Genomic DNA, 65,049 nt, shown 5'->3' with positions numbered 1-65,049 from the left:
TACTTTGTTCTAACCAAATTTTACTTTTCTTTCAAATGTCGTGGGGCTTTGTTTGTCGCTTTGTAGATACCATAACTTGTAGTTGCTTTGTTAATGTGTCTAGTACGTTCATTGGGGCCTTAAGAAACCTTAAGTGCTTTCATGAACTACTAGCAGAATACCCGTATTTCGTACGGGGTTGGCGTATGAGTATAGAATGTTTATTGCAGTTATACTTACATATGCGTTTGCAATGGAAGAGGACACGGTTTTAAGAACTAAGTGATTACTTAGTTCTTAAACCGTTGTTTATAAACTGTTTCTAACTGCTCTTACACACGAACTTTGAAATACTTATGAGTACATCTAAGTAATCTTAGTGGATCAGATGTCACTTTTAATATGAAGATCTAGTTTAAATTATATATGATCAACCATATGTACCTAACCTGTGCTGCAGTGCTGCAGATATCAACGTGATATTCGCAGTAATGACGCAGCGAGTCGTACAATAACAAGCCAACATCAACACAGGTGCAGGTTATCGACTCTAGCTGTCCTATGACTCCTGATCAGGTTGGCAACTTACCTGTCTTCCTGCATTTTATAATCTCTCGCCCACAACGTATCCTTGTTAATTTAATCTTTTTAATTACATGAAATAAATATATTTATATTTAAATGTGGATTTTCATTGGTGTTTTTATATTTAAGTTTTATTTATATAATAATGAAATGTTTACTTACAGTATACTGCTGTTGGAAAATCTCACCTGTAAACATATTTTAAGTTTAGTTTAAACGCACGTACACAAATAAACTACAATATATAAGTACGATGTCCTTCATACAAGTCCTTTCAAATTACCTTTAAAAAATACACTTTGAGTTTATAAATCAATAAACATATTTTAAAATTGCAAATTATAGAACCCAGTTATTTCCAGCTTATTTAAAACACAATTATTAGCGAAAGGACAAGTTTTAAAACCTAATGGGATTTTGAATTTTATTTAAATAAACGTGCTATTTTTGTCCATTATGCCAGTACATTACTAACATTATTTTACAAATTACAGATAGATGTTAATGTTATTTTTACTTCTGGATACGTTTCACTTAGCTTAATAACTTTAGTATGTTAACGCGGATGATTCAATAAATTACATTAGTTTTAGTATTTATATTATAATACACATAGTCAGTGTTTAGTTGTTAGTATATTATTTTTCGATGTTAAATAATTAACAATATGTTACAGTAATGGATTTCACTAATCCTGGTAACAATTTACGTGCAAAGATTATAACAAAGTATTATAAAATTTAGATGAGAGCATTTTCGTGTTTGAAATTAGCCAGATCTCTGTGATGATGTGGTCTATTGCAGAACACTGAACAACCCGTTGAGCAAACAAATGTTTAATAGCTTCCTGCAATGAAAAAGGAGTATCTCAAGCAATTTATAGTTGATCATATTCTTCAATGAAGTTTAAAAAGTTTAATTACATATAAACTCAAGCTTTCCAAAAACACATCTTGTTAAAAATGACTGTGCTAGGTCTTATTAGCAAATAAAACTTGTCAATAATATTAAGCATAGGTTTATTAATTGTTCCAGACTTCATACTCAGGTAAAATTAGCACTGGATCTTAAATTAAATGTACAATACATATTTTGTTCTAATTAAATGAGTGATTGCAATCGACCTGTTTCGACTGTTTTGATTCGGATTTCCTCCTATTTTTATCAATGATGTGGCTAAAATCCAAATCATCAAGTAAGAACGTCACAAATAGAATCTTCCTAAGATGCATTCTATATTTGTGATTTTTTTTTCGTGATATAAATAGTATAATTACCGTTCCCTTTCAAAACGTAAAAAATTCTACTGGCATAAAAACACACAAAATAAAAATGAATGTTTGTTATGGCTGGCGATTTTAGATGAAATTAAGAATTAAAAAATATTTAATTCAAGACGTAGTATTTTTAACGTTTCAATACACTACACCGTGATAAAATGTATTTTTAGTAGGACTATTTTATAAAAGCTAAGAGAGTGAACACCAAGTAATAAAGCATTTCAATTTTTTTCTTTTACCATATAACAGCACATTTTTTTTTTAAATATACATTTATATAAGTAGTTGAATTTTCACTGATTTTAATCAATAAAATTAATCAAAAATTCTTTTTCATAATTCATTAAATAAATAATTGAAAATACTCTGAAATTTAAGATAGAAAAATAATACTGAAGATTCCCCTTTGAGAAAAGTAAAAGGATGTTCAATGCGTTTTACAACAAAAAGGCTTTAGCTTAGTTAGACTACATAGTTTAGTTTTGGTGAATGAACTTCAAACAATTGTTGGACCATTTGTGAAAACTATCTCCTGGTTGAAAACTATTTTAACAACAGCACATGTTACTCCTAAGCTAAGAAGACAGAATTCACATTTTCGTACAGGTCAGAAAGTTGTTCATATGATACATTTGGTTAGCACACCATGGTAAATGAAACTTTAGTTTTAGTGTAATCGCCTTTATGTATGTACATTTTGAAGTGTGCTACCTCACTATAATTCAATACATATATAACCATTGACACATGTAACACTACACACAACACTACAGTGTTATATAGTCAATGATATAACTCTTATAGGTATTACATACAAGTTAAGCTAATTTAAAACACCTCTTATGTGGAAGAAAGTCCAATTGTAAGTTTCTATACATTTTAACGAAGGATTCATTTTAGGCCATCAACGAATTGTAAAACTACTACAGGAAGGATAGAGGCACAGTAAGGTAGGTCAGGATAATCAATGTTGCCAGCCAAGTTGTAGTTCGACTCAGCCACTCCTTGTATTGGTATGCGAATTGAAATATTGATAAATACAAATTGTATATAATTAGTTAGTTTTTAGTGACCATAAAGTTTAAATTCATTCATTTCCATCAATACCACACTTGCAACAAAATAACTTTTTAACCACACATGATTACATGATGATTATCATTTGTCAGAGGAAAAATGATGTGTTTATTTCAAACTGTCAATGTCGGACAAAATTAGTTCTACCTAGATCATTACGGTTTACTATTTTTAGTGTAGCTGTATACTGTTAATTTTTGTTTGGCGTCTTGTTATTGTAATAGAGAACTGCTTAACAAAGGAAATCTTTCAGTATTAGAAATATATTTTAATATATAAATATCTCTATATGCCCAACTCCTAAAAGTGTCATTTTTCAACTTCGATACATTGTTTCTAATAAATATATTTCGTGGTTTTCTCAACAATCAAACCTTAAGTATTTATGTTCCGTAACCACTGACTCTTACCAATAACCACAGAAAAAAAAATCAGACGTATAATATTTAAGATAACATTTTATTTTGATTATTAAATAATTTCTTTACGAATGAGTTACACTACATTACTACAGCATCATAATTGTAATTTTTATTTCTTGGAACTTTATTAGTACTTTTCATTTTGTAATGAGGAACTACATTTATTATAAAATGGGACAGATTCAGCCTATTTGACGAATAAGTAGAGTGTAATTGTATAATAACATATAAACATATATAGTAAACTACTTAAATACGATTGAGTTCAAATTAAAATTGTATTCAGTCATCTACTGGGACTTAGAAACAACACCTTTGTATGGACAATTTTGTTAAATGCCTGTAACGAAAATGCATATACATATCTTTTAAGTTATGGAAGGGTATGGGTTTTATTATTTTTATATTATTCTTTCAGTGTACGAAATTAATTTCTTGTGCTGACCCTAAATACATGTAAACAAATAAATGGATAATTTCCCATTGCTAAAAGCAACTCGCATTAACCCGAATCACAACGATTTTGGGTGGGTCAAAAGCACAGGTCTTATGTGCACCAGCACTCGTTGCTATAACTACAGTGACTGACATTCAATATGGTTGAGGCTTGGCATCAACAAAGTACTTTCAGGTTACATCGTAGGGTAAAATACTTTTTCTCGTATAAGGAAACTTTACTAATAAAACAACATTATTATTATTTATTTATCGTAAACGCTTGCAGAGTAACAAATATTTGGATAGGGTTTCGAAACATTTACGATAGAGCAGTATTTCTAAATAAATATATTCATATGAAAATTTGGTTCAATATTGTCCATTTAAAACCATTGTGATGTTTTTAGATTCTCGATTTTACTTACGCTTTTATTTTTTGTAATAACTAATTTCTCTTTACACATGACCCAGCATGTGTTTATATCCAAAATAAGACACTTCTTTTTATTTTATTATAGTTACAGTTTTAGCTAAATACGTAAATGTATAAGAACATGAGTTACAAAATAATTCGACAGTTTAAGTTGATGTAGAAAGCCTGCATAGCGGAAATGCAAGATTATCGATTCACGGTAACTTTCGTCGCAATTTTCTTATACTTACTTGACACAAAAAAATCTTTTTAGATGTGTCACTTTTTAGTGGCTTAACTACTTGTTTGAATAAAATGATTAATTTCTTATTAAAATAGTTTTAAATGATTCCATAGGTATGTAACATGTTTATACGTTGTACTTGCCATCAGTCACTCCTAGCTCTGAGACTAAGGTTTTCTGAATCCATTTTTCTATAAGATTTGTTGAAGGATGTTATTATACGATATTAGGTTTGTATATTAAATCTATTGACGTAAACTTTACTGTTTCTGAATATAGTGGTAGGTAATCAGCTGAAAAATATATTTGGTATACAATTATAGAAGGAATAATTCAATACAACAATACTTAACTGAAACTATTTCTATAAAAAATGTGTTTGACAAATGTTACCTTCCATGTGTTGTTTGATAATGGCATTGTGTGCCGTCACTTTATAGGCGTTATCAAGATGGCGGCCTAATTGGGTTATCCTGATATTACACAGATCAAGGGCTGCCAGGACCAAACCCTTTGAAGAATATAGCAAGGTTTACACTATGTTAGTCGGGGAATTTTTGATAGAAACTGAAGTAAGCTTTTTGAATTATGTTTTGAGTATAGTACATATTAGCGAGTCTAGGTACACTATTCCCGCAAGCCTCATAGAAAGAAATAGATCGGGGGCCGATTTACTTTCTCGTTTCAATGGTCCCAGAAACAAAGATTCTAGTTAAAATGCAAGCAAGGTTTGTCAGGATTTGAACCCAAGACCGCGAGGAAGTAGTGTCCCTGAAAATCATGGACTTCGGTCCTGCATTGTTAAAGTTTAGATATAAAAAAAAACTTGTAACACAACTAAATCAAACAAAGTGTCGTGAAAGCTCGAGAACTCCAGTAGAACTCACTGCTTTTAATTAAATTGCAATGCTTAATTAGATGACAACTAACTTTTGAGATTAACGTCTCTAGTTTGCTCTTATGGTTCCCGGAATGGAAAAGAAACTTATACAACAGTATCTTGGGTTTAGTTAAGGACGTATCTAATAGTTTTGACTGTTAGATATGGCCTTACCACATTCTTATAGTAAAAAATTGTATTTCTAAATTATGAAACTTACAAAAAGATACATGATGTTTCTTGAAAGTTTTAAAACCATTATTTGTAAAAACTATCTTAATGCTTAACTTTAATAATGTATCTGGGCTCTAATTTTAGCATACTATTCCTGTTTCTAGTTCTCAGTGACATTGTAGATCATAGACTGATTCAAGGTATATCATTTTCTTTACTCTATAAAAATACATTTTCGAAATTAACATAGTATTTACAGGACGGATTTAGACTTGTCTCAAATATCTAATGACTATAAACAACGTCCCAGTAAGTGACATTTTTGTATGTGATTTTCTCGGTGTAAAATAGAGATAAAATCCTTCCTTAGTAAGTCTTTGTGCATCGAAATATACATTTTCCGAAGGAACATAGTTTAATTGTTGCACGAACAACTCTTTACAATAAAATAGGTAAATTAAAAAATAGCAATTAAATTTGTAAAATATTTTTACTAAATTAACGTGATTAATGTGGTGATTTTATAATAATGTCATAAAACTCCGCACACATCCTGTCCTTTCTAAACTAAAATTTCCGTATGATAATTCCTGAAAGCAGTGGAGTGTCCTAATAAATATTGGTTTATCGTCACCTTATAAACATTTTGAAACTAGAGTTACTAGAGATTTATACATAGTTTTTAATTACAATATACTACCGATATTATTAATAGTTTTTTTAAAGGTTTTAGGTAATCAAGGTATAAGCTTTCTATGATATAGGATAGTATAAAGTATTATCTTTATAGTTCCCTGAATATATATAGATATCACATAAATAAAAGCAAAACTCAGTCTTTACATTTGGCAACCTTTTTATGACAAGATTCTTAAATGAAAAAAGTGTGATATATGTGATTTGTAATATATGTTCTAGACCGAAATTCATATAAACTTGTGCTGAATGTACACTTTTGGGTTAAAACACTGGGTTTCTCACTACCCAAATAATATGCTCAAAAAAGCATAGGTACAATTTATAATTGTCTCATTAATTAATATAATGTAGACTACGCAAAATTATTTATTCAATGATTTGAATTCTATATTATGCGCTCGGTTTGTAGCCTCGGTAATATTAAAACAAGAAACAAAACAATGACATAATAACTAACTACCTACCTAGTTAGAAGCAGACATCGAGAAACTAGATCGCAATAAATTATTTGATTTGGTCGGTTGGTCCATTAGAGATCAGTGTATTTGACAAGCTTATAGATAGCTTAAGTTTACAAATGGCTTTGTTTTACTTTTGCAAAGCTTAAGTGGTGTTCTGTGAATAGGCTTCAGTTATGAAATATAAATCTATAGTAAATAAAAAATATTAAAATTTACTTTAGTGGTTGCTATAAAATATTATTGGAAAGTTGTTTTATTTCATCAATGCTGTTTTACAAAACGTTGTACAAAACGTTGTAGAATTTTACATAAAAATATATTTATGGCTTTATATATATTAATTAAATTATAAAATGGGAACACCAATATTTAGATCGCTTGTTTCAAAGTTGAACAGATTTATAGTTAACCATCGATTCCACAATTCAGTGACAGAAGCCAGCAAAGTTATGTAGGTGGTGCTTTGTTCTGAACCAAAGTCATTAGAGACTTTCATTTGAGTTGACACGTGTATAACGAACAACTTTCTGATTTCTTTCACTCATTCAATTGAAACTCCCTCTTGAATGCCTTTATGAATGTTTTGCATTGCATGTGTGGTAACTTACATTACAGTCGTTAGGTGTAGTTATAATCGCAACAGAAAAATAATAATATTATTTTTGTAGTTTGCGTTCTGTGTGGTTTATTTTCAAGTTATCTAGATACATTATCTGGATTAGTCCCCTAGGTTTATTGACAGCCATCCGATATAATAAATCAAACAAATTATTTCCCATATTGAAGTGCGGAGTTTCATTTCTAAATTTATAAACCTACAATATGTAATTTAATTTCAATTTCTAAATTATTATAAATTGTAAATAAAAAATTGGTTTACGGTCAATGTTAAACATATGAGACCCTTATAATAATAATAAATCGGGAAATAAGAAGATTGAAGGAGGTGTCGACATAAACCTAACTAGATTGGCGTACCATGTAACCAAAGCCCTAATTACCATATTAAACGCAACGAGTTATTATACAATTCGACACTACTTGTGAACACTAAGTTGTGTGGGACAGCTTTAAATGACATAAATGAATGTTTACATTGCATTTAACAAACTTGATGCTCAACTGTTTTAAGAGTAAATGGCTGAAACGCCGTTATACGATTTTGGCATTTATACAAATTAATATATACTTACTAAAAATCTGAAGACGTTTAAACTAATATAGTACACATTAGTGTGATTAACTATGCGGATTCGTGTAAGAAACAGTCATATTTTAGATGTACAAAGAAGATAGAGGTAACGTAGAGGCTTCCTTCCCGAAAATAATCTGACGAAAAAGACTAACTATCTGTAAATATTTAATACTGGAAATTTGGCAACATTGCTCCGATTCGTTTGGGTTATTCAATACGTGATTTCTTGCTTACAACATTGTATGAGATTTGCTTTGTCCATTAAAATGTTATTCATATTCTTAATGTATGTTACTGTCAAACAGTTTTCAATTATAATTTATATATAATCAACTAGCCTATTTATATATATATATATATTATTTATATACTATAATTAACTATTTATATATAATCGATTGTTAAAAGGCTAAGCCACGTTTTTACTCAGCTTATGGATCAAAACAGTTCACAAAGAAAGAAGGAGCCAAGAGATGAACTTTATTATCCAATCAGTAGTAATTCCTCATTTTTAACGCACTATCAAAGGACTGTCAGTGAACAGGCGTAACCAGACGTGAAAACCAATAATTAAAAAAACCCTTTTTCTGTTTCGCAAACTATTTTGGTATACTATATAAAATAGTGTATGCGATGTTACAAATAAATAAATAATAAGGTGTTTTTTTCCATATTTTCGTCTCTGTTCAAAGAATTATATTTTACTTACTTTGATTACAATTTATTATTACTTTGTACCTAAGTATAATTATCAACTACAAGATTCGGAAAAATCCAACTAATAACGAAACACTAAGTTAATTACTCTTTGAAAAGATTATCTTCTTGATACCAGACTTAATAATCTACTGTGAGGTTGCTCATAATTACTTTTCCCCAACAGTAGTATAATGTACCTAAACGGGGATCTAAACCGTTTATTCAATTGTTTGAAACTATGATAGAAAACAACAGAGTACGGTTTTTAACAAGGTTTCTGTAATGATTTAAAGTATAATATGATCAAATAATTCCTAGTAAAAGCCTCTCAAATAAAAACAACCTATACTAAATGCATGTAGTAGACTTGCACGGAAAAGGTATAAAAGTGTTATGTTTATAGGGGGGGAGAGGGGGAATCTCGATATTTTACAGGCTTTGAGGTACAGTTCCTTTCATCGATGTATATAACCTAACATAGGTGTAAATAGGCGTGTCCTTTCCATTTTCATATCGGAGAATCTAATTAATGTGAAGCTGTGTATTGTATCCGTATAATGATTTTGTCAAATCGGTGACCTGGTTTCACTGACTGTGTAACCTATTCATGTGTAAGAACAGACGATACATTCATGTCTTGCAGTAATGATGTTTCAACCAGCAGCGTTAGTAAAACTGAAAAGGAATTTTTACACGTAGGTCTGAATATAATTTTGTACTTCTAGAATCAACACATTAATTTTAAGACAGCTTAAATTTCCTTAACACTGCGGTGTTATATAAATCAACGTAGCAAAATGAACAAGGGTGTTATATTATGTTATCACTTAGTGGTTTTTATCGAAATAGAGTTGACTTATTACAGCTTCTAAAAATCCCATTAGGTTAGTTCTGTAGTTTTTTCAACACACAGAACTTTTTCATATTAGCTGACGAGTAAAACTGAATCTAAAAAGGGTAGAATTTTAGTTAATTATCTACAGTTTTCGGGATAGCTGCAAATATGATTATTTTCAGCTGTCAAGAAAAACTGAATTAAAAACGGATAAGTTTGTAAATAATTATTAGTTCTCGGATTTTCCCTGTTCATAAATTAAAAATCTCAAGGCTTTAACACAAAATGGCGAATTGGGTGTTTACTATGTTTTTAACGACATTTTCGTCTTGCATGATTTGCTGTGCTTCACCTTCCATCGCGTGTTTATAAGTTTGATAATTTATCACCGTCAAAACAATGTTTATACAGTATTTATTTACCACTATTCGTGCATCACCAGAGTTTATCTGTCTAGAGCTTGGATGAAAAAATATAATGCAATAAAGTTGGATTACACAATGAAGCATTCTAAAAACTGTCTTTTGATTGGACAAAAATAGTTTTTATCGCTTTTTTTTAAATTTTTGAACAGTGTTGGCAAGTAGAAATCATGACAAAATGATAAATATTTGCTAAAGGTTTAACGTTTTGTCGAACTATACAAGTGTACATTATACTGTATGAAGACATTAATTGAGTTGCCAAGATCCTAAAGCTAATATGAAAAACCACTATAACCTTACCTTTATTAATCATGAAAATTGTAAACTAATATCTTAATAAAATCGAACTCTTATAACATGTTTATGGGTCCTTACAGCATGGTTGTTTATCTATTAACCATTAAAGTCGTAGTATTTTTTTAAATTATCTTTGCAGTATTCCTCTTGAAGATTTTGTTGATCTTTCGCAGCTTTATTTCGCAAAACATTTTCCAGATAGTATTTTACTTCAGTTTCCCTTTTTTTTACTGTTCAATCTTCTTTGAAGATATACAATATACAGAACGATATGTAAAATGTAGGATTTCTCAAGTTTTTTTTTTATGGGAAATGCTTATGCAGGTATTAAAAAAAATTAGTATGTATTGAACCTAGGAACATGTTTAATAATAAATACTAGTAAACACGTTGCTCGAAATCGAGCAATTGCAAAGAAGTAAAGTAGTTATTTAAAAACAAAGAAAAGTCATCTTAATTTCTGATGAGTTTTAATGTCTTTGAATTGAAAAATAAATAACAGCAGATAACTTATACAGCTGATCAAAATGTAAACAATTATGTTATTCATAAGGATAACATGGGATATTTAACAGCCACTGGGGCAGAGCCCAAGGGACTTTTTCAAAAATGTAAGGTCAGTTTGCAAATCTACGCGACACGCTCTTTCTAATGAGACGTCAAAGGATATAATCGGCTAAAAAATAGCGGAGGAGTTCAACCGACAAAGTTTCGTGTAGCGTATTAATTATATAGATTGTGTAAGTCTCAGTAAGCATTATCATATACAATAATTCTACATAAAGCAGGTGAAGATGGTATATATGACGTTTTGTACGAATGTCACAGATTTAAGGAGACAAAAGGGAAATCGATTTTCATTTTAACGACCAGTTTCCGATATGATCGTAATACATGGAGCATCAGCCATTCGAGTGAAGCTATATTGAGCTCAGTTTGATGTGCTGTTATCGTTTACAAATGTTTATAGACGGACTTTGATGAACCGATTACCCTTTTATAACCTCATTCTGTTTCAATTTTACTATAAATTGCTTTACGGCTACATATATATGACCATACTTCATATTAATTCCTTATCGATTGCAATAAGCTTATGTTTATTCTGAAACTGAGATTTAAAATTTTCCGGCATAACAATGAAACCCGTCAAGTCTTTTGTTAAAAGTTCGTCGTCACATTTCCTTCCGTTGGGTTCAGTCCAATAGGAGCAGCTTGTGAGGTTATTCATTGTCGACCTATTGCAACGTTCTTTTGTTGTTGACATTTTAGCTTAGCATGTATTTTGTTGAAATCTTGTTAAATGTATGAACGAAAGTGATAATTGGTATTGCATTTGTAAAAATGATATACAAGGTGTCCGGTCAAGTTCTTAGAAATTTATCTGTCAAACTACACGATAATGGAGATTAAATTATGCCTATTTTAGGTTTCCAACTTAAAACAGTAGGAAGATAAAAGATAAATTAAGATTTAAATATGTTTTAATTCACTTTACAACGCTTATCGTTACTAATTAAAATGAAATTATTGGTTATGAAAATTTTAACTTAACTTGTTTATATATACTGTGCACAATAGTTGACAAGTACCAACTCTTTTATAATATTATGTCACATTTCAGGAGAAGGAAATTGTAAATTTACAGTTTAGCCATTGTAAGGCAATTGGATTAACCCTGGTACTCCCAATATCCTAGGCATGCAGTGTATATAAAAAATCAATAAAGTAACACTGCATTTTATTGCGCCAACACATAACATATCGGGAATTCAATTTATTAAAATACTAACTAAGGAGGGACAGTCACGTACTTTTTATGTTTTGATATGTTTTTTATAAAGTTTTCATTGTAAAAATATTGCAAATACATTGTGTAAAAATGTTTAATTTATCAATTACAAATTACGAAATTACTAAAACTTTTTAATAGCTGTTCTAGGTACTTTAGCCCAAACAAAACCTTGTAGTCAAACGAAAAATATATATTTTTATTTTCGTAAAACAAGCACACTTAAAATAAGAGGTTTTTGTAAAACACTAGTTACACTATTAAGAAAATGGACTCATAGGACGAACTAAAACCAAATCAACGCTCTATAAATTCAATGTATGAGTCCTAAACATATAATATAATAAAGTAATACGAGGAAGGGAAATTTTTGGGTACGGTTTAAAATGTTTATCTAGGCTACATTTAAATCATTACAATGTATAGAGATTTAAAACGAGGTTAGGTTTCATGAGTAAAATTATGTATCTTTCCATTTTTATAAGCAGTATATAACCCCCGAATTGGTTAATGAACAAGGACTAAGGTGAAGTGTGTATATGGTAGTTTGATGTTGTCTTCACTACAAGGACAATATATTGAAGCAACTTCATTAAATTGGTTCTGTAAATCAGGTGAAGTGAGGTCCAATAGCTGCCACTCCCTGACATCAGTTTACATTTCATCAAAACTAGACTAGCTGAGAGATACATCGTCATACTTTAGACGTACCACAGTATATACATTTTTTACTATGTAGAATCGACATAGTATTATTAGCTATTAGATTATCGTGATAAAAATAGGTTTTTATAAAATCATCACATGGTTACAAACGTTATGAGATTCATATGAGTCCTCAGAGCGACATTTATTAGTGACCTAATTAGGGGGTTCTAGAGGATATTAAATCCACAAAAATATTAAATATATTTATTAGTTGCAACTGTATTTTAATGATTCATAGTTTTTGTTTTTCATTTGTCATTGAATATTTGAAAGAGGTAATAAAAAACTAGGTTTCTAAGTCACAATTAATAATCGGAAAGTAAATAAAAGAAACGTCTTATAACACTGAAAACATATATTTACGCTTATACTGTTACTCACAAGACGGTAAATATACAAAAAAAGATGGTAAGTGGTGATCGATTTCGATTGGACGCTCCAATCATCATCAGCACCAATAGGCGAATGACAAGAATCTTGAATGGCGTCCCTACTTATACCCTATTAGCTACCGGAAGCACCGGCCAATACATTTTTATAAGTACAACTGGAATCAAAATGTACTTGTTCATTAATCAACTTCCCAGTCAGCATAAAAATTGTTGGAAAAGAAAATAAATTGTTTCAAAATTGTTTGAAAATTGTTTCGAAATTGTTTTAAAATTGTTTTAAAATTGACAAATTTGGAATTTTGTCTATATTAAAATAAGTTTAAAATTGTTGTACAACAATTTCAAAATTGTTGTACAACAATTTTAAAATTGTTATAAAATATTTTTGAAGTTGTTTTAAAACAATTTTGAAATTGTTTTAAAATTGTTGTATAACAATTTTAAAGTTGTTGTATAACAATTTTGAAGTTGTTTGGAAATTGTTTTAAAATAGACAAATTTGGAACTTTGTTAGGGTTAATTTCTATTTGAGTTCATAAATAATAAGTACGCCTATAGCAACTAATTAAATATAACATTAATTGATTAGTTTACTATCAAAAACAATGGTGAATAAATAAAAACAAATAAGTATACTGAAATTCTTCTATTTGAAGTAAACAAAAATTCAAAAAGTAGATAAATAATAAAAACACAGTCTACTACATTCTGGATTAAAAAAAGTAGAAATGGATGCATGGATATAAAAATAAAATATTCATGGACAAACTTTAAGTTCTCTACCAGTAAGCACAGAATAAATTATTATCTTTCCAATTGCAAAGTTAACATTGATATATAGCAATCATTAGTTTGCCCAGGCCTAGACCTAATTATTTAGGAGGGCTTATATAAACTAAGTAACAAACAATAAGGTTATAATAGCAGCAAATTATCATCATTCTAGTTTATAAGATTTAGATTGCTTAATATGGGGAACAAAAAAATATTTAAACCCAAACAGCCAACAATATAAGACAAAGATACATGAAATGCAAGGACATGATTTTTTGAGACCAAGTAGGCCTGTGTGATGATAAAAAATTAATGCAAACAACAATGCTCGTGGTTTTGTCAATTGAAAGATAAAATGTCCATAAAAAAGGATTTAACTTATAAAATAACACTGTATATTAATTCGAAGTTTAATATGAAACCGTAAACAGTTTTTAAAGGAGTAGGCAACGGCCAACGGCAAATTGAATCTTCAAGATGAAAGTACAAGTAAGAAGTTAAATTTAACAGCTAATATAAAACTATTATTTCCATGATCAAATAGGTTTGGGATCTAATGATAATAACCCTAGTAATAAATAAATTAGTTGCCAAGGAATGACAGTGATACAACTTTTATGAGCTTTGCTACTGGGTCATAAGTTTTTTGAAGTACTTGACTTGATGTGATTGTCGAGATAAAATATTTATGGCTTTGAGACTGCTAATGTGGTTTCTATTGCATAATTACTCTATAGTAATAAATGATGAAAATGTAAGCAAACATTTGATAAAAAACCTTTTATGTTCTTCTAACAAATTTTTATGTCATACTTAAAATGGCCCACACAACTATTTAAGGACAATTACCACTAAAAACTACCCATATTTACTAAAAACAGTACATTTCAGTAAAAAAATAAGTTCATTCCCGGATTTCCCGGTTCGTAGACACCCTGACAATACATTATTTACACATCATTCAAGCGTCGGCGGCTTCATGATCCTCATCTTCCTGTTCTTCATGTGCTCTTTGACACCCTGCCCTAAAATTATAACACACAGATTAATATTATACTAGTGTACATGTTGCTCGAATTCGAGCAATTGCAAAGTATTACAGGAGTTATTTCAAAACGAATAACAGTCATATTTACAATGAGTTTAAAAGAGTCAACTCAAAGATTACCAGTGTGTAACTCAGATCATATTTATCTTTGTTGTTGATAAACCTAAAGAATTCCGGCCGATTTTCTCCTTCTCAAAGTGCCTCGTTGTACAGGCAATACAGGTCATTGATAGAGGGCCAATTGAGAACGAAAAGTCGTTTTGGGGTAGTGTTAGGGCCCATTTGTAACTTAATAGTTGAGATTGTCCGGGGTCAGGTGCTGACTGTGATGAGTTAAGCCTACCATCGATGTATAATAACGCCCTTTACGCGCCACTGTTCTGTAGCTGCGGTCGTTATCACAATTACGCCTCTTGTCTATGTTTCGTTGTCGTCGCGTCGGAGGGATTTAAAAGGAAATACAACAAATAAACATATCATAGCTATACAAAACAACGATAAATGCAAAATTAAGTTACAATCATGCTAACTCGATCCGTCATAGCGACACAAAACAACGATAAATACACAAATTTAAGATACAACAACCATACTAATACGATCCGTCTTGGGGGTTATGTTTACACAAACTCAAATAGTAAATAAATGTACTCAATGCGTTTCATTGAATTGAAAAATAAATAACAGCAATTAAATTATACAGCTGATCAAAATGTAAACAATTATGTTCTTCATAAGGATAACATGGGATCTTTCAAAGCCACTGGGGCAGAGCCCAAGGGTCTCTTTCAAAAATGTAAGGCCAGTTTGCAAATCTACGTGACACGCTCTTTCCAATGAGACGTCAATGGATAAAATCGGTTAAGAAATAGCGGAGGAGTTCAACCGACAAAGTTTCATGTAGCGTATTAATTATATAGATTTCGTTACTAGGGACCCCTGAATGTTTACAGCTGTTACGTTTAAGCAAATGGCATTACAGCAAAAGCTAGTCTAGAATGTTGACGTCGGTTGCTTGACTTAAAAAATAATTTACAAATAAAAAACTTTTTTAAACAAAACGTTTTTAAACGCCCTAAAAAGTAGAAAATAATTTACAAACAATTTATAAATATGTTGAGAGAGTATAAATACTTGTACGACTTAAAACGAAAAACGTGGGGTGCATGCAATAGATAGTTTACAATTACCTTCACCTACTGAACTAATGTATTATTATCAATTAATTGCATGCACCCAACGTTTTTCGTTTTAAATCGTACAAGTATTTATACTCTCTCAACATATTTATAAATTGTTTGTAAATTATTTTCTACTTTTTAGGGCGTTTAAAAACGTTTTGTTTAAAAAAGTTTTTTATTTGTAAATTATTTTATACTTTTTAGTTTTAATGTGTGTGCATGTTAAATCTATTTCAAGCATCTATATCAGATTAAGACAGAGGCATGTGGGAAATCTAAGGTTTATTTGAGTTTTTTTGCATATAATTATGTATTAGATTGCATGTATGGCCTACTAACTATAAATATATCAATCTATTTAATCGCAATGTTTCTCAAATATAGTACAAAGATATGTTATTCATAAATATATTTGATAAAATTGGTACTTGAAATGAAAGCTATATCGTTTGCCGATTTACAAACTTCCGATTCCTATTTAAGCTTATAACTAGTCTTTTTTTCTTTTCCTTCTCTAGCCGTCGTTTTCGTTGGGTGACTGTCTCCTTGACCATAATATCATGCAATATTCACAAATAATTGATATTATTACATGTTTACAGATCGCTAATCCGAAAACTCACAATATATAATAATTTACCTAGGTATAGTTTGTTATGGAATTTCTCTGCAATGCATTCACTCGAAATATTTATCGTTTACTTTATAGAATACTAAATAAACAAAAATTGACATTATTTACAAACACCTTGATACCTGCAATCAGATTGTTTATCTTTATTTTGAAATGTTTGTTTGTAAAAAGAATCTCTTGGGAGCATAACCTGTACCTCTTAACCTCTGCTCTTCGAACTGTCAAATTTAAGTATTTACAGCTGACTTAAATTAATTAATGTGTTTACATTTTTACAAAATGTAAACATGGAAAATTTGGAAGCCAGTGGGGCGTAGCCCAAGGGAAATATGAAAATTGAATGATATAATATTGCATTGTCATGCATTTGTGAGTTATGTTTCAAATTTCAAGTCTCTAGCTTATCGGGAACATCGTTTAAAATTGATATCAAAATTTGTAGGAAAGCAAGCTAGTAAAAACAAGCCCATAGGGCGTAGCCCGAAAGGAAATATGAAAACTAAATGATATAATATTGCAATGTCATCCATTTGTGAGCTATGTTTCAAATTTCGAGTCTCTAGCTCATCGGGAAGTATCAAAATTTGCAAGAAATCGATTTAATAAAAACAAGCCCATGGGGCGAAGCCCAAGGGAAATATGAAAATTAAATTTTATAATATTGCATTGTCTTCCATTTGTGAGATATGTTTCAAGTTTCAAGTCCCTAGCTCATCGGGAAGTTAGTATAAAATCGGTTGCAAAATTTGTAGCGGACAAGAAAGTGACCTAATAAAAACGTTTTAAAATGAAAACTTAATTTCTAAACTGAAACCCTAAACTAAAATTGTGCCTTTGACATTCCCTAGTTCTCAAAATTATCTTTCTTTCGACACAAAAATAGTGAAAATCCATCAAGTGGTAGATTCAGAATCGTGAAATAAAAAAACCCTGTCAAGTATTAATGATTGTTGCAGTATTTGTCTGAGATAAAGAAAATCACCTGAGCTTTAGTATTTCAATATACTATCGAAACTGAAGCATCCGGAATGAAGAGAGAAAGCTAGTAGCACATTGTTTTGTTAGCCTATGTTTTTAACCTCACTAAGTGAATTTTGTAATACAAATTATCACACTATACATACCCTTTCTAAGTCTTTGATTTTAATTGTGTCTGTGCCAGCCATGAAGCAACTGATTTCTCTATTTTGCTTTGTTCAATGTTGGCCCATCTCTTCTTCGTCATTTCTTCTAAAAACAAAATGCATTTAATAAAACATTGCAAAAAAAAAATCTGCAATTTTTCTGGGGTTAACATTTCTCAAAAATTATATAATAAATGAATAGCCTAACATGTATGTTTGCGCTCAATATTTTTTTTATAAAGTCTACGAATATTTTAAAATAGCCACTTTGTTTTAAATTTTATAAGAATTACAAAAATATAATAATATAAGGAAGTAAATTTGCAAATAAATAAGTTACGGGTGAAAAACAGATTTCGTACATTAAGCGTTAGCTATGAATGCATAGCCTAACCATAGCTAGGAATCTGGCCGATAATTTACATCAATATCACTACCGGACCTACTTCTTCAGGATCATCAACCAGCCCTTCTAAATCACTTAACCCTTTCAGTGCTAGGCCAATAATTCATATTTTGTAAGACTTTTTTGTTTGCCTTTTAATTCCATTACCTGTTGTTGAATTTTAACTGTCATGTTGTCACTATTTTATTAATTAGGCTAATTTTGAATAATAACACAATAAGAAAATGTATAAGAAAGATAAATCCCGGTATTTATAGTAAACATTAAATAAAACTTAATTTTGTTGTAATTTTCCTGGTTTTCCTATAAATTTTTATGTTCTGATAGCATTATTTGAAACCGAAATCTCATAAAATCAAAAGACATATAGTTTACAATGTAATATTGAATTTAACCCTGATTTAGTTGGACGAGGATATCGTAATATAGCCATTTTAGGGAAACTAATGTTTGCAGCAAAGTCTCAGGAACACATTTACTACTACTAAAACTAAAAGATTGCATCTAAATAGTCCGTGACTAACTGGTGCTGCTACCTAGTAACGCATTGAACAACCATCTGCAGCGCCATCTGTTCGCAATCGGTGGCGACAGCTTAAATACAGGTTTTTGACTCCCCAGTCTTCAAGCACAGATAGCCGAGAAGGCTAGGGCGTGTGTCACTTGGCCAGTGGTATTCGTCTGCTCGGGTTCGAATCCCGTCCTGTGTGGCAAATAATTGGTGACCTGTGTGTTTGTAGCGATATACTACAACCACTGGGGCATAGTGAGGTGTTCATAATCCTTGGTTTAGACATACACCTCGAAATCATCGGATTGGGCGAATCTTTTAGCTAAGTGGTTGGTAGTGTATCCTATGAACATGCAGGTCACCAATGGCCGTTTTGCTATTTTTTTTTAAATAACCTTCCTCTCTATATCCCTTAGGGTTTTTTTAAAACAACGATATATCGTTTCATAGCACTGAAAGGGTTAAATCTTCTAATAATGCACCACGTATATCACTACTTTTTTATTTTTAACACTAAAACAATGGAAACGTTTAATAAAACACATCAGTCATCGGTACGAGGTTAACCAAGTTGTTTACAAATACGCACGTCAGCTGTCTGCTAAAATATTTTCGGAACTAAAATGAAAAGCGTATAGAAACAGACATCAGGAGAAAGCTTAGAATCTGCTGAAAACGATGCCAATCTCGATCCAGTTCAATATGATTAAGTCAGTCCCAGAGCCTTCGCCATAAACGATGTTTGTGTGTCGCAAAAGCGACGCATAACACCACGGCGGGTGTGTTGTGCGTCGATTACGCGACGCTTAACACTCGAGGGTTAAATTTTGAGTTAACCAAGTTTCAAGGTCTAGTAAGTTAACATATTTGTAAACTTAACTTAATAGAGTTGAAAAACCCCTGCAGCCCTTAACACAACAAGTTTAAAAATAGGCTAACTTAACTTAAATCAATCCCTAGCTGATGTAACTTAGCTAGGCCTAAGCCTAAATACCTAGTCATATTATTTTACCGCATTAGGCGACAGGCCCTACAATGTCATTTTCTATTTGAGTTGGGGACGCCACCTAAGTAATTCAATTCAATTAGGCTATGAGTTTATAAACTTAATGTTAGATGCCTTGTGTAAGTTAGGTCTAAGTTATTTTAGTTTTAGTTACTGTAAATCCAACTGTATCATTTAGCAACGACCATTTACTAAAAACCCAACAGTAACTTACAGTTTCAGTAACATAGCCTGTTATATTTATGAGAAACAAAAGGAAATTAATTAGAGTTTGCTCACATAGGCTAGGCCAATTCTAGAGATGGGCCATAATCATGTTACCTACCAAATACCTATCAAAGTTATTGGTTAACTTAGACCAGGAACTATTGGAGTACCTCTATTTCATTTCAAGTTAGGCCTATATGTTAGTTTAGAATAACTGAATCACCACTGACTGAAAAGGCCTAAGTAAATTATAACTCACCTTGTTTGCTGCTTAAGAAGCTATGTAGGATAAAATCAGTAAACTTAGTGCACCTAATAACTTTTTAAACATAAACAAAATGCCGTGATGCCGTCAGCCCGTGATCAAGATCAAATCAACAGAACAACAGACTGGAGACTGCTGTAGTCAGTGAACTGCGAAACTCTGGTAGAGTCTAGAGTAAATGATACTTGTAAGAGTGTTAAAACTCATCCAGTATACTTATACAATTACAAATAATAAATCATTTATTTTCACGACTGTTAACCTGTTGTTATTAACCATTAAACTTATACAGGTTCCGCTTTAACTTGAGTTTGGCAGTCTGCCCCTCCTCCATGACTCTTTCACTTGATTTTACCGCTACTGTACTGTACTTGTACTGTACTGTACTCTAATCAAAATCGCGAGGAGCTGTCGTTGCTGACACACTGACTATTATCATAGATAAAACATACTCCCTTAGTAGATTTCTCATCCTTATGGAACAGCTGAAGACAATTTTATTGTTAATTCTGTACGGTTTTCTGTAGAGGTCGTGTTTTGTTTACAATTTGTTTCCCGTTATTACAGCCATTTAAAACCTCGTTTAACCAAATAATACGATCTAATCATAAACAATAACTTATCCCCTAGTTATATAACCAAACAGTAAAGCACAAATCAAGAAATTAACCCTAAAATAATAGAAACAAAGTTTCGTCGACACTAGCGCCCATGTGTCACGTACATGAACTAGACACGAAAAACGTGCTTCAAAATTTACAATGGGATGAGAAGTCTACTTGTGTTGGTTAGTCTATGCTATTATCCTACAAGTATGTGTCCCATAAGGAAAAATATAAAAAATGCGCGAAAGATTTAAAATTTGGGCGAAAAAACACGAAAATCTTTTTACAAAACAGACCATTTCAAGACTGTGAATGGCCATTGTAGTTTTTGTAACTTATATTACTGAAAGGAAAGCCGCTTTCATAAATATAATATCCAGAACATTTTGGTTTTATAACATTAATTATTATTTTAATGATTGTTAGAAGCTGCATTTAAATTGGTTTAAAACAATTGTAAGATTGTTGTAAACTTATATCAATACAATTGTGATACGTGTTTTCGAAACATTATTAAAATTGTTTCAAAACAATTTTAAAACTGTTGCAAACTTATATCAAAACAATTTTGATATGTGTTTTCGAAATAGTATTAAAATTGTTTCTAAACAATTTTAAAACTGTTGCAAACTTATATCAAAACAATTTTGATATGTGTTTTCGAAATAGTATTAAAATTGTTTTAAAACAATTTTAAAATTGTTGCACACTCATATCAAAACAATTTTAATATAGTTACTAACCATCTATATTAAAACAATTTTGAAATTGTTTAAAACTTATATTAAAATTGTTTTATGTCACAACTTATTTTGAAATTGTTGCAAACTCTTTTAAAATTGTTGTACAACAATTTTTTTGGTTTTTCAACAATTTTTATGCTGACTGGGTTATTTCTATTTTTACATTTTCCCTTATAAATATGCAACTCTTCCTAAGCATTCATTACATATCCTTTCTTACAATTCTTTAAAATATCTAGACTATCCTCAATTTTTCCTAGTGAGTGGCCACTTTGTAACAGGTTTTGTGCGACATTTGATCTTTCCGGTTAGTTTTTCCTCCACGCAGATATGTGGCAGCATATAATTTTAGTTACCGAGCTGCCAATGTTTTACTATTGACAGTTTAGTTATCCCATTAAATTTAAAATATGACAGTATAATTATAAACCATAATTTTAATTATAAATGACTATAATAATTTATAGCAGCCAGTAGCAATAAAAAATATTGTTCAGATTTACAATTTTTAAGATCATTTCAAGACAAATTTAGTTTTTCAAAGAAATGAAAACACGTTGACAATAATTAATTGTGTTCAACAGTTATAAATCCTTGGAGATTTGTGATAATATGATTGTATAACAAACAACAGGAAACACTAAAGGCAAGTTAAAAGAACTCATATACCAGAAAGCTGGCTAAATAACTTGATATTTGGCTACTAAATTTAGCTAGACACGCGACTCTACGTTGTAGCAGTCAATGACATTACCAAGAACGCTTCTTTTGTCCTATCTACCTCCCCTAAAACTTTATCGGGGAATCCTTGACGTTAAAGAAAGATTTACATGAGGCATGACGTTTTATGATATAAACTCGTTTAAAAGGTAGTGACTATACTTTTAAGTGGTGTTTAAGATCCATAAAGTTTATTAATCGCCCTCAACAAAATGGGTAAAATAATCAGCAATTGATAAAAAATATGTATGCATTTTTTCATTATAACATGTTGATATCCATTGAACTATGGGAGCTTTTAAAGGAAATAAAATCATTATATATCATCCATCTTTAAATCTATCTTTAATTACGGAAGTATGCAAGACTTATTAGATCAGTAAGATCAGACTCACATTGATTATAACAATCTACTCTGTTTATATGATCAACAACATGCATATAAACTGTGCTGCAGAGCTGCAGATGTCAGCGTGATTTTCCCAGTAACGACGCAGCGAGCAGTGCAATAAAAACATCAACGCAGGCGCAGGTAATATCAGCTCTAGCTCTCCTATGACTCATATTCATATTGGTGACTCACCTGTATTCCAGGATTTTACATTTCAAACTTAACACCCATGAAGTTTCCTTGTTACCTTAAACTGCTGAATTGAATGTTCCACAAAAATAATTAATGTTTTTTCTAATTCCACATTTAATAACATTTACTACATTAGTTATGAAATGATTACTCAATGGAAAGTTGTAAGAAAATATACTTTACAAAGGAATTGTTGGAAAATACTACTTTTACATATGGACGACATTACTTAATATGTGTCTACACACATAAAGATGCCTTATGTTAACCTTTTATTGTTTCAAATACATTGACATGAGTAAAGTCTAAAAAAAATTAACTTTGTGGTTATAATAGATCTGAAAGTACAAAAATACGTAAAATAACTAACACTTTTAAGCTTATTTGATAATAATTACAAGTGTCGTTTAAAGTTTTTTTGTACTTTCTGGTAATTTAATAACACTGAGTAAAATGATGCTGATAAAATTGTTATTTCATAATAAACTAAAGTTGTTTAAAAGATTTACTCAACTTGGTAGCTCAATTTACTCAATCTAGTCATGGGTGTAAATTATAGAAAATTATTATTACACTAGGCAAAAGCGTCTCTCTGTTCTAACATTCCACAGATCTCTAAGACGACGTGGTCTATATACAGAACACTGAATAGCCCTTTGAGAACATCCTTAATAGCTTCACGCAATTATTAAGTATGTTATATATATATATTTTTTTTAATTTATAATCATGATTGTATATGAATTTTAATACGACGTGTTTCTAAGAATTTCAATTTGTTTAAGAAACCATACATTTTGACTAATAACATATGAATAAGAAACCTCGGTTTAAAGGTGTCTTTCTAATTCTCGTGAATAGAAATCATAAAAAAAAGCTTTCACACTGCAGCCTCAGCAGAAACAACTCACATTGTATACTGGATCTCTGAATATTTACATCATATTACAAGCTAAATCAGTCATTGAATTCAAAGTAAGATTCTTTGCAATAATTTATTAAGGCTTTTGCTTTAAATGTTGGTTGTGTTTGTGTTCCATTTTTATCTAAAACAGATTTGAGCCAAGTCATCAAGAAATAAACCCCTAAATAGAAATCCCGAAAATCTGACCTAGATCTGATGAGAAGTCTTATGTAATATAATTATGTTTTGGCTGAAAAATTTCGATTCCGATTTTGTATAAATCTGTACCTTAAAACCCAATTAATTTTGATTCAAGACAAACAGTCATGAGATGTATTATGTGAGTTGTCTCATGGAAACTAGAAGACAAAACAATTTTGTACTTAAGGGTTTTTCCTTTGATTCAACAGTACATCTCCGTAACCTGAGGCGTGGTTTATATTATTTTTTCCAAAAAGTTTTTATTAATATCAAAACTATTCTTTGAATAAATTGTTCTTCAACGGATCAGATTCAGAAAATACCACGTCTTAACTAAACGTAAACTCTTTATAAAATAATAAGTAAAAAAATACTTCGTAGACTATTGTTTTAACTTCAATATACATTTAAATGATACGTAAACAATCATATTGTTTATACATTTAACTCATCAACTGACGTGCAGAAAATTACTAATGTTATATGGATCTTATAATTGTAAGTTTTATGAATAAATTTACAAAAATGTTTCATTTTAGGGCGCTATCAACGATTTGTAAAACTACGTCAGTAAGGATGGCTTAGTAAGGTAGGTTAGGATAATCGATGTTCCTAGTGAAGTCGTAGCACGAGTCAGCTATCCGAGACGTAGTATCCGAATTGTTATGACGATAAAAGAGAACTGTTCAAATTAATGATTAGTTGTAAAACCTGTAAATAGGTGTTGATTCCAACTAGTCAATTCTATAATTAATTACCAAAATTATGAACAAAACAATAACAAACTACCTGTAATGTATAACAATAATGTATAACAGTAATAATGTATGCCTGAACCAAACGTAGTAGGTTTCTTTGTAATAAATAGTTGTAATGATTTGCACACTGACGTAACAATATTTTACTTTATTTCAGATTTGTTTGATGGCCCTCGTACAACAGAGATGGTTCCACAAAGTGATGTGTTTGTTTCAAACTGTCAATGTTGGACGAAGGGTGATCGCTCTACATCAGTCAGTTTTCCCATCCATTGCTATAGTTGTGTACCAAGTTAACATTCTTTTATTAGTTTAATGGTGTGTGTATTTAATGCACAGCTGTTACTCTAGTAGAGCTTCTCGTGCTAAATAATCTCATCAGTATTCGAAAAAGTACGATAAACCTACCTCTATATCTTACATTAGTGTACTTCAAATACTTAAATAAATTGGTTATTTTAATCATATGATAAAAAAATTACTACCAAATTATTACTTGAGTATTTCTGTGCCATTAACAATTGGACGTTCAACAATCAGTTGAAGATTGACAGAAAAAATCTGATAATACTTCATTAACTTCATATTATTAATAAGTCTAACACAATGAAAGTGTTAATTTAGATACAATTTTATGTGCAATAAAACTAGTTTGGGGACATCAATTTTTATCTTCAATAAAATAAATTTCATATGTTCATCATCTGAAATATAATCAACACACAAACTGTCAGGAAATACATAGGCTATCCTTAATATTGAACCCGATTTACAAAGATTTTGGATACAACAAAAGCACAGCTCATATGTGCACCAGCACACGCTGCTATAACTACAGTGGACATTCAATATGGTTGAGGCTTGACATAAACACTACATTTCAGGCTACGTCGGGCAGGGAAACCTGATGATTTTGCAAATTCTGTTCCAATTACCAAGAAAAACATTACCTTTAGAGATTTTGTCTATAAGTTTTTCTAGTTAATTTCTAAAATCCGTTATACGTTTTTACATTCATACAAAAGTATAACTAATAAAAATCTAAATAGCGTCCTTCTGTTTTAAAAATTAAAATCATTAAGTGCAATAATTTAGTTAAATTACTTGGACAACAGGTGTATAAATACAAACAAACAATTATATGTTCGTAGTACAATTAAAATAACATAGAGATTGTCTTGACAGAGCATGTTCGATAAAATAATAACACTTATCTAGGAAATAATTTAAATATTATTCGGTAGGAATTCGGTTACGTTTCTCCAGTTTGTTCGGGTTTTAACTATTTTTTTTCTCTAGAACTCAATAGTAATAACTAGCTTTGTTGTGACTATTTAATTTCAATCACGTCGTAAATTTATGGATTTATTTTTATATTTTTTTATTTTTCTATGAGGATAGGCCAAAGGTTATTACTGAAATTTTCTGTTCACAAAGAAGTAATGGAACCAAGAGAGGAACTTGATTATTCAATCTGGTCAGTACCAGAAGATTTATCAAATGACGCACTATCAAAGGCCTCGTACCATGAACAGATTATTACATTCATGAAGTACATTTACCATGCATTCGTCGACGTTCAAAGATATATTTTCTGTACTGAATACATGATGATTGAAAACTTTCGATACCTATCAGTTGCTTATATTACCTTAACACGATTTTTGTATTAAAATCCATTCAAATATTTTATCTTTGGATTACTGTAAAATCACTATCTTGTATCATAAACCCCTGTAAAATCAATGAAGTGTATTATTTTCTTTATAAGTCACGTGTCGTCTATGCAAAATTCAAATTCATTACAATTGTAATAGAGAAATGTAGCGTTGAATAAAATTTTAAACAGTTCAGCATGAAAATGATAAAATCTAATGATAAAATAAAAGTATAATGATCTTCTACATCATTGTGATACAATTTTTAAATTTATTCTTATACTATAGTATACTGAAGTATAATTATTTATTACCTAACAAGGAAACCTACAATTGGATTATAACGTCTTACAGAGTTAATATCACTCTTTAAATATTTTATCTGCTTTGAATCAAGAGATTTTCAGCTATTCTCTAAAAAAATACTGCTCACCTAATTGGAACATGTAAAGTCAGTAAACTTTAAGCTATCTATTTATATGTGGTTTGTTCAATTGCAATATAGTTAAACCTCGTACAGTTCAAACTCATATAAACATGTGTTCTACGACAATCAAAAGTGTAGATTTTTAAACTTTATAATCATCAGATCCTCATTTCAAATGATAACGCTGCTGGTTTAAAGATCATTACAGCAAGACATGAATGTATCTTCTGATCTTACACATGAATGGGTTACACAGTCAGTGATACTAGTCCAGTGATCTGTCTCAATAATCACACTGACACAATACAAAACCTTAGACTTCTTGGAAGATGTTGTGACAAGTAAAAGTGTTAGGGGAAGTAAAACGGTAACAACAACTTTAAAAATCATAAATATAGACCTGCAGAATAGTCGTATTCACTGATAGGAAATATGAATGAGTTAGTAAAATATCTTATAAAGATTGCATATAAATTTTTTCCTACCCCTTTAACCAGTTGTGTTAAACATTTTTATTGGTACAAAGTTTGTAACTTAAACCGAATTATACAATTTACACACACCCGACCCCTCAAATAAGACGTTAGACATAATTTGGCCATACACGTTTAAAAATGATTTAATTTTTTTTATATATATCAAATTATTTAATAACAGTCCACAAGAGTAAAATACAATTAACATACAACGAATATTTTAATCAATATTTTTTGTGCAGAGCGTTATCATCAAAGTGATTTTCACTGAGAATAAATAAATGGCCCAATATTAACAGTAAAAATACACTATATTTAAACATTTACACATTTTTTTATGTAATCGAATGACTTATATTTGCCAATCACACGGTAGTATCGTTAAACCTAAGTATTTAATAACTACATAAAGTTTACAGAAGTTTCTTAAAAGTGGTTCCTAATATTTTAAAAGGTTAATAAAAGGCTAGTGACGGTTTCTTTTATAAAGAATTTAGGATGGTATTTGTGAAAACTGACGTGTACCTTTTATTTTAATTTATAAACGTTTAAAACACCATTAAATACTTTGATATAGGCCAAAGTCATGGTTCGCATTTTTATCAAATCCTACATCCACATATACTATTTTGTACATAGCTGAATCCCAATGATGAATATATTGAAGAATATTGTATAAAACCGAATTTAAGCCAGACGATTGAGACATATTGGACAGAGATCACGGGTTTTTTCTTCTTTTTTACTTTACTATTTACTTTAGTAACTCTAGTAGCCTACTCGAATCCCTACACACATCCCTACTATCCAGGTAAACAATTACTGATTTTTCTAGTAATAAATAAATCGAGTGTATGAAAATAACTGTTTTGATCTATTTTGAATAATAATAGATGTGGTGAATAATTTCTTCGCCCATTTTGTTTTTATTTTTTTAACTGTTCATAAATAACGTACAAACATAAGCATTGCAAATATGAGGACTCTTTTTTTAAATTTAAATATTTAAAAATACATTTTACTGTACAAATACAGTTATTTAGTTCCACGTAATTTTATTACCAATTAACCATTCTATGCTGTTAATGATAATAAAACATCGAGATCCCGTTGTTAACTAAAGTGTTAAGTTTAGCAAACACAAATCCACCAATAACAGATTCACAGTTCTAACTAGATTAAGTTACTGATTTGATGTAGGCTATTAAAAATATACAGTTTGCGAAAGGAAAATACTTAAAATAACTCATTTGAGTTGGTTTGAAATGGAATTCTTGGGGATTTAGGAGTTCTGTATTACATGTTTAACAGCATTTCCCTCTTGCGTGCTTTGCCGTGCTTCACTTTCCATCGCGTGTTCCTAATTTGGGTAATTCATCATTAACAAAACAATATGCAACATTCGTAAATATTTAGTGCATCTACACATTATATCTGTGCAAACTAAAGCTCAGACTTGGATGTTTTTTCCAAAATTTGAATGCAATAAACAGTCGATAGAATAAGAAACATAATCAAAACGTATTGGAATTAGATTGCACTAAATAGGGGTTTGATTGCACAATAAGACATTTTAAATACTACAAGCCTTGGCCGGCAGATGTCATAAAAAATTTCGAAAATAAAAATGCTGGGTGTTTCTTTTATATTTGTATTTTATTCTCATACATTTATTATGATAAACTTACAAATATGTTTGACAGAACTTTAACTGCTTATCTTCGAAGTGCTAATAAAGTATCCGAATAAAGTTAGTCGAGGAGCAAACACAGCACTGTCCAAGCAACCCAGGCACTGATATCAAATTGCTTTCAAAGTTTAGAGGCCAAAAGTGGTATAGTTTTCAGATCGTACGACATGTCTAAGGCCTTTGACACAGTGGCTCATGATCTCCTTGTGAATAAGCTTTCTTGCTATAACCTTGATGCTGTTTTGGTTAGGTTTTTTCAATCTTATCTTAGTGACAGATGGCAAAAAGTCTATCTAAATGGCACTTATTCTAGCCCTGTTCGAGTACCCCACGGAGTGCCCCAAGGCTCTATATTGGGCCCTACCCTGTTTATACTGTATATAAATGACTTACCTTGTAATATTAATGACTTATCTGTAAAAAGCTTTCTTTTTGCTGATGACTTGGCCTTGTGTGTACGGGGTAACTCTTTGAATGATGTTACAGACACATTGGACACAAAATCTGCTGTTATTAACGACTGGTGTAATGCAAACAAGTTATGTCTTAATGCTGATAAGACTCAGGACCTGACTATTAGTCTAAGCAGTAACAGTAATGATGTAAACACTCTGAAGTTTTTGGGTTTTCATTTACAGTCAAACTTGAAGTGGTTCTCACATGTAGATTTTGTAGCATCTAAAATTGTAAAAGGCATATTTATGATAAGAGCACTTAGGTCCACTGTTTCAGATGATGTCCTTATTTGTATATATTATGGCCACATTCATAGCTATTTGTCCTATGGTACCTCACTGTGGGCCAACAGTTTTTATGCTGACAGGTTGCTTTTTACTTTACAAAAGAAAGCGGTGAGATTAATTTGTAGTGTGAATAGAAGAACACATTGTAAGCCCCTTTTCGTGGGTCTTAACATTCTCTCATTTCCATCCTTGTATGTTTTGGCAAGTTTGTTGTATGTAAAAGAAAACATTTCTCACTTTGAAAAGATATCTGATGTTCACAACTATTGTACTAGATCTAAAGATAATCTGTCTACACTAAGGCATAAGTATACAGCCACTCAAAATAGTTTTGAGTACCAAGGTGTTAAAATGTACAATTTCTTGCCTGCATCCATCAAAAACCTGTGTGTTTCAAAATTTAAACATGTTTTAAAGACTACTCTAACCCAGGCTTGCCTGTATAAACATGAAGAGTACTTTGGTTTAGAGTTTTAGTTTTAGTTGCCATCTTGATTGTTTTCTTTTTCTTTTGACGATTGTCATGAACTTTGTTCTCAGTTTTAACGACAATAAAGCATTTCATTTCATTTCATTTCATTTCATTTCATTTCATTTCATTTCATTTCAAAAATAATTAATCGTATACTAAAAACCTCTCCTAAAGCAGAAGAAGAACGTGCGCCTATATGGCATATCATAATTTAATATGAATGTTGAATCTATAGTGACAAAATGAAACAAGTGTTCGAATTTATGACCAACTACTATAGTCAGGGTCGAATTATACACGCAGCCAAATATGTCCATTCTAGTGAAACAATTTTCAGCGCAGATTGATGTGTTGTTATCATAAATTTTTACAGACGTTCTATGACGAACTGATTACCTTTTTAAAACATCGTTCTGTTTCAGTTTAGATTTAAAATACTTAGCTCCAAAATAATAATGACTTCTTTCATATTATGTTATGAATTCTTATTCTTATTCTTTTATATTATGATATCGAAGTTTAAATTCCTTAAATATTATACTAATCATGTGAAATTAAAATGTTCTAATGTCCAATTACACGTATAACAATACGATTAAGTTCACTATCGTTCGTCAATCTGGGTCGTTTTAAATTTACGTTTATCCAAACCCATAGCTATATAAATAAATAAAATTAGAGTTTTGTCTGTACATTGCTCAGAATCATAAACTTTTAGGTTATTTTTACGTTTTATACATTAGAGAAACCGAAACAAGTCTCATCTAAATTTCTGTCTGTCTTCATGTCTGTTACGACCCAAGAGCCATTTTACGCGGCCTACTCCTGAAAAACGAGAGAACCTATCAAGTTCCAAATCATTTTAATGTATGCACTGGATTGGCGAGATTGTCTTTAGCCATTAAAATATGGCGTCACCACTTTGTAAATAAAATAACGGTCGTTTAAAAACCCAATTTTGTACGATTTTTTGTAAAGTTTTCTCCCAATGTTTAGCACATATTCTTCTATGAAATAACGAACAGCTGTTCAAATCAAGATTATTTCTCCTAGCTGTCACTGATATGTTTACATCGAATGTTGTTTACAAATACCGCAACCATTTCCGATCACGATTTAAAGCAAATCCAAACCAATTAAGATTTAAAACGTTTTTCCTTACATAACGGATTTAATTAATCGCAAGTGCAATAATATGTAGGGTAACAGTAAATGAAAATAGAGATTCTTTCTGTATAAAATTGTTCTTGAGTTTTGATAACCGGGAAATAGACCTTGAATCAGTGTTGTATATTGCTGGAAAACTTACATTTTTTAAATGAGCGTTTTCAGTCGAGACTCGGCACACGACCGACGCGCGTCTACTTGTCTATAGTAAAATAAAAGTAGGCCTACCGTGTATTTATGTTTTATTCGTCATGTATATAAGTGTACAGTTAGTGTGTATGTGTTTCAAAAACTCCAAGACGCACCTAATGGGGAAGCTAAAAAGACCTTTAGGACTGATGATGGCGATTTAATTTCGTCAAAATGCATCTCCTGTAATAGGATACATTAGGATCGACCAGCGGGCACAGGTAATTTAGCCTTTTATTGATTGTCATACCGATCCGGAACAACAACAAACGACATAAAATGAAGTTATGTATAATAAATAGTTTGGCCAGCATATCTGAAAATATGCAAACCAACAGCTGTTCTTTATTTAAGAAGGTTTCAACTGATTACTATAAGATCCCCGTGCGTAGAACGGGTACACAGCTAGTTATATAATACAAAACGAATTAGTAAAAAGATTTGACAAAGTGGTTGCTTACCTTGGTTGCGTTGGTGATTTTGAATTACGAAAATTATAATTTAAAACCGAAGTTTTTCCTCTATCTCAGTAATATTTCTATACCCACAAAATAAAAAAAAAATGGCAAACGTGTTTACTAGTGTACCTGTTGCTCGAATTCGAGCAATTGATAAGTATTACATGCATAATTTTAAAACGAATAACAGTCATAATTTCTTATGATTTTAAAATATTCGACTCAAAGATTATGGAAATACTCAAGATGTACATAACAGATCGATATAATCATCATTTATTGTAAAAAGTGTTTTCTAATAGATTTACACATAGCCGCATTAGGTTTGCAGACATATTATGTGTCCAAAAGCCTAACAGCACGACTCCCTTCCCCATATCGCCCTGAGCGATTTCTTAGTTTCTGTGTTTGTTTCTTTTTTTTAATTTTCCTATTTCCCTAACTAATTTTCTAAACGTCTCAATTGTTTCCTTGTCAATCATCATTTTTATTATCTCATTTCTAAACCTCTCTTATCCAACACTTATTCCTGTTCTCTCCTATTTGTCTCTTGATTTGAAAAATGTTTTATAAATATGTGACTCGTGGTTTTTATTTCTCCACATCTACATACTTCCTCTTCCACCAGGTGAAATCTTCACACATTTGCCTTGAAATTTTCCATATCCTGTGACAAACTGCGTTTCGTGATGGCCCATCTCCCAATCTTGTACCAGTCTCTTTCTGATGTTGGGTATTATATCCGAACGTTTACCTTTAAAACGTTAACATAAAACACTCTGCTCCCAACGCATTTGCCACTCATCTAATATCTCCTCTCTTCTGTTTCCGATGTAGTCCTTCCCGCCTCATTGTCTTCCAAAATCAACAGCTTATGCAGCGATTATCCAACAGTCCTAAATTGACTGTGAAATCTTCAGGCGGCTGTTGGAGAGCACACTTAAACCCAACACGGAAGGTTGATTGCTGTATATCAACGACAATAGTAGTATTTGTATTTCGTTTGTGTCTACCAGTTAAAGTTTGTAAGAGGTCTGAGGTATTACAAACAATTCGTCTATAGTTCAAAAATACACTACGCTATATGTTTTTATGCGTCGTTCATTCTAATGATTAGGATGAACAAAATATGTTATTAAATTTACCTTATCAAGAGAAGGAAATTGTAAATTTACAGTTCATCCGGTTTTAAGGAAATCGGATTAACCAAGGGACTTACAGCTTCCTTAAGGTAATCTAAGATCAATACACTATTTCGCAAAATACATATTAAAAGGCATTTAATTGATAAAAACTAGGATGCTATTTTTTCAATAGTCAGACTAAAAATGACATTGTTTTATTTGAATTATAAAAAAAATTCTTGTTTAGTTTTTTTTTCAAGATAACAAACCGTCAAGTTCAAACTAAGCTATTTATTTCTAAAGGTCTTATAGTTATGTACATCTAGCTCAGCCTCGTAATAGTTTGAATCTTTATATTTTATAAAATGTTGTATGATTGGTCAATATAATCGCAGTATTTTAGAACTCCTTTAAGAGGATTAGCTAAACAGTGACATCACGCAGTGAAATTGACATACCTAGAAGACTTCAGTGTATTTAAACATGCATATAATCAGATTAAAAAGAAAAGAAAAGGTAATTAGAATGCAAATTCACAGTATTATGCACGACAACGTGATGTGACTCACTGATTCCGTTGTTTTAGTCACCTGTGACATCCGTCGGTTACAAAACATCAAACAAGGCAAACCATAGCCTTTTCTCTCGGCTATGTCTGATTTCTAGTCTTTGAATGAAAGAACAGGTAATAACACAGGAAATAAATATTTAGTAGGATATTAGCAAAGTTCTCGTAACAAATTGTCTGTAGTATCCATTGTGTATCGCATCCTATGTAAACCTTTATAGCTATTTAGTCCAGCCGACTAACTCTGTTGTGCTCAAATTGATGTTTGCTGGTATGATTCCTTTTGGGTTTTATGTTAGACTCTGTCATTGGCAACTAATGATATTATTAAGTGAAACGTCAACATTGAATAGTATATATGTTTTATCTTGGAAACATACGAAGATTAAAAACAGGTAAATAAAATAAGTATATGAAAAAATAAAATTATGTTCCCAGGGAATAAATGTTGTTACTGTAAAAGCGAATTGGTCCTCGCATTTTTCGATAGCTGTATACACTCAATGAACACAATTAATTAAAGAAAGAGTAATTGCTTTGTGGTTTACTGTAGAGAATATATATAAATTTCAAAATATTTTATGTTATTATAAAATATCCTTTATAATGTCGAATGAATATTTGACAAATTAGAAAGAAGATAGTGTTTTAACTGCTAAAAGCGAAAAGCTGGCTGAATAACTTTATAACTTGGATTGAGACAGACACACAACTATCCGTTGTTGGAGTCAATAACATTATCAAGAACACTTTTTTCAACCTGTTTACCTTACCTATTAATTCATAAGAAATCCATGAGGAATGGTTTAAAAAGGTTATACGTCATGATAACCTTTTGATCAGTTAAGCTGATTCCATGAACTATATAATTCATAATGCAGTGTCTACCTATTAGCATTTAGGATAATATACTGCATCACTTTCGCATCAATGTAAAAAGGTGACTGAATCACGATTAAGTGTATTTATAAAATGTTAGGTCTCACATTTAAGACTTATTATTTTTTTTTTCTAAAATGTCTACGCTAAGAACTTCATCATTATCACGTTAAAAGGTTAGATAGTAATCCTAACACGCTAATGCTCAACATACTTCTAAGCTCGCGTGTGCTAAAATCTCAATTAAACCAAAGTCTAGAAAAGATTTGAGTGAGGACCATATAGTTGACTCAACACGTTTTTGTGGTGAGGAGGTAAACTTTATTAAAGATAATAAGGTAAAATTTACGCATACCGAGATGCTCAATAACCTCTCAGTAGTGCCGGACTCCCACAGGCTCAATGTCCTCGGACTACCGGCTAAAAACTCCTCTTCTCCTGTAATCCTCTGGGAAGACACGAGCCTGGAACTGTTGAGCACTTTACTTCGGGCTAGGACTTTTAAACAATATCACTAGGGCGTTCCTTCTTAATTCTTTTGAAGGCTAAAGGCCGATCAAGATTGACCTTCTTAGCCCGAAGTATGGCCTGAGTGAACTTCTTGACACAGTTCCAGGTTCCTCCCCCTGAGCATAGCTCCAACTATGTTATCGGGAGTAACGTCAACGCCGATCTCAGAGATCAAGGAGGCCCGGTAGACATGTCATCAGTCGTCGCAAAAGAAGGCCGTGTTGTAATGCCGGGACAGTACAGACGGTTTGGGCTGGTGGCCTTTCCCATTCAAAATCGAGCTCATATTTTGATATGATATTCTTTGCAAAAAGGCCGGGAAGTAAACGTGACCCGACAAAAACTGGGCCACGAAAAACCCGTTCCACCCATGGTCGGATACTAGGCAATTGAGACTAGGTTTACGAATTAAAGGATAGAGCTAATATTATTGTTCCCTTTGTACTATATTTTTGTCTAATCAAACTTCTTTGATATATAATTGTCTAAATGATCTATTAGAAGGATGATGATGTAGATTACTAATATAGGTGGTATATTGCACCTTACATATTCGCCATTTAACACCATATATCAACAGGAAAGTTGAATGTATTAAACGTCTGGTAATTTCAGGTATACATCTTAAATACTCAACTCTTGGTTACTTCTTGTTCGAAATGTGTATTTTAATAAACCATCTACAAAACTGGTGATAATTACGATCTTGGTAAGTTTTATTTTATTTTGAGCTACACCACTACATCAGAATACTACGGAATTGAACTACTGTATGTTGTTAGAAAGACTTTTTACCTTTTCAAAAAGCTTTCTCCTAAAGGAAAACGTTTAAATAAACAAGACCTGCGCAAACACTCTTGCTTGAACGTTTGCAAAACGGCTTCCGTCTACAATGTGTAAAGATATTAAACGTCAATATTTGAACAGGATTGATCGGGTTTTAATGGGATTTCCTTCATATCTACTAAACTCTTTGTATTTTATTAAAATTTAATTTATTCTTGCTATAACTGTACTGTCTGTTTACAAGTATAAGACACTAGGCAAACTAAAAAAAATATTATATTAAGAATTATTTCAACGTCAGTTTTCATTAAGAAATAAAATTTTGGATCTTCTGCAATCAATATTACAAAGATTCTTAATGGCTACGTTCTATATTTTATTTATATTTGATTAACCAAGTTCGGCTAAAAATAAGGAATACATTTTTTTACTCTTAACTAGTCTTACAAATATGTATACAAAACTAAAGTACTGACATTAATATCATAGCAGTGGCTTGTATACAAACATTGTATTCATTGAAACAAGTAATAAATTAATAATAAGGAGCACAACATGGAAAAAATTTGGATTTATTATGGTTTAAGTAAAAAGTATGAAAAAGATATAACTCGTAGAACGATAGATATTTATTACAGATTATGAAAATTTCATCAATGGCTGTGTTGCACCTCGTTAAAAAATGTATGTATAAAGTACCAAGAAAGGGTTTAAAGACAGACATCTGAAATCCATCCGACTAGCATAATTAAGTGATTCAAACTACGGATTCGATATAAAGTTTTTTTGTAGCTTGTATAATGTTTATATATCTCGGACCTATTTCTACATGTAAAAGAATTACATTTTGTATTATTATTAATTCGACGATGTGTTCAACATGTTTGTTCCAAAGAGATTTTCAAGTATGCATTAAAATGCAAAGGGGTACTACACAGCTCAAGTACCTTAATAAATATAATAAATTAGTCTGTTTTAATATATGTTTAACAATATGCATACAAAGCGTGCTGCCGATCTGCAGATATCAACGTGATATTCGCAGTAATGACGCAGCGAGTCGTACAATAACAAACCAATATCAACACAGGTGCAGGTTATTGACTCTAGCTGTCCTATGACTCCTGATCAGGTTGGCAACTTACCTGCCTTCCTGCATTTTACCATTTTAAATTAACGCCCATGACGTTCCCTTGTTAACTTAATCTGCCAACGTGTATGTACATTAACATTAAAATATATTTCAATCCAGATAACTGATTACATAAAAAAACTTATGTTAATTTTACTGGTTTACATCAATTTCCTTATTTTAAAAGTAAAAACTGTATGCCATGAAATAGTTATGCGCTATTTATTTGTTGCAGTAATCAAAGTGTTTTTTTTTTTTGCTAACTATGATAAAAATCTGGTACCATTAGATCTATGTAAAAAGGAGGAGCCATTGGTTTAGTATTTCTACGATTGTATAATATAATATAGAGACTTCAACCTCTGTACAAATTATGAAATACTCATAATTTTGTTTTTTAACTGAGCTGTTAAAATCAGAATTTAATTCACTGCGTCACAACAAATACTAATTCCTTTCGCTCCTCACAAATATACTAAAATATTTAATTATAATAACTCCTTGTTATACCTTGCCATTGATCGTATAAGGATATTAAAAATCCCGTAATTGATTTGCATATCTAAGTAGTAAAGAGGGGGGTATTAAATTAAATCATGAGGAACATCATGGCAAAACAATATATTTAAATAATGTACTTTATCAACATATAAAAAAATTTTTTTAGGTGTTTTGGCATTTTATGAATAAACAGGCTTTATAAAAGAACAATACGAATTGAATTAAAAGTAAAAAGGTACAACATCCATGTCTTTTGAAAGAAAACTTTGTTTGTAAAGCCTTTAAGATAAATTAATTTGCTTATTTTATTTAATACTAAACGATTATCGAATTTTTTTTTAGTTATAAAAAAAATTAAAGGGTCTTTCTTTGTATATATGTGTCCATAACAAATTTATATGGACACCTTACCTTCTTAAAAACGGTAAAAATTGCTGAAAAGTATCTTTGAACTTTTCATAATGATATAAAAAGTTATCAAATGATTACTCACAGTTAACTGCATTTAAAAAAAGAATCGTTGTTAAATCTTACCTGTAAACTCAGTTAAAGTTGTAGTGATATAAAGGAATTTACATACATAAAGTATCTCACAAAGTTACACTATGTAAACTTTTAACAACTTTGCCACGATATTCGACTAATTGGCTTCTATAAGCATCCACATATATAAAAAACTCATAAAGATGTTATCATTATTTTCCACCTCAAAGTTAACAAGATGGCCTGTAACTGATCCAACTCAACTTGGTAATAATTTTTGTTTGAAATGTATTATATTGTTTTGGATTTTGTAAGAGCGTCTCTGAGTTCTGAAATTTTACAGATATCGTAGATTACGTGGACTGAACACCGAAAAACTCTTTGAGCAAACAAATATATAAAAACTTAACACCACGAATAAGTCTAAGGTCTCTAAGGTACGACTAAAGTATCTTGTAGTTCTAATAATATATAATCGTTGATAAGGTTTATAAGTCTAAGTTGTAAATACATAAATATATTTAATACCAACATTTTGATTTTAAATCTGGTTGAAGGATGATTGATAAGTCTTGTCAAGAATATTAGCAATAATCATTTTTGTATAATACAGCCTCAAACAATATTTTTTAAATTTATTTATTATTGGATAACATAGCTTTGAATGTTTGGATCAGATAAAATTAACACCTAGACTATAATTATGATAATCCAATCGGTCATTGAATTTAGTAAATAGGAGTGCTAGTATTAATTAAATGAGCAAGAAATGTTAAACAAACATGTTTGTTTTGTTTACTATCCGAATTCCATCCAAGATGTGGATCCGAGCCAAGGCATCGTTTAGGCCGGACGCACACAGATCAAGCATTTCACCTGAAGCAAGTGTTGCGAGGCAAAATGTTTCGCTGGGTACGAGCACCTCATGTATTTCAAAGGGACGCCGCACACTGATCAAGCAAACGTTGCGAGGAAACATTTGAGCAGTTGCTCGACGAATGGATCCCATACAGCACGATGTTTGATGTTTCAAGGAGCAAAACGTACTGCGCATGCGCCAAATCCCTTCTAGCTAGTAAAGCTTAGTGGCTTTCAAATTTCAATTGACCGTTTCATGTTTAAAAAATAACTCTTCTTTGAAAAATTAATTTTGAAGTTGCGTTAAAACTTAACAATTATATTTTGAATTTCTATTGAACTAATAGAGTTGTTTAATTTGTCTTGCTACCATTTTGGTAGTCATACAATGTGTGCAAAGTAGTAAAATAATTAAGAAATTACAAAGGTTACTCCTAGGTTAGTCCAGCATTTTGCCAAAACTGACATACAGCAATAGTTGACTTCCTCGTCACATATGTTAAAGCAATACTGCAGTATAAGACGAGTAGACATTATAATGTAATTCTAATATTTATTTTTCTTAATTTTGCTTGAAACCAAATGCTGAATCATGCTTGAACCTCCCGCACACTGGAGAAGCAAATAAAAAACGCTTCAAGCAAATCATCGTTGTGCAGCATTTTGCTTCAGGTGAAATGCTGGATCAGTGTGCGCCCAGCCTAAATAATGCCCCAAACAGAATGTCACAAATCTCTGTCCAATAACTTCTGAGTTGTATTATGTGGTATAGTTAACTTTTGGCTGGTAATTTAGAAAGGACATTTTGTAGAAGAATTCAGTATTTTAAAACCAATTAGTTGCGGCCCTTTCGGAATTGATAATAAAATACAAACAATCGTGAAATTTTGTAGAAGCCAAGAAACTAAAAACAAAGTTACTAAGAACTTAAGTTTTTCTTTAATTTGTTATAGAGATTTCTTTTACTTAATGTTCATTAATTATTGTTGTGTCATTCATTCACGTTTAAAATTAACATTGAATACGAAAGATACTATTGGTAAAATAATATTATGCACGTATTGAATCAGTTACTAAGACTACGATGAGGTGTCTTGTATATACAGTAAAAAGTAAGTAAATATATACAGTACTTGTAATACAGCACCTTAAGTTTATATAAAATTTCAAAATTAACGTTCGGTAGATTAATAATGTAAAGAGAATATTTTATTTTAAGTTTCAGTAACTGTTTCATTTTAGGCTATCAGCAAAATATGAAACTACAAGGAGGATGGAAGCCCAGTAAGGTAGGTCAGGATAATCAATGTTGCCAGTCAAGTTGCTACACGACTGGCTGCCCAAAAAGAATTGGTATGCGGTGTTCTACTAATAAAGAAGATACTTAATGAAATTATTGATAAATGGACAGAAATGTGTTCATCCCAGGTAAACAATTTCATTATCACCAAATCCATAAACAAATCTAAAAGAAAATTGCATGTAATTTGCACATGAACAGTAAAATACCAGGATTACTTACAATATCTGTCATAATGATATACAAACTCAACAAGATTGACTTTATTTCAGATTTGCTTAATGTCCTTTATACATCAGCGACGGTTTTAAAAAGTAACGTGTTTGTCTAAAACTTTCAATGCTGGAGAAATGGCGATTGGCTTACATCACTTAGTTTGTTTATATTTTTAAAATACATGTTTCTAGTCCCTAGGCTGTTTGGCATAATTTAAGACTAAATTAATTACGTAAATTCCACCACTGTTCAACAAAATATGTCAATTTAGTAGGGCATGTTTCGGTGTTAAAACATCATCGTCAGTTGAATGTACTTGTAGAGCTGATCAGTTGTTAGCATCGTCAAAAGATAAACACATTGCTACACGGATAAAATTACGATGAAATACAAAAATATTTAAACATTTAAAACAGGTCTATTCTAACAAACGTTGACCGACCGCACAGGTAGCAAGCGACAGACTCCCTGCTACAAGTCACCGTGGTGTAAACGTCTATTATAACCAATGGCATGTAATGAAATTATTTATCGATTGATTACATTGGTTGTAGCTTATTGTTGCATTATTTTCAATAGACAAATTGATTGTATAATGTACACTAAAAAATTGTAATAGACAGGACTATTATATCACTTACTAAACAGATGCTTATTTCCATTAATAAACCTATTGAAATCATGCTGGAAGTCGTCGAAGAACATTCAAACTATTCTTTTAGACGGAAAATGCAAAGGATCGATTTAGGAAGACTCACTTCAGTGATTCTCTTTACTTGACACATAGAAAATCTCGTGCAAATGTCACAGTCTGGGACTCTGTCTATTGCTTTCGATATTTTAAAAAAGTCTGCCAAAGATTGAACATATGTACCCTCATTTTTTACAAATTATATTTTTTCTACGTTCTTTTTGACCACAATTTTAGATAAAATTCCACATTGCAGCTAGTATAACTAATTTTCTTTTCGTTTTAACACCTATGAATGCACCACTTTAAAAATTAATGTACCTATATTTATAATACATGTTATATTATTATATTATATTCCAAAGCACAAAACTGAGTTTTTTGAAAATCACTTATTTTACAATGGCATTCAACTGTTCAATACACTGCCCGCTCTCTTGAAGATGGAAAATAGTGTGGACAAATTTGGCAAAGGGGTTAAGAGTCTTCTTTTGTCACGCAGTTGTTACAGTGTAGAAGACTTTTTAAGAAATCAATGATTTTTAGTTTTTAGATTTTATCCATAAGAAATATTGTTTTTATTTGTAAGAGAAATTTTGTTGACGCTATTATGCAGTTTGCAACGACTGTCAAAAATAAAGATATTTGAGTTTGAGTTTGAGTATATCAATATACGTTATAGCTATATGTAGTATAAGTTATGAGTACTGTAATATGTGTGTTATAGTTATAGTTATTATGTTATAACCTTTTTATACTAAACAATGATTATAGAGTAGGTTCTATCAGCCGATGTTATATTTTATGTAAATGTGTGGTAAGTTGGTCTGTCACGCTAGTTTTGAAATTCATGTGCCAGTAATTCCCTTAACTATGCCCAAGATAGTGTTAAATAATATTTCTTTCCAATGTGAGACCCTTAATAAAAATTACGGACAATATTCCTAAACACTTGTCCTCGTTTAATTAATTTAGTATTGAAATTCCGTTTAAAAGCACCGATTTTTACTATAGCTCTAGAACTTTTGTTCAAATATTGGTCCACATAATAATCGGAAATACCAATATTTAGATTGCTTGTTTCAAAGTTGAACAGATTTCTAGTTAACCATAGATTCCACATTTCAGTGACAGCTGACAGCAAAGTTATGTAGGTGGTGCTTTGTTCTAAACCAAAGTCATTAGGGACTTTCATTTGAGTTGCCACGTGTATACCGAACAACTTTCTGATTTCTTACACTCAGTTAATTCAAACTCCTGCTTGAATGGGTGTATGCATTTCGACATTTCGAGTAGAAGTTTCAGTGAGTTAACGGGTGTTAGATGTAGGCTATTAATGCTGGCAAAAGGAGAAAAAGAATTTATGATGGAAATTTAAGGGAAAATAATCGCTTTTTTGTATATTGTGTTATTGACTGTGTTTTTATTTAGTATTTAGTAGTTAGGATACTAATCAATGTACTAAATCTTGTGTTATAAATTGTGTTCGGGTAATTTAAACTATTTCTCCTAGTCTAAATGACTGTCTACTAATATAATATTTTTAAAATGACGTTGGCCAGACTATCATCATTATTTGTACAAAGCAGTTTATATAGTTAGTTTAATGTTTCGTAATTGTCCCCAATCACCTCAATTTGAAATATATCAGACCATCAATAAAACATTCTTGGACCGTATAGATGACCTTGCTAAACCTAGATAGACCTTACTAACTTGTGGTACAATAGTTTTCCTAAAAGAAAACTTTCTAATTTCAATATTGAGCTCAGTATTAATAAATGGGTAATGGATGGTTCACGAGTAGTTTTTATTTTAGGAGTGAATGTGTTATTATATATTTCTTTAAACGCAGACGAGGGGAAATTATTTTACGCGCACTTTTGGCAAGCCTGTAGCGTGAGACTCCTGAGAGGATCAGACTTCTCACAAAAAAAATCCCTCTCTCTGTTGAACCTGGGATGGTTTGGCACATTTTTCAAGTCAAACCAACATGTGTCCTAAGCCCTAAGGCTGTTTCGGTTGAAGCTTACACGCTCTTTGTGGTGGATTGAGTACTAGCCAACAGGTGATCGAAAATTCGTCTGTTAGTATAGTCTTCCTTTATCAACAAACAACAGTTTTGGGGGTTATGTCGCCGTCGGGGTTAAATATTTACCTGTGAATGGTGTTGATCTTATCGCGATGAAGTGTAATCTGGTCGGAATTGATTTGATGATTTTGAGTGATACCATAAATTAATGTATCGTGGGAGCGTGTTTCTATACTTCATTGCAATAAGGTATATGCCGACTTTCTTTTGCACTTAGTCTAAACTATGGCTAACACATATAATCAGGTGAAGGCTATTGTGGATGTAAAATGGGTAAGACCTGGTGTTTGTTTTCACGTGGCGCGTTTATCACCTTAAAATTTGATTTCTCACACTTTGGTATCTTCAAAAGTTGTAATTATATGAATATAATCACACATCAATTTAATATAAGTTGGAGACCAATAAATATTTTAGTGTATTCACATAAATTCAATTATAGATTAATTTAAAAATTAATAATAAATTAGTTTAAAAAGTTGTATCATCAGTTGTAACACTTAAAAAATTGAATTTTCATACGATATCTAAACTGCAAAAACTGACGTTTCGAGAAACCGAAATAATATTTAGTTTATAATTATTTTGTGTATTCGTATAAACAAACTCTTATTCTGTATAAAACTAGTTTGAACTAAGAAGTCGCTTATTAATTTGCTGAACCAGAGTAATTCTTACGAAAATGACCAGATACAAATTATAACGAATTTCTGTAAATATTTCATCAATTAACATTTGACATCATTGCTTCGTTTCGTTTGGATTTTTAGTAAGCTTACTTTTTATCTTACCCACAACAGTAATAGAAACTCTGTTTAGCTTTTTTATGATTTTTATGTGTCGTCAGGGGTGATTATTATTATCTTCAATTATTTTTATATTTTATGCATCATGACTGAGGCGAGACCAAAGTGTTGTTATTAAACATGCCGGTCATAAAGAAAGAATGGAACCAAAAGAGAGGAACATTATTATCTAATCTGGCCAGAACCGGTAGACATTTCTCATACGACACACTATCAAAGGCTTCTGACCGTAAACAGATTATTTCATTTATGAAGTACATTTTTAATACACTCAATTTCGTATTCAAAGATCTGTTATATGATTTAAAACTAATAATACGTATGGTTAACAAAGATGAAACTGTTTTACTATATCACAATGTCGGTATTATAATCTGGACAGTACCCCGTACACATTAATATATTGTACGTGGAGAATTAGGCCTATAAGAGTTTTTAGCGAATTTCCCATATAGGGAATAAGCTATTACCGTAGTACTCATGGTAAGACCTGGACGCGGGACCGATTTTTTTTCGTTTTGAGGTCCCTAGAGGCCAAAAACACCATCCGTTCAAATTCATATATATATATATATATATATATATATATATATATATATATATATATGTTTATTTATTTATTTATTTATGTATATAGATATGTGTCCGTTAGCGCGATAACTCGAGCAAAAATGATCCGATTATGATGAAATTTGGTACAAACGTGTAAACCTACATTTATTCGAACGAGTTCGCGATCCAGCATAATCGGACCATGGGAACAGGGGTTTATGGGGGGTTTTATGGGGTAAAAATGGGTTTTTCCCATTTTTGACCCTAAAAACATAAAATTTTAGAATTTCTTTCCCAACCATTTTGTAGAGCTTAAAAAAGAAATAATTTAAAGTATATTGAAGCATTGTTGTATGCCTAACGGTCACAGAGAAAATTAAAAAAAAATGCAAATATAAAATTCCCATGTTTAATTCAGTTAATTAGTGTTTTTACCAGGAAAGTTTTGGGGTAGTTTTGATTTTTTCCATTTCTTATGTATTTCGGGGTGCTGAATCCGAATCTGAGGTTTGCCAACAAAAATTCTTGACGCAACATTGACAAAAATGAGAAAAATATGGAAAAAATGATATGTTTTGTAATATTTGGCTTATAACTCTGAAACTATCAACTTTCCGTTATTAGACTATATTATAAAAATTAAAGTAGGCTACACAAAATTTGCTACAAAATTTACCCCTAATGTGGTAATCTCCGATGAACCGTTTAGGCTCCAGAGCTATTTGAAAATTGGAACATTTTGTGTTAGTTTTTAAATTTCTCCAATTATTCGGTCAATGACATATATTAATTGTATATGCCCAGGCAAAGGTCTTATATAAATCCAAAGTCTTAAAATTGATTAATTTTGTGTTACTGAACCGTTGATTTTTTATTTAGTGTAGAGAAAAGTTACACGAACTGTTGCCGTATAAATTATCCTCGCTTAGAGGGTTGTAATGAGGCAGGTTCTAGCAAACATTTCGATGCATTATTTGTGAGCATTCTAGCTTGTTCATCTGGACATTTAAAAAAAGTTTTAAAGTAAAAAAAATTTCAAAATTAAAATAACAGCAATCTGTTTATCATGTAATATCGTATGCACCTGATGACGTGATATTAAGATTTACGTAAATAATAATAATGTTATGTAGGCATATACTGTTACTAAGCATTTATATTGTGTGTAGATTTAACAAGTTAATAAATAAAGGAATGTGCGTTTGGTACCATACTTACTTTCTTACTTACTTAGACTCTAGCATCACAGCCCATTGTACATCCTCAATCGTATTGGCACCCATTATACAATTTTCTGTGTAAAATTTCAAGACCGATGCATGGCTTAGAGTGATTGGCACTGTTACCATAGGCCAATACAAATTTTTTCACCCCCATTCATTCACCCGAATGTAAATGTAAACTCTAAGCGAGTTATGTCTACGCAGCTGCTTGAGTTGGGGGCAGTGAGGCAATGTTGGATTTAGTTTTCTAGCCAAAATTCGTATTGGCTATCTTAAGTCAATTAACCCTTACCACGCTCATGTAGGCCTATGCCCTAGGCCCTAGGACCTACAACCTACAAAATCTACACACAATGTAAATGCTTAGCAACAGTATATGCCTATATAACATTTTATTATTTACGTATATCTATATATCACGTCATCAGGTGCATACGATATTACATGATTAACAGATTGCTATTATTTTAATTTTGATAGTTTTGATTTTGGTATTACTTATTATTATGTGTTAATTTTTATTACTTTTAACCTTTTTTATATGTGCAGATGAACAAGCTAGAATGCTCACAAATATTGCATCGAAATGTTTGCCAGAACCTGCCTCATTACAACCCTCTAAACGAGGATAATTTAAACGGCAACAGTTCGTGTAATTTTTCTGTATACTAAATAAAAAACCAACGGTTCAGTTACACAAAATTAATCAATTTTAACACTTTGGATTTATATAAGACCTTTGCCTGGGCATATACAATTAATATATGTCATTGACAGAATAATTGGAGAAATTTAAAAACTAACACAAAATGTTCCAATTTTCAAACAGCTCTGGAGCCTAAACGGTTCATCGGTGATTACCATATTAGGGGTCAATCGTGTGGCAAGTTTTGTGTACTTTAATTTTTATAATATAGTCTAATAACGGAAAGTTGATAGTTTCAGAGTTATAAGCCAAATATTACAAAAAATATCATTTTTTCCATATTTTTCTCATTTTTGTCAATGTTGCGTCAAGAACTTTTGTTGGCAAACCTCAGATTCGGATTCAGCACCCCGAAATATATAAGAAATGGAAAAAATCAAAACTACCCCAAAACTTTCTCGCTATGAGTAAATTTAAATACAAATTTACTGGATTAGTTATTCTTATGGAGAAAATGAAAACTGTTGTTGTTTACTTGTTTATGGATATATGTTGATCAAATTTGGCAAACTTATTTATTTCATCCTACACTATTGACGTTTAGTCAAAAAACACTGTTTACCTTCCCCGTAGCAGCAAACCTAAGCACTCGTTATATCTAATGTTATTTAAATTGCGAATAAATATGTCTTATTTATGGAAGTACTAGCTGTACCCGCGGGCTTTGCCCCGCTTAACTTCATAAGTATTCGCTTGTCTCAATCACGTCCTGGTTGAAGTTCGTTCGCTACGCTCACTCAACTTCAGGTTGGAAATCGATCGCTGCGCTCACATGTTTTCAGGTTAGCTCGTTTGCTACGCTTACACGCCCCCAAGTTGATGTTCGTTCGCTACGCTCACTCACCTTTTGGTTGCAAATTAGCTGTTGTCGTTGTCATAAATTTAAAAAAGTCATCCCTTTTATTGTTTATAATACTTTGATAAAGGTTTTTATGTTTTAATATTTAACATTGGAGAATTTAAACGTTGTTGAGTGCACAGGTGTGCTGCGATTGGGGTTTAATACATGTGGACTTATTAAAAAGTAAAATAGTTATATGTGCTGCACTCTGTAGAAACACTGTGGCACTATTTCAAATCATGATTAATGCTAATACAGAATGTTGTGATTATTCAAACCTACAAAACAGTTGGTGAAAGTAAACATCTGCTTTTAAATTATATTTATTTGTAAACATTGTAGATCAAAAAGTCTGACATTGGCCCACTTAAAACCCTCTAGGGCAGAGCCCTTTTGACGGATCTGCACCAAACTTCACTCGAACCATCCTTGAAAGATGCTAAACAATGCCTGAAAGTTTCATTACAATCTGTCGAGCGGTTTTTGAGTCCATAACGTATATACACACACACATACATACATACATACATAGTTCCTCTTTTATAGATATAGATTTTAGTAAATATGAATTAAGACAAGTTGAAATTCGCTTAGTCAGCAGGTTTGCTGCGGCGGGGGTATTTTATTTTAATTTATAAGACATCTTTTGTTTATGTTAGTTACGAGTACAAAGTTAACATAACTGTGACAGAGGAATGCGGTAAAGAATCCATAACTTTCTAGAAGAAATTTAAATTGCTTTAATGAAACCTGATCTTTCCCGAAAATTTGTTTACTAATTCAGATATGTTTTATGTAAAAAAAGCAACAGGCTGGACAGAACAGGTAAAGAAGATTTGAGTTTCCTATATGTATTTTTTTATACATTATTCTAATATTGTCAGTTCAGAATTATAAATACGTGTTCTCATATTTTAAACGCACTACCGATGAATTCGTTTTAAAAAGGGGATGATCAAGACATAAATACAATGAGCAAAATCAAAAGTATACAACTTTTCTGCATAAAATTGTCATACATTGCTTTATGGTGATAAAACGATGTACTTAATTAAAGAGTTGTAATGACAATTCTTTAATTAAGTCTGATTACTGTATTACCAACTGGATATGGAAACATCCCGCTAACTAATAAGAACACAAAGTTAATTAGTCGTTGAATAGATTATCTTCTTGATTCCATAGCTACCCGTCTATTATTAGATTTCTATTCATTACATTTCTCTACGACTAGTGTTTCTTAGATAATTAAACCATCAATGATCTGTCTAGCTTAAGCCATCTCTATTCATTAAGGTTTTGCGATAATATGATCGAATCCAACTCAGTACGATTTTTATCAAGTTTTAGGTAAAGATTAATAGTATAAAGTGATCAAACTCACTAATAGATTTCATTAATGATTATTTAAAAAAATAAGTATTTTGAGGAGAAAAATTTTTTTTACAGAATTAAAATTTGTTATTCCTGTCCTGGGAAAAAATACGGGAATCTAGTAATAAAACAACAAGTTTTGTAATCTGAGATCGATATTTTCGATTATGTATTACGTGAACGCCAAGTAAATGTACTAAATAATATCCCTTTCTTCTTTTATCCCCTCAAAAAATAGAATAATGTATCAGAACCCCCCTTCAAACTAAAACCTCATATTTTAACTCTTTAATTACAGGAAGCAACAGCAAACTACTGACATAAATAACTTTTCATCAATATACTAAATTTACTAAAGGCAAAGCGTTGTCATCAACGTTAATTCCTTAACGTGAATAAATTATTGGTCCTGAATTGCTGATGAAAATATTCTCAAACATTAGCATATTTCATTTCATCGGTGGTTTTATTTTGTTACACTAAACCAAATTTTATAAAATCCTAAATAATTAGCAATCGCTCATAGTGTACACGGTTTGTTGTGTCCCGATAGTTAAAGCCACATGCTCATTCTATTGTATATTATTTTTTACTGTCTAAAAACAATAACCGATTAGCCTAGTTGAAGACTTTTCACCCAAAACCAATTTTTCATTCAATCTCAATGGACACCTACAACCAACATTAGTATGTGCATCCCTTAGCCACATTTACTCACAATATTATCATGTTTACTTTGAAAACATAAATCTATCCAAGCATCTCCTCTGCAATTTACAAAACTCACCTTCTGTATCTCTGAGGAGCCACAGGCCAGGACCTCCTACTCCGCAGCACCAACGCCGTCCTCCCCTGGTTGGCACCCATCTGGGGGGCCGAGGTCCGTTTCTTGCACCACGGACTCTTCCTCCCCGAGCCCCACAGATGGGAGGTGCCCGGCGGAGGTTCCTGCTCACTACAGGCGCGCCTCCCTCGTCCTCCCAGCAGGATCTCCCTCCTCACCTGCTCCACGTCGAACTTACACGTCGCCATAGCCATCACGATAGAAAATATCACGTAAAATGCTTATAAAAAGTACACTGAGCTAAAACTTCTACCTCTGCAAAAGACTAACTCTAAATATTGAGTGAAAAAATACTCTAACTATTCAAATAGCTATGTATAAAACCTCTACTACTACTACAGTTCCGGAGGGTACAGTCACATCTCAATCAATGTCTCCTAACATAGTTGCTGGCGAGGTTGTCCGAAGCGTGGTATAAGTGCTGCCAATTCATGATTGCAGACCTAGATCACTGGGATTAGTACGTTGACAGAAACTTAGCACTCGATGTGTCTGTGTATGCGAGTGTGCGTGAAATTAGTAATAGTTAAGTTAAGTTTAATTTATACCACATACTACTATTATACATCAATTGTTATACATCGCTAATGTGTGATAGTTTGTGAATAGAGCACATAAAACCCAACAGCCATTGCTACGGTACCCCTTTACTGTGCTGGTGGATAGCACAGTTGATTTTAGAGCAAAGAAAAATAGACATATATTGACTAAAATCACATAACTAACGTAAACTAGACTTTTTATTCAAAGCATTTAACAAACATCTCTACTTGCCAGGTTACCAATAAGGCCTACAACCTCGATTGAAGTTTATAGTAGTTATAAATGTATGGTAGGTTAGGTAAATAACTGTCCTGAATTTTCTTAAGAGTGGAAACATGATTGAACAGTAGATCTATGAAATGTGTGGTTGGGTTTGTTTCTTGGAATGTTTGTAAATTCGCTAAGTATTGTCTTTATGTGGAACTATTCCAAGAATTCACAGCGTTCTTAAGCCAATTTTTCTTTAGAAGTATTGAGATCTAGCTCGACTGACTAGTTAAATTTTCTGTTCATTGAAGTGCATAATAATATAACGTCAATATTACAGCATTTAAAGTTTTGAGTTTACCATACGCAATCATAACCAATAATAGATTCCAAGTTCCAGCAAAGATTAATTACTGCTTTGATATATCTTTAAATATTTAATAAAAGAAACCCTTGAAATAGTTAATTTCAGTTTGTTTGAAATGGAATCACACGGTGGTTGGGGGTTCTATAATACATGTTTAACAACATTTTCCCCTCCCATGCTAGCTGCTTTCCATTGCGTGTTTCTAATTTCCATAGTTCATTATCACCAAAACAATATCCATTATGCATCAATATTAATGCATCGACAATGTCATCCACACAGTCTAGAGCCTGTACTTTGCGTATTTTGATATCAGTCTGAATGTAAATGCGATATACTACTAGTATTACACAATGACACTCTCTTAAAACAGATGAACTTTCGATTGGACGAAAGCAGAGTTTTGTATGCTCCCTTGTATATTTTAAATGCTTAAAGCGTTAGCGGGTGCTAATGATAAAAATATACCAAATAATACTAGATATTTCACGTTTTAGTAACCGTGAACGCTACAATCATTGATAACAGTCATTCAGTTAAACTCTAAGTGCTTACATTGATAAAAAAACTACACGATACGTGAGCCCACGACATCCCAAAACTGTATCTCCAAAATTTACTTCAACACAAAACATGTGATTCGGTACTTTAATATAATAGATTATGATCAACTTTACAATTCGATATAGCATGATTGTAATCTTTTAATTATTTTACTAGAGGTGATGAACCAACCAGTTAATTCCTTGTTAGTTTATTAGCGAATTTCCCTATGGGAAGTAGCTATTACCGTTAGTGGCACGGTAAGACCTAGGCCCGGGACCGATTAACTTTTTAATGTTGATGTCTCCAGAGGCCAAAAACACCATTCGTAGAAATTTTATATATGTATATAAAGATTTTTATAACTGTACTACCACGGTTAACCGTACTCTATACTGTATATAGATATATAGAGTTAAATATTATGTGTCCGTAAACGCGATAACTTGAGTAATTTTTGTCCGATTGTAATTCAATTTGGTTTGAGAGTGTAAAAGGGTCAACTTGGATGCGTTCGCGAACTAGCATGATCGGACCATGTGAAAGGGGTTTTACGGGGGGTTTTATGGGGTGAATATTGTTTTTCTTATTTTTGACCGTCAACACACAAACTTTCCCGATTTCTCTCTAGACCTTTTTTAAAGGGTTTAAAAAACAAATAATTCAGTATATCAAAGTATTTTTGTACAATTATTAGTTACGGACAAAATTTAAAAAGATTGTAATTTTTAAATTCCCATTTTATTCTTATTGAAAATAATGTAAAATGTTGTAGTTAGCTTGTTTATCGATATATTTTGATCAAAATTGGCAAATGTATTTATTTCATACTAAGCTATTAATATATATATAAAATACACGTTATTAGTTTCACTGTAGCAGCAAATATAGGTACTCGTTAAACCTAATGCTATTTAAATAGATTTAATTGAAAATCATTTCCGGCAAATAGAAATTCCCTTGGACGGCAGGCTTGCTGCGGCGCGGGTATTTTCCTATTACATTGGTTGTTTGCATCCTAAACTTATATTTTTTGTAAAACTTAAGTTTTGCGCATATTTGAAAGATATATACCTTAAAAAAACTAAGATCATTTATAGCTTCGGTAGAAAATACAGATTTTATTAAAATTTAACTGTATTATTCACGATAAACTTATGATCGAGCTACAAAAATGTTCGTAAAGATTTTACTACTGGTAAGCTAAGTGTCAAAAATGTTATCAATTTAATCGTATACCTAACAAACATTACCAAAAGGCAGGAGAACAAAGTATTTAAACGAATATTAAATGGATTCATTACAACTGATCGAAGTTGGTTTTAGTGTTTATGACTTATCACTAGGCAAGGTCAAAATACGTAGATTGTCAGGCATTCGGGTGAAGCTATATTTGGTAGTGATTGATGTGCTGACATCGTTTACAAACGTTTACGAATTTTGGTTCACTGATTACTATTTTAAAACCTCGTTCCGTTTCAGTATAACTGTGAAATACTTTATGGCTAAACACGAATGAATCGTTACGTATGTTATGACAATCGCAATGCTTTACAAATTATCCTTTTTGTTTAGAAAACATTTGTAATAGGTTACCAATCTCCACAATTATTTACACTGAAATGACGTACTAAAAAGACGAATAACAAATTAAAATAATTGTATTAATAAATTAGCTGTTGTTCCCAAATAAAGAAACAATATACCAATTACTAACCTTTATTCATACCAAAGTATGAATTAGCTAAGTATGGTTATAACGTTGATACTATGTTAACTAGGTACCTAAGTAGATAACTATGAAAATATTAATATCTCGCAATATGAACAGTTATAAATTAAACTCTAGCTTATTTGCTATATTCCATTTAATGAAATGTATAAATTTAAATCACTTATTGATCATGGGATACCTCATTCCTCTTTAAGGAGTTTAACATAACAGGAGATAGTTTACCATAAATAAATTCAACAATGAGTTTAAGAAATGTATCGAATATTTAAAAATGAGTGGAGGCTTACAAGGACATATGGTAAGCTTGGTCTTGTAGTAGGAAGAAAACAAATTAAATCCACAGACTTTGGTAATATATTGATACTGTTAACGTTGTCCATATAATGAATGAATAAAACTTCTACGTAATAACCGTTAGTAACACTTTACTCTTATTTTCTTTTTCGATACCTTAACGATTGCGTGCTTATAATCCCCCGCTTATTCTTACTGAGGTTTAAAGTTTTCCTGCCTAACAATGAAACCCGTCAAGTCTTTTGTTAAAAAGTTCGTCAGCGTTGTTCCTTCCGTTGGGTTCAGTCCAATAGGAGCAGCTTGTGGGCTATTTACTGACGAACTATTGCAACGTTCTTTTATTGTTGATATTTTGGCTTGGCATTAGTTAAACTCAAGATAACCCATGAATAAAAGCGATCGTTGCTATTGCATGTATAAAAACTGTTTATGCCTTTCTTTAATAATACTTTCTTTCACCTTTTTATTTAGTCAAAGCATACCTTCACATCCTCCGACGCTAATCTCTATCAGGAGGGGGGGGGGGGCTGGTCTAGTGGTTAGAGCGCGGGACTCCGGCTCCTGGAGTCCCGGGTTCAAAACCCGCCAAATCACCAATGGATTTTTATCTAAGTGATATTGCCATAACACCTAAGTCTAGCCTGAAGTAATGTGAAAAATAATTCCAGGCTCGTGCCAAGCCTCCTAGGACAAATAAATCTCAATCAGGGAACCTTTTTACTCTTTACGACAAGCTGGGGTAGCAATAGCAGCTTTGTTATATAGCTAGTTAGTGGTGATTCACAGTGTTTGAACCATGAATCTTGGGGCTTGAGGCATACTAACCTTTTAAGCCAGCACCCTTCTTTAAGTACGGATCATTATTTAAATTCCTTAGTCACCCTCGTTTCGTTAGTATTAATAATAACACCCTCTACAAGCCATGAAAAATACTAAGTCCTATAATACTTTACATCCAACCAATACAAACTTATTACTAGGCCTAAATTTGTGTTTGATATAGTATTATCTAGTTTTTGAGTGGTTCCTTAAATTAAACGAATGACTAATCAAAGAAAATGCTACTTAAAATGTATTTTAATTTAAATATCTATTATTAGATTCATTTGGAAAATAGCCATGGATGCTTCATTGAGAACAGAAAACCAATTATTGGGGTTTAAAATACCACAGAATATTTATACGGCGATTAAGGATCGAATGGTCGTTTTGCTTTTAATAATAGATCGGCTTTTGTGAAACAATAACGCTTAATGGCATTCATTTGTATATTAAAAACAAATTTGTATGTATGAGTATTCAAACGTAGTATTGAAGTACTTTGGGGACGAATTTTAATCAAATAAAACATAGTAAATTCTTGATTTAAATTTATAAAAAAACTTTTGCAATAGTCTTCAGTCTTCGGTACTACTGGGTATTACAAAACATGTTGATCATATGTTTATGACAGCTATAGATGCATACAGTACTTAGTAATATACAACTTATCATATTTTTGGCAATCCATTTTGTTAATAAACATTTTAATACAAAAACTACATACTCGTATTTGTTATGCATTATTTACTGTATTCTTCGTAAACATTTTACATGCCATTATGTAAAATATAAGTTATTTATATATTAGTAAATAGTACCGTTAGAAAATTTTCGTTGTATTTAATTTTATTCCAACGCTTTTGAGTAGAGTCATAAATCTGAATTTGGAATACTATACAAAATGATTACATTTTCTAATCAATATTCAAACAAGTAAATTATCAATTGGTACATCTACGATCCTTAAGGAATTCGTTATACTACGCACAATGCTTCATGTTGAGTTGTTTATTCAGAATCACGTTGACAAATATTGTATGGATTTTAAAATATCTGTTACATCCTAGAGATTCTGTTGCTCCTTTGTTGGATTACGCGTTTCGATGTTAATATCATCAGGTCATAACTTAAAGAATTGGTCGCGTCAATATTTACAAAAACACTCATACAACGAGTCGAGACTCGGCACCCGTCATGTATACAATGTTTGTAGGCCTACAGTTTTTCTACTTTTTAATGTTACCGTTATGTGTGTTTTTGTAAATATTGACGCGACCAATTCAACAATGGTGTGAAGGTCTTCAAGCTGTTACCTGATGATGTATTAGATCGAAAATCGTAGCCCAACAGATGAGCAGCAGAATTAATAGGCAGTAAGGGACATTTTAACCTTTATACGGTAGTATTCACAATGGTTAGTAACACGCTTAATATTTTATAAAATGGCACCTTGTCAAGGGAAGGAAATTGTAAATTTACACTTCAGCCGTTGTAAGGAAATTGGATCAACCAATGGACTTACAGTTCCTAGTCGGGTCGTTTATACAAAATCAATAACATATTTAACCAAATGATTTTATAAACGTGTTTATATATAATTTTATATTAGATAATGAAAATTATCATACAGATTTACAATATGCAAAACACCATGACTACCGGTAACTTGTTGTCCTGTTATTTTTTTTTTTTTTTTTTTTTTTGAGAGTACGCCAGAACATAGCTAAAGTTATCTTGTTTCCAGGTTTAAATGTGTATAAAAAAACTTAATGAAAAAGTTGATAAAAAAACTTTTAAACGAATAAAACATAAGTTATCTCAGTCGGGAATTACGAAAGTTTTCAAAACAGTTGATCTAAGGAATGTATGGTTTGTCCCCCCCTCAGATTTAGCCATTTTCCAAAGGCTTATAGCTACAAAATAGCCAGATAATGCAAGATAAGTATGCTGAACCTCTAAGAATTTTACATTCTTTACTTGCAGAGAAATTATACGCTTTTTGTTCAATAGAACATTTCTTCGAAGTTAAAGTCTCGCTCCTCTAGCCAAGCAAATACATTATAATTAACACAACTGAGAGGCATTGCGGTACAGAGATATGCACGTTATCAGATTCAAAAGGAAGACCAAAGTAGTAAGAATGCAAATACACTGTATTATCCACAGCGACGTGACATGACTCAATGTGCTCACGCCACCTATGATATCCTTGGTTACAAATACCTTGTGTCCTTAGTTGGTGAATCATAGCCTATTTTGATTCATTATCTGATAATTAGGTTTCGAAAGCATTTAAATGTTTTTTTTCGCATTAAACGTTAAGTAGCAAATTAGAAAGGTCTGATGAACAACACATTGGGAACTATAGGCTATGCTATAATGGCCTTTTTAAATACATATGTTTGTATGGTGGTTATAGTGCTTTCTTTCAAATTCACAGGTTCCTGGTTTGATCTCTAGCGGGAATAATTGTGGACTAGGATATCATTTGTCGTTGGGCTATCAGTTAATGATGTTGTTTAACAATACCCCCGCCGCAGCAAACCTGTCGGCTAAGCGAATTTCCATTTGTACGAATTGATTTTCAATTAAATATATTTTAATAACATTACGTTTAACGAGTACCTAGGTTTGCTGCTACAAGGAAACTAATAAAGTGTGTGTTTTAGTAAAATGTCGATAGCGTAATACAAAAAAAAAATAAATTTGCCAAGTTTGATCAAAATATATCCACAAACAAGCAAACTACAACATTTTACAATATTCTTCATAAGAATAACATGGGAATTTTAAATTTACATTTTTTTTTTTATTTCCTCCGTTACTAATAACCAAACAAAAATACTTTTACATACTAAATTATTGTTTTTTTAAGCTCTTAAAAAGGGTCTAAAGATAAATTGGGAAATTTTGTGTTTTGAGGGTCAAAAGTGAGGAAACCCAATTTTTACCCCATAAAAACCCCCGTAAAGCCCTGTTCCCATGGTCCGATCATGCTGGTTCGCGAACTCATTCAAGTTTATCCCGCTTTACACCTTTAAACCAAATTTCATCAAAATCGGACAAAAATTACTCAAGTTATCGCGTTTACGGACGTATATACATATACATATATATACATATATATATACATATATAAACATTTGAACGAATGGTGTTTTTGGCCTCTGGGGACATCAAAATAAAAAAGTAAATCGGTCCTGGGTCTAGGTCTTACCGTGCCACCTACGGTAATAGCTACTTTCCTATAGGGAAATTCGCTAAAAGGTAAACAATTGGCAGTCGTCTCAAAAAGACTGGGTCAATAAGACTGGGGGGACATAAAAATGCTTTAAATGCACAAAATACAGAGCTACACAATACAAACTCAGAGCTAAAAGAAAAGTGTAATAGTGCGTAAGTATGTAATTTATTTGTAGTTGCAGATCGGTTCAGTTGTGAGATGAGTTGAGTTAAACCAGAATTAATCTCCAAAATACGTGCTATACCTAACATTCATTGCTGTCTACACTTTATTTCCTTCAAATACAATTAAAAACGCAATCCAATTAATTATTTAAGTAAGCAACTAACTTTGGTGGGCATTTTATCTGAATATGAATTATGGAAAGTGTAAAGTGGAGTGAGATGTTTGGCGTGGTTTTGTTATTGAATTGGACTTTTGTAATTATTAAATTTCGAGCTTATATAAAATTTTACTGTGTAAATGAATTTGATGTGTTTTGAAAAACAATCCCAAAACCATTAAGTTTAATGAACCAAAACGTGTGTGAATACCCTAAGTAACATCTATATAAACTTGAAAGCTAAACCATTATTTTTTACTGTATACATTTAGAGACACATCATTAATTTTATTGAGGGTTTACTGTATTACTCGCCGCTTACTTTACCATTACAGCTGTTTGTAAATAAACTGACTAGGGTGAACACAGTGGATAATTTCCCCCACGAAGCACGTCAATAAACAATCACCTGGCTGGACTGCCGAGCCTACTGATGAAGCTTTAACTACCCAGTGAAGCGTTTTTACCTGTGAGTCGTGATAAAACGGGAACAAAGGCAGTGAAAAAGTTCATTCAAAGACTGCATTACGTTGTAAATGACATAGACTTGACCCAATCTCTGTGGTAATAGTATTTGAGAACAATTTGCCTTCTTATCTAAGTTATACTATGGTATATTTTTTTCATAAGATAAAATACAGTTATACCATTTATACTTTGTGTATTCTAACTTTGTAAACAAAAAGTATGAAATATATGCATCGTTAATCCTGATCTAAAGAACGATAATGAACGTAAATGTTGATAATGGACAAGTTGAAGTTTAATAAGTGAATATTAATGAATTCAAACTTTAGTATTGTATTGTTGTGATGGTTTCCATAATCAATTATTTGCATTCATCCCCTATGTGTAACTTAAAACAATTTCAAACGAAATTTCTAGCAGAAAAATCTAATTTTGTGTTATCAAAGGCCTAATCTTTTTAGGTAAACATTATTAAGTGTAAGAATGAATAATGCTTTTAGTAGGTAATAACACTTTAGGTTTAACACTTTTCGCTGTGTATATTTTTACAAAACCCATTTTTGTATCCAAAAGTAAAATAAAAAAACTGTATATGCAATAATGCTACGTTTTGTTACCAGTGATACACAAATAGCTACGAGATTGTATACTGTTATACATGGTCCTTTGCAGCAGCATGATAGTTTTTGGACAACATCGAGGTTGATAGTACACATGGCTTCTGTATAGATCTGATGATGACCCACAAGAGCGTTGAAACGCGTAATCTATTGGGATCAACGGTCGATCAAAAGACGGAGTAAGGCTTTGTAAATTAATTTATCACTTAATAAATACGTGAGTGAACCTATTAAGGTTAACTATTTACTCAAGTATTGGTTGTAATTTGTTGAGTTAAAAGATTATGATGAACTAAATACATGTCAAATAGTTTCAATAACATTTTGATGGATGTACTGTAAATACCAAGGGATTCAACTGTTGTGAAATTACTATGATAAGATTTCCTACCACTAAAACTAAAACCAAAGTTTTTACTTATCAAGCCGAAAATTTATAAAACTCACGGGTCAAATTGACATAATATGTAAACAATTCCCTTAAAAACCGCATTGACGGGCAAAAATAGGCACACTCGCATACACAAACACTCGCTGGTGAGATATGAGATAACACAATCACTTGACATACCGTCGGCTCACAGGCTATCACTGTTGTCACCACTCGTACACATGGTATCGCGTACGCACGTTGGCAGTAGACTGCGCGTCGCGGCGTCGGTTCCCGCCAACGCCGCTAGTACCGCTACTCGCCACCAGGCGTCCTGGTGGCGCCACTCAACATCGATCACGATATCTGTGCCACGCTGCGGCAGACAATCATACAATCGACTATGTACGATGTCTGTCGGTGAATCGATTTATCTAAGGTTTTTAACACTTGAGGAAAGTTGGTACACCTAATATTGTTTTTTGTAGTTTTTATTTAATGTTCACAGTAACAGCCTGGAATAAATTATTGTTGTTATAACCAGTACTTACGATCCAAACACTCATCAATCATTTACAGAAAGTAGAGAAAATTCGTCTAATGACGCTTAAAACATATTTATACTTATACTGTTGACTCACACATATAACAGATGGTAAGTGGTGGTAATTTTTTAACTTTGCATTAACACTAGGGACCGATCGCAGATTAGTCTCATGATTGAGACCATGACACACAATTTAGTAAAACTCAATTTGGCTGTATTTACCTGTAATCCCAATTAATATTAAACCATGCTTAGGATACTTGCATGAAAAAGCTTGGTACGATTTTCCTGCTATTAGTTAGTTAAACTCTTAATGTTATCCATTATAGATAACATGATATTTGATATTTGAATTTATACCATATGGTTATTACAAGTTCAGAGTAATTATCATTTTACGTTTGTGTACTTTTAAGTATCACTCTATGAAAATAAATTGAATCATATGCAGTGTCCAATGAAACTAGTGCGATCTTCCTTAGTTATCTTCCAAAGTCCGATGTACCAAGTGTTACCATATAATAAACCGTAATGTGAAGTGACGAATGATAATATGGTTCTACAGTATGCTGTACATTCCAATAAATTGACAGGATATGCATGATAGAAAAAATGTCATAATAACTCTTCACCGAAAATTGAGTATTAATATATTTTCAACTGAATACTTATGTAATTATTTGCTTTACAGTTAAAAATAAACTAGACTTTTCATGCTCCTCAGAACCTTTTTAAATATGGAAAAGGTTTTCATAAACAACGGACAAAAATACAACAAAAAAACATTCACCCCACAGGATTTGAAAAAGAATTCCAATCGAGCTCATGTATCCCATAACTGTAATTTTAAAAATTTACAAAGCAGAGTGAAACAATAAATATTCTATGAACTAACAGAAAACCATTTGGATAAAACCCGACTAACCTAAATAGTTAATTGTATAGAGCTGATTAAGCGTTCTCTTTCCAGAAAATCTAAAGGGGTTTTTGTCAAATGTACTGGTGATCAGTAAATAATAATACGAAGGATAAGATACAGTAGTAGTTTTACATACATATGCTGTAAAGAATTCTCAAATGTTGTAGAGTAGTTAAAGGTATGATTTGCAAATTATTAGAAATCAAATTATTTTGACCTACAATAGAAACCGATAACTCTGTTTTAAGTAACTCTCTAAACATGATCAGATTAGAAACAATTTATATAACATCCTCACCAACTTATTTTAGTATCTACAAAATTCTAACAATTGTTCCTGATGGTTTGTAAATGGTCATATGTTTAAATAATCACTATCATGTACAGTGTTTACGTAATTGTAGATTAAAATTTCTACTGGTAGGTATTTAAAAATGGTTTATAGTTTTGTTAATTAAATCGTAATAGTTTCTCCATCTTTATGCATTTTATATAGTTTGTGGTTTTCATAACACCCAATGAGTTTTTTTATTAGGTATAAGTATCGAAGCAAAAAAGTCTCAAAACTATTATGAAACCAATCCACTTACATCGAATAGTTATTTTACCAAATTATCGTTATTTAAAAAGTTTGATTAAGAATATTACAATGTGTACCAATATTCCATCTAGTTTGTCATACCAAGTTGCCCTTGTGTCCTAGTGTGTTGATAGTTCTTAAATCCATTTGGATCATGTTATCACGTTGACACTAGCTAAAAGTGATAAGATAGCACGAAAACGACTCGCAAGTTTACAGAATAGTTTGTAGTAGGCCTACAGAACGTGATATATTTATTTTATATACTACTATCAGTTCGGTCCGCTCTTTGGGTCGGATTATTTTTCATATAATTTTTTCACATTTGAAATATAGCTGTAAAAACTTGGATTAGTCATTGAAGATATTGTAATATGCACCGCTATTAATAATTTATCCTGATATCAAATCAATCACACTCCTCACACTAACCTTAAAAATAATATATTCATCCTAATAATACATCTAGTAGGATGGTAGGTGTTTTAAAAATGAATCAATCAATCAATTATATCAATTCTTTAAGATAGGGACACCACTTTGTGCTTTTTTAATCCAAATAAGATTGAAGGATAAGTGTCGGATGAGTATCGCGATCTTGTTGTCTTGCTAGTGACTAAGGCCAAGGCCGACATGTTCTTTAAACACAGCTATTAATTAAAAGCCCATACAGCCATTAGCAACAAAGGAACTTCAGCTACAGTTTATAGTGGAAGCCGAACCACATTTGCTCTTGTTATTAACGAATTGGTCTAATAATCAGGACAGTACAGCGGATAGTCGTAGTACTCACTAGTGTGGACATTAATCTACACCAGGGAGCATCGCATCCGCAGTGCTTGCCTATAAATATCCACAATTCATGACCTCCTAGTAGTTGGATTATAGGACGACAATTAGAATATAAAAATAAATTATGTACTGTGCTTTACTTTCATATGTTTTGTTGGTAAACAAATCTAACACAAATTCTTTCAAAGACGACTGAGGGCTATGCCCTGAATGATTTCATGAAATTGATGGTGTATAAACCTACATGAAATTCTACACGTATGTACTAAGTTTCGTAGCCATCGGTCCAGCGGTGTCTGAGTTCATCACTGCCAAATTTAGAAATATACAAACGAACATCCTATTTTATACTAATAGACAATATGTTTCATTCATAAAGGAACTTGCCAGGGTGGATACAGCTAACGGATAGCTGACCAATGGAAGTAAAAATATGCACACCAGCAGTGGTCCATACGCAATAGCTTTGTCACTGATCTGAATAGATTCAACTTTTGCAGTTCAAAAGTATGGGAAATTGAGCATCTGATTGGAGTGGAGCAAGGCCGCACTTCATTTTTTCTGGAAATGACACTTTACGCTGGATTGTGTAGTCCTTATAATGGGAAAACGATTTACGTTTTAGGATTGTCTTTGTAAAGGAGAGGTCCATTTTTATATTCAAGACTACGGAGTGAATTTAACAAATAAAACCACCAATAATATTTATTAAGTAACGAGCACATACCATTACAACGTTCGACAAGGCCGGCGTTACTGCAACAACCACCTGCTCTTGCTAATTTTGGAATTTTATAATTTTATAATTTATCGTGGAAAAACCATTTACATAGTAAGCTTATGTTTATAAAAACATTGAGAGTTTATTTTGGTTTTAATAGATATTTTTATGTAAATATATTTTATGCATTGTGGTTTTTTAATAACATTAATTTGTTTATTGCTATTAACAATATATTTAAATAGTTTTAGTAAAACTTAAAGTCATATGCATTCCTAGACTTTATTGTTACAGATGTGCCACCAAGATAAAAATCATAAAATAAGTATAAATCTAACTTTATTTGTAAACGTTTGTATATTATTCACAAAGTAGGCCTATTTTGCTCGACAAAGCACACTAAAAGTGTTGTTATGGTGATGTCAAGCTTCAATCATATTGAGCGTCAGTCACCTTTAGTAGTTATGGCAACGAGTGATAGCTCACAAAAGATCTGTGCTTTTGACATTCGTTTATATCCTAAACGTTGTGGTCCATTTGAAATATAAAATGATACTTTCAAGTTTCAACTTGTTGGATTTTTCAGGATAAATTACGGATAAATTGGATATACTATTTGACAAGGAAAAACAGTATCAATTCATGTAAGATTTACATTGTCCACGTTTCATCTTTACATCCCAGGCTGTAGACTGCAACAGTTTTTTACATTTATTCAGGCTATTCCTAAAGGGTTCATTCATAAAATAAATTTTATGATGGTTAACTGGTGGGATTAAAACTCGAAAACTAAAATTTGTAATTTCTCAAAGTTTTACACTAAATATTGGAAACTTAAAAATTGCAGAATAGGATTACAAATCTAGTTTATTTGTTCACTAAACAGTCTCAATTTTATTTGAATTGAATGTGGCTTAAAACTACGATTAAAACTGCTTAAAAGGTGTTCGCCACGTAGATTAATACAATAGTTAGTCAAACATACTTGTTATGTTTTTCGTACAACCGTGTTTATTAAGTCCAACAGGCGTTTTAATTAAATTGAGAATGATTTCAATCGAAACTGATAAAAGATTAAATTCTCTTTGTATCTCCTGTATCACGTTTTACTGGTCATATTTTCTTTGTTTTTGGATGTTAAATGCAAATAACGTTTCTTTTTTAGCCTTACTTAATAGATGTCATGTGGTTTTCTATACTACTAAAAAGATCTTTCATTCTGTAGGTTTTACACATTTTACCCGTCACTATTTTTAGGTGTGCATTAACTTATCAATTGCATTGCGATTTTACACCTTTATAACCATACGCCTAACTAAAATATTCGAACGGTAAAGGTTAAAGTGAATCTAAAACCCCAGTTTATCCGATATTGAGTTTTCTGAAAGATGTAAACTATTCCATTAGTTTTTTACCACTCTGCAATCGAAGGTTAACTTAACGTTAGCACTGTATCTAAAAACTTCGTGAATGACCCTTGAGTTAATTATATTAAAATTGCTAGTGTTATCTACACATCCTGTCAAATATACTCTAGTCTATGTTTTAAAATGCATTGAAAATTATTTTTCGAATGCAACATTCAATGTGTTGTGGACAAAAAAAAACTTCAAAATGTTAGATACTAAGATTGTTTGATTTTAGTTTACTTTACACGATTTGTAAGTATGCAATAGCTTATAAATTGCAATGCTTTGATGTACATATAAAATTGCACATTTGCCTAATTAGATCATGATTAATAATAAAGCGAATCAAAATAGCGTTTATGTCAAAAAGTTTTTTTTTTTTTTTTAGCAAATAAATAAGCAAGAAATTTGTTTTAACATACGTATAGTTAAAAATAAGCATATTGAAGACGCATCTTATCCTGCTAGAACACCTATTTCTTTCGATTAAGTTTTACCGTGACAATCCAAGAAACGTCGTAAAGATGCTTTTGAAATAAATTATAAGAATTACGTGATAAAACCATCCCTTAATAGATCATCCCGCAATTCTGAGTCAAGAAACAACACGAAGGTATAATAAAATCCCCAGACAACAATAAAGAAATATGTCACTTGGAGTAAAGAAGATAATAACAATGTAGAGTCGGCCTAGGGAGACAGCTGATTCTATAGCCACTCTAACGGACGCGCAGTTTATGTCACCCTGTAATATGATTTATGTTACATAAAATACGTTTCCAACAAAATCTTTATTTATAGGTTATCTAGTAAGAGAAAACCTAATAAAATTCAAACTTAACAACCCACGTAAGCAATAACAAGTTATATCCTTAATGAGTTTCATACAAAACATTATAATACATGACAATTCTTTTTTTTAATGACTATTAAAAGATTAATAGATGTGTGTTTTTATTCTTTTCATCAGTTGAACTACTGTATACTCATAGTAGTACATCACGATTTCTCACAATATAAACTGTTAGTGACCAGAGACATAGGTTTATTATTTTTGTATAACTCTATTTAGTACCATTGTAATCAACCTTAAACTTAAGACTACAATGGAAACTC

General features: G+C 31.6%; 1 long non-coding RNA gene across 1 annotated transcript; it reads right to left on the bottom strand.

Moving 5' to 3' along the window:
- Positions 1 to 13,996: 13,996 nt before the first annotated feature.
- On the bottom strand, positions 13,997 to 20,251 carry LOC128995416 (uncharacterized). The gene is made up of 3 exons (XR_008490979.1): positions 20,145 to 20,251; positions 17,756 to 17,858; positions 13,997 to 14,793 (listed from the first exon to the last, which is right to left on the bottom strand). It is a non-coding gene; the product is annotated as an uncharacterized LOC128995416 (long non-coding RNA).
- Between the last annotated feature and the right edge of the window lie 44,798 nt (positions 20,252 to 65,049).

This window comes from Macrosteles quadrilineatus, unplaced genomic scaffold (assembly GCF_028750875.1).
Source record: "Macrosteles quadrilineatus isolate MER2022 unplaced genomic scaffold, UCM_ALF_1.0 Scaffold_5__1_contigs__length_97177068, whole genome shotgun sequence".
Classification (NCBI taxonomy): Eukaryota; Metazoa; Arthropoda; class Insecta; order Hemiptera; family Cicadellidae; genus Macrosteles; species Macrosteles quadrilineatus.
The sequence above is the reverse complement of the archived record's forward strand: the minus strand, read 5'-3'. Positions and strand labels throughout refer to the sequence as shown.